Below are 71767 nucleotides of genomic sequence, written 5' to 3' on the forward strand. Positions count from 1 at the left end.
CCCCAGTGCTTGGGAGGCAGGGGCAGGCTGACCTCTGTGAGTTTAAGAGCAGCCTGGTTTACATATTGAGTTCCAGGCCAGGCAGAGCTACATAGCAAGACCCTGTCCTGCCACTTCTACCCCACCAAATTAACTTTGGCTATCATCAAAGGAGAATTCCAGGTCTAACTTGATTGTCAATGGGCCTAGGAGTTTCACAAAACAAATCTTTAACTTTCCTGTTAGGTTTCTTTTGCTGAGGAAGCAGAATCAGAAAGCTCTGAGGTGAGTAGACTTTTGGGTGGGTTGGATCCAGAAGATGAGAGCTTCGAGCTGGATGAGGAGTTGTTCAGGGGACTTTCTCTAGTGCTCTCCTGCAGAGTGACACGCCCAGCCTGGTCTGTGTGACTTGTAAAAAGCTAAGTATTGTAGTTTCTATCTGTCAGATTCTACACTTTCTAGCGCAAAGGTCTCATCTGTTTTGTTCACTGTAAATTCCCCAGGTATGTTTAAAAAAAAAAAAACTAGTACGTGTACATGAGTAATTGGGTTCACCAGCTTTGGTCTGTCAGAGGGAAAAGAAAAGAGAATGTGGTGTGACAAGGAAGCCTATAGTACTTCCAAGTCTGTAAGAAGATATGCTGTAATTATTCACCTTTCACAGTTCACTGCTGTAGCTATGGGTGTGGTGAGCTCTCCAGCAGCAGAGATGACCCGTGTGTCATAGTTCAGTACTGACTGTGTGACACACAGGTTACTGAACCGTAGCTTCCAGGTTATGAGGAGAGCTATGGGGTGAGCCACTGACATCTTGGTAAGGATAATTGGCGTCTAGACAAAAATGATGAGGTCAAGTACAGACTTCTATCCCCTAGCCTGGGCGCCTTAAAGTGTACCACAGCAGATCATTGCCTTCAATGGAGAAAATATGTTAGTGGAAATTTTGGCATGTTTTAGTGTTCGTCTGGGTAGGAGAAATGAGAAGTAGACACAAGTGCTGAGTTCTAGGACAGCCAGGGCTACACAGAGGGACACTATCTAACGGGACTGGGAGAAAGTCTTCTAAATAACAGAATCCCCTAAAGTGGTGAGAGGTTTATCACCAGATTTTGAGGACCATAATCTTAGTTAAGAAAAAAGCTGTACTTGACTATAATAAAGATTTTGCATTGGCTACTAGTAAGTCTGAGAAATATTTACCTCCCCATCAGGATTTTGGATTTAATCAAATTTCAATTTAATTCTTCACCAGAATCCTTATCAGTTAAACTATATAAGTAGCCGTGAAACAAATCGCGTGGAACATTTCAGTTAAGTCATCTGTAAGTGTTTTAAATACTGCCATTTTTCCTCTGCATGGTTTCAGTATTTAAACTTGAGTTTTCAATTTAATACTGTGTGCCAGATCTCTAAGCTGTGAAACACAGAAAATGCTTCCTACCTGTGGAGCCATTAAAGTCCTCAAAGACCTTCGGTGGAGGAGATGATAACCTTGGCTTCTAGTTCCCCAGCTGTTGGACTCCAGTAGCCCCCAGCCCCACCTTCATTTGGTACCTTGGTGTTTCCACGTTAGAAACTTACATCCTATTAAACCTGTGTCCACCTCGTTGTGCCCATAATCGCCCACCTGTCCTTTTTCAGGTCCAGCCTGCAGCTCCCTCCCTCCTCAAAGGCACAGTTTGCAGGTCCATCCGCTCCTCTTCAGTGTGCTCCTCTCTGTGGCAGTCATTCTGCTAGACTTGCTGTTGTCATGGCCCGACCCTGAGCCCTGGCTTAGCATCTGGCAGGGGCTGTGGCTGGCACCTTTGCCCCTCCCGCTTGTCTTCAGCCCCACGCTGCCTTTTTCTCCTGTCTGGGAACTCTTGTCAGCTGCCCTTGTGCCTCTTCCTCCATTCCCCGCAGTCCATTCTGTATCTGCAGAGTGTTCTGACGTGGACCTGAGACAGAGTTCATCAGAGAATAGAGACCTCATCGCACAATCCCAAGTTGTTGTGCTCTCAGCATTGCAGTAACTCGCCAGATTTGGCTGTGGAGCTTTGAAACGTGGCTGCTCTATACTGAGAAATGCTGCAGTGTAAAATGCAAACCCCATTAAAATCTCAGTAATTACGTCTTGAAATGGCCATGTTTTGGATGTATTGGATGAGACAGAATACTGAATGCAGTTGCCTGTTGTGTTTTTAAATGTGGGCCTTGGAGCACTTGAACCGGTAGAATAGGCTTGCATATTTCTGTGGGACAGTGCTGGGATAAGGTGCTGTCTGTGTGATGATGTGATGAGGGGAACTAGCCTTGTTTTCAGCAGAATAGGACGTCACTGAAGCCCTCTCTTTGTAAGTTTACATGAAGGGAGGGATGTGTGGATGGGTTGGCCTCAGAAAGATAAGCCTTTCTTAGAGGAAGCAGTTGGAGATGGGTGCCAGGTGGAGGGAAAAAGAGGAGTGGCAGGGGATGGGGTCAGGGCGGGGCCTTCTCTCCCATGCCTGGTTAGTCTTAGTGAGGGTTTTTATTCTTTGTCACTCATGCATTATTCCAAACCTTCACCACCCACACTCTTTCACCCACTCCCTAGGTCTTCCACAGTCCACAGGCAAGCTGGTAGGAATTTGAGGTTTGTTTTTCCCCTTCCCAACTTTCCTGCTGAAGTGTCAGGTCTACTGAAGGCTGGCCCTGAGCTGGTCCTCAGTCCCATCCTCTTAATCTCTTTTTGGGAGATTTTCATGGTTTAATTCTGCCCTTTTTCCTGGTTCCTTTCCCACACCAGTCTGTAAAAATGCTGTAATACTAACGATAAAGCAGACAGCTCCACTGACCCCAATCTCCCCTGCTGTTCTTAAAGTCTTTAGCATATTGAAGTTTGCATAAATGTGCCACAAAATGTGCTATCACAAGCTATTACCAAGATTTCACATTTTGTCCTTTGTTATTTGAATAATTCAATTCATATTTGAATAATTTAGTAATTGAAAGTGCTAAATTGCAGTATTTAGTACTTACAATATATATCAATCTAGATGCTAAATTTTCTGTGGTAAGGGCAGTAGTGGTGCACACCTTTAACAGGCGAAGCTCTGTTAGTTCAAGGCCTGCCTGGTCTACAGAATGAGATCCAGGACAGCCAGGGCTGCACAGAGAAACCCTCCCTCAAACAAAAACAAAAAACAGACAATTAAATTTTCAGTGATTTACTGGGAAGGAATCCTGCCAGAATAATGCAACTTTAGCAAAACCCCTTGTGTTGCTTTGGGTTTTTTCCCCTAAGCATTTGCAAGGATATTTATTATGCTTAATGTATTAGGAACCAGATCTCTGAAAGTTTTTCATGTTGCAGATAGACACTATTTCCGTGTACAACTTTACACCACCTTCCCCCCAGCCCCTAGACACATCATCTACTTTTTGTTTCAGTGCATTTGACAACTTTAGGTATCTCATGTTGGGAGGTGAGGGATGTTTCCAAACAGATTGCTTTGCCTAGCACAATGACCTCAGGGCTCATTTGTGTTATAGCATGTGACAGAATTTCCTTCCTTTTTTTTAATGGCAGAAAGTCTTCCAATATAGCCATTAATGCACAGTGGAATTTGGGCTTCTTTCGCCTCTTAGGTGTTTTGCATGACACTCCTATGAACATAAATAGAAAATAGCATATACCCAGAAATGGAATTGATAGGTCAGGTGTTTTTAATATTTTGAAGAAGCTCCTGTTTTGTAGAGTGGTTGTGCCACTTTATAGTCCCACCAGTGGGGGGCAGATTCCCGTTCCTCTGCAGCTCATGGGCATTTTCTGCCTTGATCTCATTTCTGTGACAGTAAGTGATAGGGTACATCTTCCTATATTTGGTGGCCATCTGTATATCCTTGTAGAAAAGTTCTGTCCAGTTCTGAATCCACTTTTGAGTAACTGGAGTTCCTTACTCATGCTGGATATTAACTCCTTGCCAGGTTGGATTTACAAATACTGTCTCCCATTCCAGTGATTGCCTTTTCACACTTCTGGTGAGGTCCTATTTTTCATGAAGCTTTTACCCTGATTTTTTCTTTGGAGAGTTGTATAGTGTCAAGCCCTTACACTGAAGACTTTAATGGCTTTGTAGTCAATTTTTGCATATGATGTCAGATTAAGATCCAAGAAAACTATTTCAACAGTGTCTTTTAGACTTTGACTGTAGAATAAGGGACATTCTTAAATACGTAGATTAGTTTTGACTTGGAATGGGGGTGGTTGATGTCAGGGATTGGGCTAGGACATAGCTCCAAAGCCATGCATGGTAGTATACCATATCATTGATTTCTCTGTCCTTTTTTATATGGAAACAAATGTCTAGGTTTAACAGAAGCTAAAACAAAATTGGCGAAGACAAGCCAGTTATGGGAGAGCTGGTGTTGTGTCGTGTCTCTGTTGCTGGATATTTAATGTCTTTGGTCGGTATCTCCATCTATGAGCACTGTTTAGTAGATTTCAAAGTATCCTGAGCAGGCCTCATGTGAAGTTTGTATCAGTTCCATTCATCTCTAATTTTAGACTTTGTGCATTCACTCTAGATGGGGTAGTTAATATGCTTAAATAGACTGGTTTCAGATTTTATTAAAAATAGTTATAATTTTTCCCCCTGAAACGCTGTTTAGTCTTTTTCCAGGTATAGTATCATGTTTGAGTGACTTCTATCTTTGAAGCATGAGAAACCTTCCAGGGTTTATTTTGCAAATATAATTTTTAAAACAAATGATAGGTGTCTTTTACTGTTGTGGTAAAATATGCTGACAAAAGCAAGGGAATGGAGAACAGGCATATGTGTTTTGACTCATAATCCTAGGGTCTGTTGGGTCATGGCAGCAGGAGCTTGAAGTGGGCGGTCATAGTGCATCCATAGTGAGGAAGCCATGTGAGCTGGATGCCCCTTCCTTTTTCTTCTTACTTGGCTTAGGTCCATGATGCAATGCCTCCTGTATTCAGGGTGAGTGTTCTTACCTCAGTGCATCTAATTTAGCGATGCCTCCCAGACATGTTTAGAGGAAAATCCTAAGCTAGATGTGGTGGTTTGACTGGGTATGGCTCCTATAGGCTTATATGTTCAAATGCTTGGTCCCTAATTGGTGAAATTGTTTGGGACAGATTGGGAGGTGTGGCCTTGATGGAGAACATATATTACTAAGATGAACTTTGAAGTTTCAAAAGTCCAAATCAGGCCCAGTGGTCTGTCTTCCCTCCCCTCTCCTCTGTTAGTACTCCGGCATCTGTACTGGCCTGTCCTTGGGGTTCTGATAGGATACACCCTTAGCTGCTGCCACTAAGAGCAGCACCTGTGCACATTCACTATGTTCCCTTCTAAAAGGGTCCCCTCCCATGCCCTCCCTCTCCTCTGTCTGTCTACCCCCTCCCCCTCTCTGCCCCTCTTTCCTCTCTCCTGCTGCTCCTGTCCCTGGAGGCTGGTCTCCCCACTCCCCTTTCTCCTTTTAAAGATCCCTTTCCTAATAAGAACCCCCCTGCTTGAACCCTGCATCTTTCTCTTGAGCTCTGCTTTTCTTAAATTACAACACCCTCTCTCCCTGAAATTTTTAAATCAGATGTCAGCTCTCAGCTGCTGCTCTGGCTCCATGCTTGCCTGCCTGATTCTGTGTTTCCTGCCATGATGATCATGAACAAATTAACTCCCAATTAAATGCTTTCTTTTATAAGTTAAGTCATGATGTCTCCTTACAGCAATAGAAAAGTAAGACACTAGATAACCCCTCATCTGTGATTATGCTGGAAGCTCATTGTCTAGCTTGCTCTAGACCTGTCATGTTGATAGTGTTAACACCACAGTACAGAGACTATTTATAGCAAAGATTTTTTTTTTGTTTTTATTTTTTTAACTATGAATACATTTTGGAGAATACAGAAAGATGGTGTTGTGTACCATGCAAGTGTTCAGGAGTTCAGAGCTTGGTACCCAATTAGGTAATACTCAGAAATAGTGGCGCTTTTAAGACATGGGGCCTAATGGATTCTGTTGAGGTCAGTTGGAGACAAGCTTTTCAAAGGGATTGCTGGTTTTTGTCGTTCTCGAGAACACCACCTACCTCCTTTGAGTGAAGGTATTCCATTGGCCTGTTGCTCCTCAGGTCTGACTAGCTGTCCAACTAGCCCCAGGAATCCGCCTGTCTCTGTTTCCAAAGTTCTGGTATTACAAGTGCATGTCATCACGCCCAGCATTATTGTATAAGTTCTGGGGATCAAACTCAAATCCTTGGCAAGGCAAGCACTTTATAGACAGAGCTGTTTTCTCAGTGTGGAGTGAGTTTTCTATGACATCAAGTTGTCATAAAAGCTCGAGCCTGGTCTTGTAGCATCTCTGCCTTCCTGTGTGAGCTGGTGTTGCCCTCTCAGTTGCTCCTGCCTTTCTTTTTTTAATGAGACCCTCCCTAGAGTCATAGCCTTGACTCTCCAGAACTGGTGTGAACTACGCAAACCTCTTCATTAAAAAAAAGTAGCCTAATTCAAGCATCTGCTATAGCCATGAAAGGATGATAAATACAGATGGTCAAATCAGAGTACCCTGTTTTCAGTTGTGTGAGTGTGTGATACATGTAGAAGTTACAGGACAACCTGTAGGAGTTGATTTTCTCCTTTTGCCATGTGGGTTCTAGGGATTGAGCTCAGAGCAAAAACATTTTTTTTGAGAATTTTATTAGATAAATCTTTCCCCTCCCTATAACCCCTTCTGTACATCTCATTCTCATATCTTGTGTTCTTTTCTGTCATGATGATGATGACATTGTAACCTGTGTGAGTTCAGTTAGCACCGCCTGCATGCATACATGTACAAGGTTGACCACTGAAGCATGCACAGCCTGAAGAAAACTGACTCTGCCTCCCTCCTGCTGAGACTGCTGGTAGCTCTTCAAGTCGGGGTGGAGCCTTGTGACCCCTCTACTCACCGGTGCTGCAAGCTGGCTGGTGAGGTCTTTGCAGGTCTTGTGCAGGTAGCTGTGGCTGTGGAGAGTTCATGGGTGCAGCATCCCTGAGCCTTGGATGTAAGGGCTGTGTTACATATCTCCCATATGGGGAGGGGCTCTCCACAGCTTACATTTTCCCTGCATCTTGACCAGTTGTAGTTCTTTGTGGTAACCTCCATCTGCAGCAAAAAGATGTCTTTGTTGAGGGGTGGGAGCTGCTCAATCAAAGCCTTTCAGTCCCAAAGCCAGCAGACTTCTTAAACATCATGGCCGACTGTGAAGTGATGTTTAGTAGGTTAACTGCTTCTGTTATAAAATGTGTGCCTGTGATGACTTCCTCAGTATGACTTCAGCCTTCCAAATTTGACAAGCTTCAGATTGCTTTTCTGTGGTTTGATCCTGAGTGAAGCTTGTGCAGCAGGAAGCAAAACAGACTCTTAGGTAGTTCAGTTCTTACTTGGGACATGGTGTGATGACCCTAAACGCAGGCAGCCTTTTGGGGTCTGAAAGAAAGTGTAACAACTGAGTGGAAATCTTATGTGGAAATAAATTTCACAATTATGCAAGTCCCAAGGCAGCTATGTATCTGAGTATCTTTTCCCTGCTACTGTACTGTCATTCCCCTCATTCTGTTACTGGATATTTATTAAATATGTAGTATGTTCCAGGCTGTGGTGAGAATGTGGCAGAGTGAGATCAAAGGTCTTTTATAGATCTTACATCCTGAGGGTGAGGTGGGGGGTGGCCATGCGCTGCTTATTAGATAGATAAACAGCTAAGTGCATTTATGGAGGTTAATGATAAATGTCACACGTCTAAGAAGGTGATGTTGTAGATCTGGACCATCTGCTCCTACTGGCTGAAGTCTATAGTCTCCACATTTCCTGTTGGCTGTTCGTCTTTCTCACTAGGGAACCTTGTAAACAGTTCTGCTACAGAAAGTCGTGCGTGGAAGCCAGCACAGAGCCTTGTGCATTCTAGGCAGTGCTCTAGCACTGAGTCAAACCCCCAGACCTGGCCACATCATCTTCCCCTTGCACTGGAGGTTTCCCCACACAAGAAAAATGATTGAAAAGCAAGAGTGAGAAGAAATGAAAAGAAACCAGGCATTTGGGGAAGTCAAGTTTGTCAGCATCTCAGCTGTACTTATGAATGAAGAAAAATGAAACCCCTACTGGTTGGTTATTAGGGGAACAAGGAAAATGATATTGTCAGTCCTTGAATTTGCAGTTTGTTTTGAAATATCTCACTTCTTAAAGCTAACTATGTCACCATATAGAAACTAAAATATGTAACTTGGATTGTCTTAAGATTGATGTGTAAAACTTTGCCGGCTTTGATAATGAGGATTTAGAATGTGATCCATGACTCATCAGCTGACGTCCTGGTACAGTTTTAGAAAGAAAGGAGGTGATAGTAGATTTCTCCAAGCAGCAGGGGCAGAAATAAACACAAGAAAAAGGTGACTTTGTCTGTACCCGTGCTGGTGTGATTAGAGCTGTGTATTGAATGGTTCTTAGAAATAAGTTGATTCCAGATGCCTACATCAGTCCAGCAAAAAAAAAAAAAAATTGTCTCCTGTTTCTATTAGCAGCAAACTGACTGCGTTTCTCCCTGTTTTAAGTATGAAGTAACTTTGCCAATGAATGTGGCACTTGCTGTTTAGGTTTGTTTTACCTATTCATTATTAAACCAAAGGGATGAAGGAAGCAGTGATAAAGTAATCTCGTTTGGGACTTACCACATTGTTAGGGTTCTGGGCAATCGTCTCCTTTTCTTTTGAGTGGACATCTCTGTGTGCTTGTCTTTAATTGTACCATGTACCAAGCTCATCTGGTTTATATATTATTCCTTTCTGTGCACTCCTTTGCCCCTGTTATAGTATATTACATGAGAAGTCGGTGTGCACAAATGTGTATTTAAGAGTCTCATTCTTCCTCCTGGGTCCCAGCCACTTACTTCCCACAGGGTGAGCACTGCTGGCTGTCCAAGGGCAGCACTCTGCACCAGAGGACTGGGGTTGAGAAAGCTGGGGAGACAGTCTGTAGTTCGCACAAGGTAAAGTGGCTGCCTGTGTTTAGAAACCAGAGCTGCTTTACACAAGCCATCTTCCCCTGCACAGTACTGGCTACTTGAAGGTTTTCATGAACTCTTAACTCTGTCTTTCCTCCTTGCTGGAAACATTGCTAGCTAGTGAAGAGGTAGAGACCAAGTGTAAAGCTGCATTTGTGTTCTTTAACTCAGAACAAGATGATTTCCCAGAAGAAACTCAGTGATTGCTTAGTTCAAATCCAGTAGCCTGACTGGACATGGTGTAGTCCCAGCTTTGGAGTCTCACTTGTCGTGTGCTTTCCCCCCCCACCCCCCCAGACAGGGTTTCTTTGTGTAATCCTGGCTGTCCTGGAACTCATGATGCAAACCAGGCTGATCTCGAACTCTGCTTGCCTGCCTCTGTCTCTTGAATGCTGGGATCAAAGGCTTGAGTCACCACTGCCCAGCCAACTTCCTCCCTCCCTCCTTCCCTCTCTCCCTCCATCTTTCCTTCCCCCCTCAGTTTGTGGAGCAATAGAAATTTTAACTTTCTTTTTGTCATGAAGTAATCCAACAATAGAACACTGGGTAACAGATCTTCATAGGTGATTTTTTAAAAATGAAACTCAGCGGGCTTGTTGTGTTGCAGGCACATTATAGACAGGCAGTGGAGAGGAAGAACCAGTCTGCTCATACTGTGTGCTTGTTCCCATTCTTGATCATTCTTACTGTTTACAGTGACATTAGGTGCCCGAGATCCGTGTGCTGTTTATAGGGTCAGGACTTTCACTAAGCCTTTGCCAGCCCACTTCCTTGGTGTGTCCCGCCTCCCAGAAGCTGCCCAAGTTTATGTTCTGGAGCTTTTCTCATTGCCTTCGTCTGTGGCATGTGTGTCCAACTGTTACCCAGCTGTTACATGAAAAAAGGGAGACCCAACATGAGGAGACAGTTGCCCTTGCTGATCATGTAGCGTGTGGGACAGGCGTGTGTGTGCTTCCAAGCTAGGGGCATTTGCACCATGCAGCTAGATGTGTTGAGAGTAGCTCAGAAAATAGGTGGTAATTGTGCCTGAGGTTTTGTTTGTTTGCTTGCTTTTAGAAAAATAAAACACTTCAGAAAATGCAGGAAAGACAAATTGACTATTTGCAGAGAGGCACTAGTAAAATGTGTTAAAGTTGGGTATCTGCTTTCAAGTGAAGGAAGCACAGGAATTGCAACCGTTTCCTTTCCTTTTTTTTTTTTTTTAAACTGGATTAAAGTTTATGATTTTATGGTGTAATACCATTAGACTAGTCAGCAGACATTTCCCCCTGCCCCTTTATTAAATTAAAATTTGAAACAAGATTGTTTTACATGTCAATCATAGTTCCCTCTCCCTCCCCTCCTCCCCTGCCCCCCCCCCAGCCCCATCCCATCCCTTTCTGCTCCCCAGGGAGGGTGAGGCCTTCCAGGAGGAGTCTCCAGAGTCTGCCATATCATTTGGAGCAGGGCCTAGGCCCTCCCCGATGTGTCTACACTGAGAGAATATCCCTCTATGTGGAATGGGCTCCCAAAGTCCATTTGTATACTAGGGATAAATATTGATCCACTACCAGAGGCCCCATAGACTGCCCAGTCCTCCTAACTAACACCCACATTCAGGGGGTCTGGGTCAGTCCTATGCTGGTTTCCCAGCTGTCAGACTGGAGTCCATGAGCTCCCCCTTGTTCAGGTCAGCTGTCTCTGGTTTTCTGCAGTCTGATCTTGACTCATCACTCCTCCCTGTCTGCAACTGGATTCCAGGAGTTCTTATCTATCGAGGAGTGAGCTGCCCCTTGGCATGCAGTGTTGGTAGCTGTGTGACAAGAGAGGTTTTGTTTTGTGTAACCTGCTGTTTCCACTATTTCTTTGTTATTGGGCAGATGGCACTTTATTAATTTCGACAGTCACCCACTGGGTTCTATAATGGCGTTGGTTATGTAAGGCCTTATTGAGAATGCTCACAGTGTGTTCAGCAGTGATTCCCTCTTCCTTTTAGGCCACTCTGCTGTTTTGTTCAGAATATGTGGTTGTACCAAGGTGCTTTTTAATGTTAAGTTTGACATGAGATGTTAGCCTTGTTTCCCCAGAACTTGATTAAAATTATTAGCTTCTATTCGAAGAGAGTTGTGTTGGAGAAGGTGTCAGTTCTCAGAGTAGAAAGCAGACTTGCAGCATCCTGCTTGAAGTCCAGCTCTCAGTCCATGCTGCATGTCATAGGTCTCAGTTATGGGTGAAACAAACTGTAAATTATTGGTGGTTTCAGTAGTAAAAGAGAAAGAAAAGTTATTCCAATGTCAGTTCTCCAAGTCACAGTGATAATGTTTAAGATAATTGTTAATAAGGTGCTAACTGGAAGTATAGATTCAGTCACATGACTTTGAAAAGTATTAAAAATTGTAGCAGAGCTGGAGAGATGCCTCATAGTTAAAAGTGCTGGCTATTCTTCTAGAGGACCCAGGTTTTTTCACAACACCCAATTGGTGGCTCACAGCCATCTGTAACTCCAGTTCCAGGGGATCTGATACTTCCTTCTGGCCTCTACAGGTACCAGGGACTCCCCAGATACATGGACAACACACATGCAAGCAAACATCCATATACATAAAATAAATGAGCACAGTTTTCAAAGAATTTTTTAAAAATTATAATTTCTCTTTTTGTTTTATATTTTATATAATTTATGCTTATGTCATGACCTTAACAAAAATATTCAACTCAAAAGTAATCAAAATGTCGATGCCCACCTTTACACGGTGACTAAAATTTAAAAGACTGACAGCATCGAAAACATTAAGCAACCAAAGCTTGGTCCTTCTTGGAAATATAAAAACACTGTAAAGATTCTGGAGACTGTCTTGCCATTGCTTAGAAAACTAAGCTCCATATCCCAATGACTCCACCCTTCCACATTTAAGTGCTCATGCCAGAGAAGGAAAATAGAGGCTCATGGGAGGTCTTGTCTATAATCACCAAGAATGCAAACAGTCCACTTGTGTGTCTGTAAGGAGCATATTGTCATGGGGTACTTCTGAGAAACTGGAGGGAACACAGATTGATACATGTCAGAAAGAGCAGATTTGCTGAGCTGGGAATTGTGGATGTGCTGTTTGTTCATCCCAGTACTCTCTGTGTTCAAGTTCAACCTGGTCTGCATAGTGAGTTCCAGATCAGCTAGGGCTACATCGTGAGGCCTTGTCTCCAGGAAAAAAAAAAAACAAAACTCAAAAACCACCACAACAACCTTGCTAATTAAAAGAAGCCTTATTCATAAGAGTGTATAGTCTGCTCATGACTGGATGGTGCCTTAGAATAGCCACAACTCAACTATGAAGAAAAGATAATCAGGAACTTCCAGGTTGCTGGAGAAGGCAGGAAAGCAGGGATTTAACATGTGGTGTTTAAATGATAGTAAACAGCGGGTGTCAATGACCTGCCTGGATGGATGGACACACAGGAACCCTGGAGCAGCCCATCTCAGTCAAGACACTAGACACTGACTCCCTGGCCCACACCTGGGTACCCTGTGGTCCCCTCCCTGAGGGTCCCAGTCAAGATCCCTTGTATGTTGAAATTCCTTATACACTGTTTAGAAAATATTAATGGGCCCGTTTGCTTATGAAGAGTTTGTTATTTTATAAGTCTTGTTTCTCTTTGCCTTGGTGATATTTATCCTGAGTATGTGACCTTATGTCTGTTTGAGAATTTTTGAGAATTTATCTCTACTGTTAATTATATGAAATTGTAAACTACCTGAGAAGGTACATTACAGAGCAGTGTCACTCCAGCTTATTGGTACATGTCTTTCTTTTCAACTGTCATAGTTTTCCTCACAAGGTCTTCAGCTAATTCCTACATCCATGTGGAGTCTCTGCAGTGGTATCACATGGCTTTTCTTTAGTGGCAGGGAAAAGGAAAAAAACAATGGGAAGTTTCTCAATTTCTGGTACCATGAGCATGGACTTAGGATCAGATCAGCCAGAGTTTGAGTCTCATCTAGTCACTTTCAGCCTGATCTGTAACCTCTCAACCTCATCTTCATGTGTAAACTGATGGTCCTACTTCATGAGTCTTGTTCATATGAAATGATGCAAGTAGACAGTATGGTGTCCAGCATGGTAATGGTGAAGGAATGCCTAAGTCATTTGAAATGAATCTTAGACTTTGGGGTGTTGGAGAAGAAAGTAAGACAATGTTTAAATGAAAGTAAGCTGTGTGTGTGTGTGTGTGTGTGTGTGTGTGTGTGTGTCTGCTTGTGCATGTGTGTTCTGTGGGTGTCTGTTCGTGTCTCTGTTCATGTGTATCTGCCCCTGTCTGTGTCCCTGGAATAGCACCTGGGAACTCTGTATTCTTATTTGAGGATTTTGAGTAGTAGGCTGCTATAGAAAAACCCAGTATGGTCCACTGTAGTGTGCCTGGTATTTAGAATGGTGTCTGGGAATGAGAAGAGATTGAAGTTGAGCCTCCAGCCACAGTCCTTGATTTCCATTTTTTTATAGTCTGTCCTTCTCTCCTTTGTGCTTCTGGGAAAGTCAACATTATGACTTGCTTTGGATGGAACCTGGATCTGGCCCATTAAAGCTTCTTGTGCTCCTGGATGCAGAGGTTGGTTTAAGTTGCCTCCATGACCCAAACCAAACTGTAGAGTCAGGAAGCTATGATTCTGAGGTATTGGCAATATCATGGAAGTTGAACTGGGGCCATGGCTCTGCATTCCCAAAACTGTGGGAGCAACCACCACACCCCAATTACCATGCACATACCCCACTAGAGGGAGTAGAGTTGGCCAAGGCAGCCATCCCTATCTTCCATCCAGTTTTACTCAGGTCTTCTGGCATGTGAGGTTGAATGAGGATCCTGTGCACACTTAATCCCCATGCAGTCTGCCTCTATTCGTAGCACTTACTAGTTCTGCAGTATGCGTCTACATCTATGCTCATATGCTTCACTTGTCTTAAGTGGTTAATCTGGTGGTCAACTTTGAGTTTATTGGAAGAAGGGACTTTTCCTTAACTGCACGGTGCCTCTCACTCTGTGTTCTATCCAGGACAGTAGCAGAGCCATAGGAGGATTATCCAGTGTTTGAACTGTAGCTACTCCTAGTTGGAATATGACATAAGCATAAAATAAACAGTGTGGCGCTAGGGAGGTGGCTCAGCAGTTAAGAGCATGTGTTGCTCTTGCAGAGGAATAGGTCCAATTCCAAGCACCCATACAGTGGCTCACAACCATTCATAACCCCAGGTTCAGGGTATCCAACAGGCACTCACACACATGCAGGCAAAACATTAATACACATAAAATAAAAATAAAAGTAAACCTATAAAAATTTAAATAAACATTGGATTCCAGAATCCTAACATGAAGAAACTATTAAGATAGTTCCATATTCTTTTAATATATTGATTACATGGTAACTGACACTTTTAGATATGTTGGATTAAAGCATTGTTACATATTATAATGGATACCACCTGTTTCTGTTTAACATGGCTACTGAAAAATTTAAATTGTATGTGCCTCATGTTATCTTCCTGTTGTGTCACTGACTAATTAAATAAAGTCTCAGTATCAGACTAGACTCTGTGAGGGCAGGGACTATTTGTTTAGCCAAAGTAACCCTATCTCTAAGCTTGGGGCCTGGCCTGCAGCATATAATCAACAAATATTTGTTGAATGAGCTGTGACTGTTCTAGCGCTTAGTTTCTCTCCCTGCCACGTACCATGCTAGTCAACTAATAGGGTGAAACAAGATAAAGTGGTTTTAAGAACACATTCCATGTTATGTTTCTTCATCCTGGTGCTTTCATGGAGACAGTAACCAAAAGATTGCCCTGATTTCTCTAGTAGCTTTCAGAGAGGATTTTCTCCCATTGTTTGCCTAAGCACAAAAGTTTAAATATTTGGTTGGATGTTTCTTGAGTTTGAAGTCCAATGTATAAAAGTTTTAATTTGAAAAAAGCTGTTAAATGCTCACTTTCCCCATATTTGTGAGATTCTATTAAAATAATTTTCATTGTTTTAATTTTATTAGCTTATGTTAATTGTACCTGATGATTGGTTTCATTGTGATATTTTCATGCGTGTATTTGGTAATCTTCATTCCCTTCCTTGTCCCCCTCCCACCCACACCGGTTCTCTTCCCTTCCTAGTCAGCTTCCTGCATACTTGCATGTCTCCTGCTCCTTTGGTGACCAGTGAGCTCACGAAGGTGGAAGGTGGCTTTCATAAGCCTGGGTACAGCATTGCTCCCGGGAGCATGAGCACTCACCAATATCTGAGGCTCTGAAAAGAAGTCTTACCCTCCACCAGGTCCTCCAGCAGGAGGCTGGGGACTGCGAGCCGCCCTTCCCTCTATCGTGCAGTATTGAGGGAGCCAACTGTGTGTGGGCTTGGACAGTAATCACGACTACTGTGAGTTCAAGAGGGAGGCACTGGTCTTGTGCCTGGAAGACAGTTCCTTAGCATTCACCCATCCTCAAGTTCTTACTGCCTTCTGCACTACCCCCTGAGCCATGGAGGGTTGGGGTGTCCTGTTTGTACCCCAGCTTTCTCCAGTTGCTGGGTTCACTCTGATCAGTTATCTGTCTCTGCAGTAACAGCTGCCCACTGTATTAAAGGCTTCTCTGACCCACAGTGCACACAGCACTAGTCATATTGATTCTGGGGCATTTGTCTCATCTTTGGGGTCCACAGGGCAGGTGGACGGTCTCCCAGCCCTGCTGCAGCCCACTTCTGAAGCTTCAGATAGAAAGGATTTAAGGGAGGAACCATTTGGCTTATGATTTCAGTGGCTTCAGTCTTCACGGTCAGGGGGCAGAGCAGTTCAGATGATGGCAGTCCCTGTGTGGCTGAGGCTGTTCATGTCACAACCAACCAGGAAGCAGAGCTACTTTTATTATGGCTTTCATTTTTCCTCTCTTCACTCTTTGTTATGAATACTTTATAAATATAAAATACATGTTGCCAGTTAACCTTTATGAAGATAGGACCCGATTGAGTGTTAGAAACACAACTTCAGATTGCATTGAGTGTGCAAGGAAAGGTGGAGGTAGTGATAACCATGTCTGTCTGTGTGTGACCTGGAGCCACTAACCAGGAAAGACCAGATGAGGCTCCAGATGTTGAGTGATTAAAGCTAGGTGGACACAGATGATGGGTTTGCTCTAAATGAGGAAACATGGAGGTCTCTTGATTGATGTCTGTGTGTGTAAAAACCTAGGAAGAAGCTTCAAGCCTTGTTAAAACCTTTCTTTGCAGACCCTTTTGTATGTGGGGGGGCTGCATTCCAATCCTTAGAGAAAGTGTCTGCCTTGAGGCAAATACAAGTGAATGCTTTTAAGATTTTTGAGAGATTGACCAAATGTTCAAAATTCCATCACCCAGTTTTATGTTCAGATTTATTTTGCTATCTGAATGCAGAAATGGCTACTAGAATTTTGTGATTGTAAAAGGAATGTCAATTTCAGGGGGCTGGTGACGTGGCTCAGCAGTTAATGTAATTCTCAGTGCCCACATGGTAGCTCACAACTGTTGATAGCACCTGTCTGTGATGTTCTCTTCTGGTCTTCCTGGGCACCAGGTATGCACATGGTACACAGAGATACATGCAGGTAAAACATACACATTTTAAAAGTACATTATTTAAAATAAGTAATGTAATTTTTTTTGAGACAGGGTTTCTCTTTGTAGCTGCCCTGACTGCCTTAAAACACGCTCTGTAGACCAGGCCGGCCTCAAACTCACAGAGATCCTCCTGTCTCTGTCTCTGGAGTGCTGGGATTAAAGGTTTGTGCTACCACCACCCAGTTTAGTAATGTCAATTTCAATCACAGAAAAGAAAAAAAAAATAGAATGACAAAATTGGGAAATTCTTATGAGACTGAAAAATGAGATCTTCTTTGCATTTTGACCTTTGTATAAATAGGAGTATGTGGTTTCTTCTGAAAACTTGTCTCAGATGCTAACTATAGAAAAGAGACAACTTACTGTGGATCTGCCATCCATTTATGTAAAATACGTACTTATATATGTACATGCAGGAATGTGTATGTGTTTAAAATGTATCATGTGCACCTTCTGTGTATTTGCCATTGTGTGTGTAGTGTGTGTGTGTGTGTGTGTTTGTTCGCGCGCGTGCGTGCGTGCATGCCTGCAAATCCGTGTGTAATCTCTGAAATCAGACTCCCTGATCTGAGTCCCATTTTCATAGTTACAGCTTTGGGATCTGAGCAAGCTACCTGTTGTTTCTTACAGTTTCTTCATCTGAACAGTAAGGAAGAAGGCAACAGTGATCCCAACTTGGGGTTGTCATGATGGTTAAATCTATAATCTTGTCTCATCTCACCAGGCCTGTCACACAGGGAACACTCAGAAATGTTGCCTCTCCAACTCTTCTCCTTTGAGAGCTCCCTCAGGTGTCCCTGGTGTCACTATATGTAGGGATGACAGCTGTGTTCTCCGTGGTCAAGTTTCTTCATGTTTCGCACTTCTCATCACACCTCTGCCTTGAGATGTGATCTTTACTGTTGTGGTAAGACAAAGGTCACTACAGTGCATCTCTGCAAGTCTACTCCAAGAGCATCTCACACTGCACTCGAGGTCTGCCCCAGAGTTACTGTAGAGTAAGCGAAGCCGTGACTGCCCACTATGTCTGGGGGAGGCAGGGTAATCATTTTTGTAACTTGGTTTTCTCATTTCCTTTGTTCCTTTTAGTCTCTTGAGTGCATACAGGTTCTCTTACACTGATTGCCCCTTCACTCGCTGATTCTCTTAGTCGGAAAAACCATGAAACAGGAACTAGAAAGGCCTCAAGGTGACTTTGGAGGGATTGTCAGTATTGGCTTTTACTTTTAACAGTTCACTCTATGTTGAGAATAAAATGAAGGGTAAAGGTAGAAGCCATTGGAAGTGAAGTATTCCAAGCATGAGACTGAGCCATAATGGACAGAGCTGAAATAATGAGAAATGAGTCCGTTTCACACATATTTTGAGGGCAGATCTGGCATGATTTGCTGCTGACTGATGGCAGTAGAAAAGTCAGGGATGACTCCAAGATTTTGGCTTACACAACTGGGAAGGTAGAAATTGAGAGTCAGACAGAAGTTTGAAAGAGATCATACTTAACGGAAAAGGTTAGGTTTAAAAGTAGAAGTAGAGGTTCCCATACAACCTCTGAGAGACACTGATTAGATAGTTAAAAGTCTGCAAGTCCCGTCCGGAAGAGAAGCTGGCGGAGAATGACTGGAATTTAGAAGAATGCATATGTAAGTTGTCCAGTGTGCCATGCTGGGATGCTTCCCAGCTAGAAGGCCTTGGAGATGAAGAGGAAGCCAAGGAAGAATGGCCAATGTGGCTGGGAGAAATTAGGAGCATGAGACTTGGGGAGATCAGACACAGACGTTTCTTGCAGGAGAACATAATCAGTTGTGTCAGATCTTGCTGACAAGGCCAGTTAAATAAGATTAGGACTGGGAATTAAGCAATGGATTTAGCAACATGGAATTCACTGACCTTGACACAGAGTTTGATGGTGTGGCGAAAGCAACAGCTCCTGGAGTCAGTTCAAGATTCGATGGAGAGTAACTAGGGCAGAGCCAGTTCTCTGAGAGGTTATGTGTGTAGTAGAAATCACATACTGTGCCAGGAAATGAGACTATGAGACATGATGACCTCTAACCCACCACCACAAACAAAGCTTTTGTTACGTATGTCTCTGTACAGTCTCGGGGCCTCCTAGCACAGACCTTACCTAATATCCCATCTCCCTAGCTTGCTCTCATTTATCTCAACTTTCTTCGATTTCTTTTCTTCTGGTCACTTAAAGAAAGTTTGTGTCTTTTTTTTTTTTTTTTTTTTTTTTTTTTCTTTCTCCTGTTTTTTGAGACAGGGTTTTTTTCTGTGGCTTTGGAGGTTGTCCTGGAACCTCTTGTAGACCAGGCTGATCTTGAACTCACAGAGAGCTTCCTGCCTCTGCTTCCCAAGTGCTGGGATTAAAGGTGTGCGCCAATGCCGGGCAAGAAAGTTCATGTCTTAACAACTTTAAAAGTGAAAGTGCTCTCCCTCAAGGTTACCCTTCTCCCACCTTCGTTTCACCCAGTATTTCGGGAATATTAGGTTGCATGTAAATCTCCATTCTGCCCACCAGCCACCACATGATTGGGGGCATGAATGTCATAATGTGGGCAGAAGTTGAATAGCCACTTCTAATCCCCCCCTTCCTCTCTTCAATTCTGCTGCCTTTATTAGACCAGGATCGATGTTTTGGTTCTTGAGTTACCTACTATTTTGTGAGTGTTCTCCAGTTACTTTCTGTGAACAAACTAAAAACAAAACATGCAAAAGCAAATTAAAAACAAAACAAACAAACCTCTAACAACCAGGCCATCATAAAAAGAATTTACATTATACCAAGCTACCCTCCAGATCAGTGGTTCTCAGCTTGTGGGGTACCCTTTGGGGGGGGGGGGGTAGGACAACCTTTGCACAGGTATCCCATATCAGATAGTTACATTATGACTCACAACAGTATCAAAGTTACAGTTGTGAAGTAGCAACAAGGGTAATGTTATATGAGGAACTGTGTTAAAGGGTGGCAGCCTTAGTAGGGTTGAGAAACACTGCCGTAGGGAGCAGGCACAGTTTTGATTTATGTGAGTCAATGTGTGCTTTTTCCTAAGTGTTTCAACTCTGGTTGCTTTTGTGTTGACATTTGTAAATTTTATCTTTGAAAAGTATTGTCCTGGGGCTGGAGAGATGACTTAAAAGCACTGGCTGCCCCTGCAGAGGACCCAGGTTTGCCTCCAGTACTCACATGGCAGCCTCACAACAGTTTGTAACTCCAGTTCCAGGGAATCCAACACCCTCTTCTGGCCTCTACCAGCATACCAAACACGTACGTGCACAGACATACATGCAGGTAAAACATTAATAGTGGCAGATCCCATGTAACAGTCTAGCTGCTTCTTTGGTTTTGTTTATTGTTTTTCAGTTCAAGAGAGTTTAACTGAGTGCCTTCCTGACTACCCTGTTCAAAATTCACTGCCCTCCTAGAATTCTCTTTCCCTTGCTTTGTGTGCTCTGGAATGCTTGCTTTAGCAGCTAGGAATATATTCGATGGTAAGAACACGTGCCCCCCCCCCCCCCCCCCCGCTCTATCTATATCCAACATTGAAAAAAGGACAATACGTGTATCTTATTTATCTACACCCAAATGTAAACTTCACAAAGGCAAGAGGATTTTGGCTTTTTAAATCGTTTTTGGTTTGTTTTTGTTTTCCAAACAAACAGGTTTTTAAAACTTTATCAGTACTGAATCAGAGGTCCCAGGTGAGTCTGAGTTGGTTTGTTGGTGGAAGGGGTGTTTGAGGCACTTTAAGCTTTCCAGCTTAAACTAGCCTTGAACTTACTGTCCTTTGAGCATTCCAGTGCTGGCTCTGCAGGTGCTGGCCACCACAACAGAGTAGGGAGTAAGTATGAGGGAGAGAAGGAGGAGCAAAGAGGGAGTAAGAGACAAATATTTTGCTTTTGAATATATTTTAGTTGGGAAAGTTACCTAAAAGTTGTCAAAAAAGTAATTGGTGTAGTATTTTGTGGAATAATAACATAAATCTAGAGTTTTAATTAGGTCTGGAAATTGAGAAATTAATATATTGGGAGTGCATACACCCTTTGTATTTCTGCTCTGACAGCAAACATGTTCTGTTTCTAACCATGGAGCATTAGTCATGTGTATTTGGGAAGGATGTTGTATCAGTGTCTGCATGGATGCTGAATTGTGACACAGTGAGGGTGTTCTGCCCCAGCATTAGAGCTGAGACTCATCCAAAGGCCCCCTGATGGCACATGCAAATCACTCAGAGCAAGTACCAGGTTTGCAGGGTCCCTGACCTAGCCCCTTGGCTATTTACTGTGGGGAATCATGGTGCCTTTGAAGTGTGGCCCAACGCCATTTTGATCTAATAATTTCCATCTATAAGTTCAGCTATAACTGGGATAAACTGAATAGTGTATGCCTGTTCTTTTATTTAGCACTGCCTTTGAGTCTCCTTGAAAACAGTGGCATTTAAGTTTAGACCCTGCCCATAGTTAGTGTAATGAAGTCTTAATGTAACTTTAATTATTACTGACGTTGCCACCACTAGCCCATCCTGAGGGGTTTGGTTCCACTTCATGAGTTTCCTGTGTGGCTTTGATTGCAGAGAAGTGTCGTCCTGCTGGCTCCTTTGTGTGTTGGAGCAAGTTTGTTCTTATATAGCTTTGGAACTTTTTATGGAAAATGTGAGATTCACTGGTAAATTCTACTATGGAAACCCATCTGTTTATTCTGCTACAATCACCTGTGTTGATACTGTGTTTGACACTGTTGCAGTTGCATCTCCTACAAAGCACCTTAACTGAAAGCAGGAGAAAAAATTATTTTTTTTATTATTTTTCTTTTCAAGACAGGCTTTCACTGTGTGTGTAGCTGTGGCTGGAAATTACTATATAGATAGACCAAGCTGGCCTTGAACTTACAGAGATCCACCTGCCTCCACCTCCCAAGTGCTGGTTTTAAAGGCATGTATCACTATATCCAGCTGAGAAAATTCTCTTTGTTTTCAGTGTTGTAGTATCTTACTTCTGTGATGGAGATACTGAAGTGTATCACTGGTCTTTAAATACCTGTGTATCACCTTGGCTGATAATAGCAATGAAACCAAGGTACCAGACGCCATAGTTCTCTCCCATCCCCATCACTTGTATATCCCCCATCACTTGTATATCATGTGATACTAGTGAGGCTGTGGCATTCTGAGTTGTTAGGAATGCCTCTGTTCAGCAAACTGCCAGGGCTCCAGGGTACCTATATTCTAGAGTATCACACAGTGGATGCTTGATAAATGTGATGAATGAAAGAACACGCTCTGACATGACCTACTTACCCAGCTGGCATAGAGCTGGCTTCAATTTCAGTGTGTCTAGCATCTTCGCTCAGCTTACTAATTTTGTAGATTATTAAATAGGGTTGCATCTAATGACAAGTAGCAACTTAAGAATAAATCTAAAATGATTTTTCAGATACTTGAAATGATTTCTCAATGTTGCTGAAAGGAGACAAGTTTTGTGTACAAAATTGAGGAAATTGTAAATGTGGAATTGTGGAAACTTATTGTTGATGGCTTCGTAGTTCTTTGTTCTGTGTGTTAAGATAAAGGTTAATTACGAGTAGAAATTATTTGAAATCATATATCGCATGCAAGGTATGTTTATGTGGCTGAGGATCCAGAAGCTTCCAGGAAGGCCTCCTCCATCAGTGTGTCAAGTTCACTGTTATCATGAAATACCCAAGACAGTTACTTCATTCTTTTGGCACAGTTTCAAAGTTAGACTTCTGTCTGTGTGTCACTCTGGCCAAGGGGGTGGGAGTTCCATGGCAGAGTAGAATGCCTTCCCTGTAGTGAGGAAGCAGAGGAAGGAAGGGCCAGGGTACTAGACCCTACCTTGTGAAGGACCTGCCATCTTCACTTGAACACGCTGAGGCCCCGTGCTTTACTATGTGGGCCTTTCAGGAACATTTAAGATCTGACCTATAGCAGGCGCATCCCATTTACTCTCTTTTCAGTTTCTTTTGAAAAGAGACAGGCCCTTGTGAAAGAAGAGCCAGCCACCAGTACTCTGCACCCATCATCCACTCTCCCTTCCCCAGGCAAGGGCAAACCATTTTCCTAATAACTTACTTATTTCCTACAAGTGTCCAGTCGAATTTTCCAGCACATGTGATCTCACAACAGACTAGGAGTTGGGAAACAGAAACAGGAGAGACTCCCAGAATTGCAAAAACAGAAAGCTGCAAACAAAGCAGAACCTAGAGAGGGAGCATAGTGCCGTGCAGACAGCAAGGCTGGCAGGCAGGGCCAACTAAGCTCTTCCATATCAGACACAGAGAGCAGGGTTTGGGGGTTTGCCCTGCTGGGTTTCAATATTTCCTCACTCTGCTTCCATTCCTCCCCTTTGGAATGTGTATTCTGTGGTATCATATGTTGAAAGCATGTAATTTGCTTTTTGATTTCATAGGGAATTGCAGTTAAGAGATCGCCTTGAGTCTCAGAAGAGACTTTTGGCATATGATGGTTTGAATGAGACTGGCCCACATAGGCTCATACATTTGAATTCTTGGTTCCCAGTTAGGGGAACTGTCTTGGTAAGGATCAGGAAGTGCCTTGGAGGAGGAAGTATGTCACTGGGGGTGGGCTTTGAGGTTTCAAAAGCCTGTACTATTCCCAGTTAGTGTATTTTTTCATCCCCCCCCCAATTTGTTGATAAGTATATAAGCTCTCAGCAGCTGGTCCAACGCCACGCCACCCACCTCCATGCTCCTTGCCATGATGCTCATGCTCTTACCCTCTGAAACTGTACCTGCTCTTGTTACAAGTAGACTCACTCAGACAGACATTCTTGTGCAGGTGTTTTAGCTTCTCTTGGATGGCACATTGGCTGTAGGTGCTGTGTCCTATGGTAGTTGTGAGGTTTGGTTTGATCATTTTGTCTTCATATGCTGCTAAACTCCCAAAGTGGCTGAAGGGATCTGCTGTTGTTTAGCAGAACTGATATGGCTCCAGGCTGCCTTCTAAATGTTTGTGTTTACAGCCACAGATAAGTGCTACTCCTCCCCTCCCCCCTTTAATCAAAGAAGCTTCACTTTGGCAGTGAATGCCAGTGAATGCAGAGATACATGTCTGCTCCAGGTGTTGAGAATAAGGGACAGTTGAGTGCTCAGCCCTAAACTGCACATTTAGACCACCCCCTCTTGAAGGCTCAGGGAACATTGCAGAAGGGAAGGCACAGTATGCATGTAATAAGGGGATGGGCTGTGAAACACTCTCCTGCACAACACATCAGTGCAGGCATGATTCCCCAACCCCAAGGCTTGTGGCCTGCACAAGCTGATGCCTTTAATTGTGTGACCACTGATGGGCCACCCAGCCTCCAGTGGGCAGTTCTAAACACAGACGACCCTGGTTACACTCAGTGGGTCACAGAATGAAGCAAGAAGACATGAATGTGGGGAAGGGGCTGGTAGGGAGGAGTGGGGGTACAGAGTGGGAGGGGGGTACAGAGGGTGGAAGAGAGGATAATCAGAATGTCTGAAATAGTCAACAAATTTAGTAAAAATTAACAAAACAGTTAAAAAGAAATAAGACACCGCCTTTCCCTTTCCAGAAAAAGATGAGACACATAATCAAAGGAACATCCCTTATAGAAGTTGTGAAAATGAGGTGTGTGAAGAAGAGGGCAAGAGCTGATGGTGGGGGATTCCAGAGAGCAGACTCCACAGAGGAGGGTGTAGTGGTGAGAAGGAACTTGCCAGGAGGATGAGAAGAGAGGGCTTTCTTAGATGCTGGCTCTTGCTGAGTCAAAGGGACTACAGATGTTTCCCATGTGACATAATTGGTAGCAACTGATGTTTGCCAGCACTTACGTATGTGTGCCGTGTGTGCCGAGGCCTGAAGAGGAAATCAGAGGCCCCGGAGTTCCAGATGGTAGTGAGCCACCGTGTAAGTGGTTGGGATGGAACCCAGGTCTTCTTAACCATTGCTCCATCTCTCCAGCCCTTCATTCACTGAGCTGTTTAACAGATAAGACAAAAACACTATCTGAAGTCTGCTTTCTATGATTGTAACAAAATACCTGGAACTACTTTATAAAGGCAGAAAACGTTTGAGAGCAACAGCCCTATCTTATCTGTTTGGCCCTGGTTCCAGAGCAGCAGAGAAAGGACAGGAAGTTGGTGACATGTTGAGATGGTATGCCAGAGAAATTCTGGACCAGGCCTTTTCTTGGACTCACTTGCTTTTGTAAGAGACTAGACAGGGTCCTGTGAGGATTGTGTTTAACTCTTCCTGGAGTGTGTCCTCGGTGACCAGAGCACCTTTCACCAGGTACCTCTCCACACCATCATGCTGTTACCAAGCTCCCTTCGCAAGGGCCTGAGGAGTGAGTGCATAAGGCTCTGGCTGGCAGACTGGGGAACAGTAGGGATTGGAAAGTGGAGCCAGGCCCCTTCCTTTGCTCAAAGCTCACTGTGTGTAATACTTCTCTTGCTGAATCACTTTGTTCACCATGTGGAATTGAGGAAGAACTTGGTTTTCCTCTTTTAGTAATTGTTGTTTGTTGTTGGAGCCAATGATAGACTGGTTCTGCAGTTTTTTCGTATTCATAGCTAATGCTTAAGGAGCACATACAATGCCCACTGATCTTTATATGGGCCCAGCTGACAGACAAAGACTTAGTAAGGTCTTGAGTCTGCTCAGTGACCAGCAAAGACTTGATCCCTCCCCCCAGGCCTACTCTGGCTCTGCTTCCCTAACTACTTGTGCTAAATTCAGTTTTGAGTGAGCATTTATTTTGCGGCAGCAAAGACATGTTTCGTGGGTGTACATAATGTAGTTGTTATTATGTTAATTTTTCTCATGAAAAGATTTTGCGATAAAATGAAAATAAAGAACTGAAGATATTTAGAGACTTAGGGAACAGCTAGAACATAATAGTCTTAAGCTAAGTGTTTTCTTAGTCATCATGTGGGAGGCTCACAGTACCATATATTTTCTTGAGGAAAAGAAAAATTAGAGTAAGCACTATCTAGAGCAAAAGATAAGTGAATTTTCTTGTAAACTAGGTGGGAAACAGAGGCTGTAGGAATTCTGAGCTAGTAGTATTGCTTCCCTTCATTTGGCACATCACAGGAAGTATTTGCTGTTTTGGTACTGAAGGAGGGAGGGTCACGAGCACTATTATTTTACTAGTCTTCAGAGGAATGGTTTATCTGAGTTTGGATCAAGCTGTCTTGCCAGAATCCTACTCCCAAGCCATGACATTTTTGTTAAATCTCTTAGAATGCTGTTGTTTGTTTTTATTTGTTAGTGTAGGTGTGTTTGAGATGTGGTCTCCGGGTGTAGTCCAGGCTGGCTTTGTACTTGCCTCAGTCTCCCAAGTGGTGGGATTATGAGTGGGTGCTGCTCTGCCCAACTTCTGTTGTTTTTAAAAATGAATACTGTATATAGAATATATACAGGGGGCTAACAAGATGGCTCAGCAGGTAAAGGCATGGAAACCTGAGTTCAATCACCAGATTCCACATGGTTAAAGAAAACTGACTCCCCCAAGTTTTTCTTTGATCTCTACATGTTCCCACTTGTGCGGTTTGCACACACACACACACACACACACACACACACACACTTATGTGAACACTAAGTAGATAATCATTTTAATGTTTTTAAAAGAGCAAACACTAGCACAGACACTGTAGAGTCCATGTGGCTGCTGCTCTTTCTGTTCTTGGGAAGGGCTCTCGGGTTTAGATTTCCCAAGTGTGTTTCTTACCTAAGATGCTTTGCCTGCTTCCTGTCCCCTGACTGAGCCGCGTGCCCTCTGGCCACTGCCTTAGGTGGTGTGCTTCTCTCCTGAGATGCCCTTATCTTACACCCACAACCCCTGCTCTGACTGGTGCTTCCTGTCACAACTCACAAGTATAGCTTTGCTTGCTTGCTTGTTTGTTTTGTTTTTACCTTTCTGAAATATTCCCAACCACAAAGCCAAACAGAATGAATCACCAATTTCTCATTCTCTCCTGCATTCTTAGCCTGTCTGTGCTTGGCTTAAGTCAGAGTGTTCATCACTTGCAGCTTGGGTTTCCTAACTGTCCTCCCTGCTCCTCCTGTCTGTGTTCCTGTTCAGCACATGTTGGAGGCTCTGCAGTGTCTACAGAAGACCTGATGCCTTACCAGAAAGGGCAGGGGCCTTCAGAAGGACAGTATCTTCCTTGAGCCTCACCTACAGGTGGAAGGTGTGTTGAAAGAGTCTGGTGTTAGAGAAGGCAGGCACACACAGCTGGCTGCTCTGAGTAAACAAGACCAAGTGAAATGTGAGCTGACCAGACACATCTAATTTGTATCCTTTCATCTGTTAATGGAATTGTAGCACTCTTTCCTTTGGAATAAGAAGTGTCTGGAGAGTTTGCACAGATGTTATTTTTACATGCTGTAGGATGTGACTTTTCCTTTATTTTGCATAGGGAGACTATTCAAATCACACATGTTTTGAAATGTATTTTTCCCATAATGTGGAACAAAGGTTTTTTTTTAATTGACAAACAGAATTATCCTTGACTGCATTTAAGAAACCCTGCCATTATTAAAGGCTGCTGAGGGCTCAGTTCAAGCAGAGCAAGTAGATATAAGTGAGATGACAAAGCCACACTGTTGGTGCCCTGGGGAATTGATTAGCCTCGAGAGTCCCAGTGGACAGTGGCGTGCAGGAGGACTCCAGTCAGTGGAGCAAGGCAGCATAATTGATTAATTAGCCTCGAGATTCCCAGTGGAAAGTGGGGTGCAAAGGGACTCTTACGTTGCTCTGGGTGACACACGGTGCCTTTGCTTTGACTCACTTTTCTCTCCTTGTTCACACCTTGGCAGAGTGAATCATACTCAACTGGCAAATTAATTTCCTTTATTATTTTTATTACTATTTTGTTTCCAATAAACTTTTTTTTTACTGACAACTTGTCAAATATTTTATTGATCTATTTACCTATCTTAATCAGTACTAATTACTTTTTTTTTTTTTCTTGGCTTTAGTTGCACGCATACTCCCAGCTGTTGGACCCATGAACGCGCTGACGTGGACACTGCTGACTCACAATGGGAACAGCCAGTGATGAGATGGTGCCGGTGGAGCAGGCTTCCTCATCCCCCTCCCTAGACCCCCTGTGCTTTGAGTGTGGCCAGCAGCACTGGGCAAGAGAAAACCACTTATACAACTACCAGGGTGAAGTGGACGACGACCTGGTCTGCCACATTTGCCTTCAGCCCCTGCTGCAGCCACTCGACACACCCTGTGGACACACATTCTGCCACAAGTGCCTCAGAAACTTCCTACAAGAGAAAGATTTCTGTCCCCTGGACCGCAAGAGACTGCATTTCAAGTTGTGTAAGAAATCCAGTATCCTGGTCCATAAACTTCTAGACAAATTACTGGTCCTATGCCCGTTTTCTTCTGTGTGCCAAGATGTGATGCAGCGGTGTGACCTAGAGGCACATCTTAGGAACAGGTGAGAACAAAGGAAGCAGGACAGGAACTGAGGAAGTGGTATAGAAGGGTGACTACAACAGTCAGGAAGGGCGCCTAGTGCCTGTAATCCCAGCAGGAGATGCTGAGGCAGAGGCTTTGAGGCTGAGCTACATGGTAAGACCCTGTCTCCAAAAATTAAAAACAGTAAAAAAATAAAGCACCAGTAAATACATGAACCAATCAAATAAGAGATGCAATTAACAAGTTGCATTGGTCTGTATTTAATAATATATCTCAAGCATGAGTGTGAAAGCCACAGTGTACAAGTACCACTTAGTAATATTTTCTTCATCATACCATGCAATTTAAACTCAAATGGGTGACAGGTGATAATACTGGATTCCTTTTATAAGGGAGCTTGGCATTAAAAAAAGAAACTAAATGCAAGCATTCGTTTGTCTAGTTTATTTTCCTAAGGAAAAATCCAGTACTAGGAAAAATTGTGCATGAAGACTTGTATTGCAACATTATGCATGGTTGTTACATTGCAGTCAATCTAATTAAGGGTGACAAAAGTCATTTGAGGTTGCACATGACTTTGGCAGGCAAATAGATCTCTGTGAGCGTAGGCCAGCCTGGTCTAGAGAGTGAAATATACCATAGAACAATGACTCACAGTTGGTGAGAATGAAACTTTTATTGGGGGAAAAGTGTGGAAATGAGTTGGCTGTTTCAGTTTGCAGAGCTCTTGAAGATTCTATGTTGAGAGGCTTGGCTGAATAAGAGTAGGGATAAGAAAAATAAATATTTAGGGGTGATTTTTATTCTAATGAACATTTGTTTAAAATGTTAAATAATTTGTCTTGCAATTTGATTGTACTAATACTTGACCTCTGAAATAAATTATATAAGCCTTAGCTGGTGCCATGGCTCATTGACCAAAGGCACTTAGCACCCAACCTGACACCCTGAGTTTGATCCCTGGAACCCACAGGGTAGAAAGAGAGAACTGACTGTTGATGTAAGAATTTACAAAAAGTATAATAACTTATTAAAGGGTGCAATAAAGAAACCATTGTGATCCAGCTGCCGCTGTTCCAGCACCTTCGCTTGGCTTCCACTCCAGTTTATCAGTTGTCAGGTAGCAAATATTGCCACACCCTAGAGCCTGCTGTCCCAAGGCTATTGGGGGGGATGAGTTTCCACAACACTCTCCTGCAGGTTGTCCTCTGACCTCCTCACAGGTATCTACACATAATCCGCTCACTCACACACATGAATAAGCAAATAACAACTCTCGTGCAGACTCAGGTAAAGTAACAGAAATACATGTTATTTGTTTCAAACGTCAGTTAAAACAACTTGTGGTCATATTGACTCTGACCAACAATGGTCATGTATATTATACATCATACTTGATCAGATGCACCATAGGTCTCATGTAGAATGAATGACACATAAAATCATGGAGCTAAAGGAGATTAATCCAGTCCTTTCATCTCACGGTGCAGGAAGATTTAGAGCTAGTTCATATATAGTTAGGCTTAAACTCTGCTATCTGTGTATGCCACATCACTCTAGCACAGAGTCTGTCCACTGCCCTGCTGTAGGGAGCAGCCAGAATTTCATAGGCCCATGCCTGGATGTGTGTGTTCTGTTACAAGATAACAGTGTTATAAAGGGATCTCACTGTGTTCATTAGAAATAATTGGAAAGTGAGAAACTGAGGTATAGGGATTGAGAACACCACACTTTGTTGATACGGAGCTGAGTGAGGGTAAGGCCCAGTTGTAGCAGGCCTGCTCAGCATATACTAGATTTAGTTTCCTACACTGAAGGGGAAAGAAGTTTTAAAACTTGAGTAATGTGGAGATTTAGAGAGAAATTGCTTGAACCCAAGCTATGTTGTCTAACACAGGGGCCCAAGAGAAAGTAGGAAAGATAGAGACTTGGAAAAGCAGGCAACATGGCTCTACAGTCTGTCTTCATCACCAGCAGGTGTTGGAAGGACACACCAGAGACTTTTGAATGTGCCATTCTTGGTGGAACCTAACCACATGAATAGTTAATTTTGGGCCTCGTTCCTCTTCTTTCCTCCTTCTGTAATATTTGTTTTATTTAAGTTAGCATACAAAGTACTATCGTGTATAGTAGACTTCTTGCTTGTCTCAGAACTAGTTGTATTCTTTTGTGTCATACTAAATATGTATGATGAAGCAGTTGTGTTGTGGAATTGCCAAGCAACATCATCTGTAAAGCTGCTACTCTCTAGTCTCTCTATCATCTCCCACACCTAACCTCCAAAAGAGACAGTTATGGCAAGATTCAGAACTGGTTTTCCTTGGCTCTGGTCTTTTAGGAAAAATCCTCTGATGAGCTAAGGGCTCAGCCTGGAAAATCTCAAGCAGCCTGTTCTTGAGTGTGCCCACTACTGTCTGTGCTGTCTAGCTCACTGAATTTCCCATCCCATTTGCTGTGCTTGGGATTTCTTCATTGTGATGCATGTTTCTTTATTGATTGTTGCTAGTGGGATGTATTCTCTTGTTTGCCTTCAGTCTCTCAAACTGGATAGTTACAAATTTAAATCATTGCCTGTGTGTCAGTTTCCATTGATTGTGTCTTTTCCTATTCATGAGCCTCACATGTTTCTCCAACTATTCATTTTGTATTTAGCACTGGATAGTTTGTGTTGTAGTGTTCACTGAGCTTCAGGTTTTTTGAGGCAGGTTCCTACTGTGTGCCCAAGGCTGGCATGGAACCCCAATCCTGACTCAATCTGCAAGCGCTGGGATTATGGGCATGAGCCACTATGCCTCGCTTTATTTTATGTTTGTATGTTTATAAGTACTGTGAAGTAAACCTAGGGCCTGATATGCGAGGTGAGCACTCTACCAGTGAGCTAGATATCCCTCACTGACTTCTCTGCTTTTACCACATACTGCCAGAAAGCTCTTGGACCAGTGTGTCTCAGCCCCTTGCATCTCCTGATCTAATTCAAAGCTGCATACAGTTCTAGCTGGTTGGTTTCACTTCCTGCCTCAAATTCCCCTGTACCAGTTTCCTGAATGCGTCAGGTTGCCCCCTCCATCTTCAGTGAAACATAGAGGTTTTGGTGTTTCACTGGTGCTTCACACTCCTGAACTCTTGCCATGGCTTAATAGCTGAGATGAGCTTTTCAGGCAGTCAGGCACTGGGGTTATGAACGTGTGCTATCACACCTACTTTGTTTTTATATGGGTTCTGGGATCTAACTAGACCTTCCTGCTTACAATGCAAGCACTTTACTGAAGTTATCTCATCTCAGAACTGCCTTGGCCTTTTTGGTGGGTCTCCAAAGAGGAGGCTCTGACTGCTCTGGAATTCCTTGTGTAGACCAGGATGACCTTGAACTCAGAGATCTGCCTGCCTCTTCCTCAGTGCTGGAATTTAAAGGTGTCGCCATACTCAGCTTGCTCCTTGTTTTTGTTGTGTGATTTAGTGTGTGTGTGTGTGTGTGTGTGTGTGTGTGTGTGTGTGTGTGTGTGTGGAGAGAAGGTCTCCCATGACCATCCTGGCCTTGAGCTTTGTACAGTGAGGATAGCCTTGAACTCCTGATCCCCTGTCTGCACCTCTTAAATGCTGGGATTACAAGCATATGCCACCACACCCATCTTGACTTTTTTTTTTTTAATGATCACGTAGGCCTTTTTAGCCCTAATATTTTATGATGGTGTTTAAATACTTGTTGCTAGAATAATTGCAATTTGTTTTTATAGGACTTAAAAAGAATTCCACATAAACAAACTTAGTATTGCTGTTGAAGAAAAAGCTGAAAGCCTTTGAAATCTGATCTGAGTGTGTTTGGACTGTATCTCTGTAATCCAGTTGCTTTGTAATGTTGGCTTAGCTGAGTCTCAGGTGTCCCCTGTATTAATAGAAACAGTTGTAACAATATAGCCGTTGTGTGTACATCGTGGTTGTTACACCGGTACTAGCAGAGTGCCGCGGTTGTTACACGGGGACTAGCAGATTGTGGCCTCTTTGTACTTCAGTGCTGTGTAGCGAGGAAGGCTGGCTCTGACCAGGCTGTGGTTGTGAGTTTTTCTCTGTTCAAGCCTGCTCTGAACTGCTCTCTCTTTGGAATTTTAACAGCTTTGCTGTGCATTTCACATGTGAAATTTACCTCTTTAACATGTATGCTTCAGTGCCTCTTTTTTGTGTATTCCTAGTACCGTGTCGTCTAGATTCTAGAACATTACAACATCTGGAAAGGAGCCTGAAACCCATTAGCAGCCTCTCTTCATTCTCACATACCCAGGTTTTTATCAAGCTGACCTAACTTAACTTTTCCACTTAAATCTATAATTTCGTTTGTTGCTTTTGCTTGTTTGTTTGCAGGATGTAATTATGCTGGTTCGTTTTTTATCAGCTTCATAACAAGCTGAGGTTACATGGAAAGAGGGAGCCCTATTGAGGAATAGCCTCCATCAGGTTGCCCTATAGGCAAATCTGTGGGGCATTTTCCTGACTCAGGAGCAATGAGGGCAGTGCCACCCCTGGGCAAGTGGGTCCTGGATTATGTAAAAGGCAGCTGAGTGAGCCATGGAGAGCAAGTGATCCTCCAGGGCCTCTGCTTCAGTTCCTGCCTCCAATTTCCTGCCCTGACTTCCCTAGAGGACTGTAAACTATAAGATAAAATTAACCCTTCTCTCCCCAAGTTACTTTTGGTTGCTTTTCACAGCAGTGGAAAGCCAACTAGATCAGAAAAATGCTTGTGTTAGCAGCGCTTTCTTTTCTGAGCGGCTGCCCCATCTTTCTGTGGAACTCCCCACCTTGCCACCTCCTCTGAGCACTGGAGGCACGCACCAGCAGGTGTCTTCTGATTGTCAAATCACACTGACACTTGTTGGTTCTTGTGTCTTGCAAGATTATGTCCCTGGGATTGAAACTAGGACCTTATCCATGCTAGACCAAAGCTCTGGTCCACAGCCCACCACTGGTTTTTATCTGTTTGTCCCTCTGTAACACTTGGCTCTTGTTGACTTTCTCTTTCTGCCTTGATTACTTTGCTGTCTTCCCTCACAGTCTGGTCTCCTGAGCTGGGTCCATCATTTTTAAGTAGGGGCGTTTCCAAAGTTTCTATCTATAGACTTCCCTGATGCTGGCGGAGCGAAGTCATTTTCCCATGTTTTTACGTGATCCCATTTTAGTCTTTTCCTGTTCTGTGGGTGGCTTCCTGTTGTTAGGGGTTTGCTGTCCCATCAAGAATGTAAGCATGCTTGCTTCTTCCTTTAGTAAGCTTAGCTTTTCCATTTGAAATCTCATTTTTACTGGATTTAATAGCTATAGGATAGGTGTTGTATACCTTGTTTACCTCTTAGTTTACTAACTCTGTTCACGTAGACCAGGCTGACCTCCTGAGTACTGGGATTAAAGACACCCTTTGCCAATGAAAACTAGTGTTACTCATGTGGATCCTTGTATGTGACATATATTTTAGAAATTAAATCTTTTTTTTTTTCTTTACATTAGAGTCTCACTGTGTAGACCAAGATGGCCTTGATTTCAGAGATCTCCCTGTACTGGAATTAAAGACAAAGACCTGGCATTAAAATTTAAAAAAAAAAAAATTGTTTTAAGAGCCAGGCTGTGGTGTTTTGAACTCTTAATCCCAGCACCTGGAAGGCAGAAGCAGATGATTTCTGTGAGTTCAAGGCCAGCCTAGTCTACAAAGCTACACAGAGAAACCCTGTCTCGAAAAGAAAAAAAAAAAAATGTTTTAAGCGATCATATAGAGTGATGGGTTTCTCATGATGTTTTCATACATGTGTTGACATAAATAGAAAAAAATATAATGGCGTGTCATTATGTTTTGCTCTTACTCATATTCCTACGGGACTGTCCGTCCTGGCTCCCTACCCGTCCCTTGTTGTACCCCTTCCTGCCAAATAGTTCTGCTTTCATGCCACATGTATCCATCACGTGCCCTCCCCTCCCCCTCCCCCTCGTGCCACATGTATCCATCACGTGCCCTCCCCTCCCCCTCCCCCTCGTGCCACATGTATCCATCACGTGCCCTCCCCTCCCCCTCCCCCCTCGTGCCACATGTATCCATCACGTGCCCTCCCCTCCCCCTCGTGCCACATGTATCCATCACGTGCCCTCCCCTCCCCCTCCCCCTCGTGCCACATGAATTCCATCACGTGCCTTCCCCCTCCCCCTCGTGCCACATGTATCCATCACGTGCCCTCCCCCTCCCCCTCATGCCACATGTATCCATCACGTGCCCTCCCCTCCCCCTCGTGCCACATGTATCCATCACGTGCCTTCCTTCCTCCCCTGCATCTGTCTTATTTTGAATCATGATCTCAGTTCCATCCATTTTCCTGTGGAAGCCATGATTTCAATTTTTTATGGCTGAATGAAGTTTCATTATGTGTACATACCATTTTTATTCATTGTTGATGGATGCCTAGGCTGGTTCTGTTTGATAGCTACTATGGATAATATAGCAATAAACATGGATGTGCAAGTGTCCTATGGTACACTGATGTCAAGCCTTTTGGGTGTGTGTCAAGAGTGGTGTATCTGGGTTCTGTTTCTCATTTGTTGTTTGTTGATTTGTGGTTTTTGTTTGTTCCGTTTTTTTTGAAATACCTCAACACTGGCCCCCACTGTGAATGCCCAAATTTACATCCTCAGAAGCAGCAAATAAATCAGAAGCCCCTCTCTCTCCTCACTCCCGGTGTTACTTACCTCTTGTTTTCTTGGTGGTGGATGAGAGGGAATCTGAATCGTTCCTGTTCATGTCCCATGAGGACACTCAACACTTCCTTGAGTAGTGATGGTCAGTTGTGTTTGTTTTGTGGGAACAACCTATTCTTTCCCTCAGCCCATTTATTCATCTATGATTTAAGTTTGGTGTTTAATTTTTGCAGTTACTCCTATGTTCTTGGTAAAGACGTTCCCCCAGTCTGCCCTGGCTCTGTCCCCTCTGTGGGGAGAATTTTGCTTTTTAATCCCCATGATCCCATTACTCCGTTACTGGGTTTGGGGAACTCAAATCTGCACCAGTCTTGTCAGCCACAGCACTTTATTGCCTGCACTTCAGGGTAGCTTTCGAACTTGTCTCCAACTAGTCTGCGACTTTGACAAAGGCCTTGTGTTCCTTGGTCTCACTTTCAAAAAGATTTACTGGTGTTTTGATAACCATCCCTAGAGCATTGCACAACAGTGGGGAATGAAGATTAGCTGTGTCCCTCCATCACAGGGAGTAGGAAGCCAGACTAAGAGAAGGAAGGGATGCTTCCATGCTTGTCCTTTTCAAAACTTGAGAGCAGAGTTTAAAGAAAAACAAAAACAAAAAAAACCAACTTGGTTTCTGGGGGAATTGTCCTGCTTTATGGCTTGGGGTAGCTTTCAGATTAAACTGAATCTGTCCTGTTCTTTGTGATGGTGCAAATTTTGGAATTTTAAAATATTGTCATTGAATGAAAGTCTGCGACCCTCAGCATGTGGACTAGTGAGGCTGTGGCCTCACTGGCTCTGTGTCTTCACACTGCACACCACCTGTCACTTTGTCCAGCCAGAGCATCAGGTAAGAAGACTGTGCGTGTGCCCTGGCCGCCTTCCCAGAAGACAGCTAGGCGGGGGCTTTTGTTAAGAGTCCTTGGTTTTGAGTTTAAATGAGTCTCTACCCGCAGTTTGCTTAAATAGAGCATGATAGCAGTTCTTACTCACATGGCATGCCTTGAGGTTCTAATTCTACAGAGCAGGGAAATACATTTCCTCTCCTGTGTTTAACAAAAGGCACATTGGCTGGGCCTTGCTGCAAGTTGTAAAGCTTCCTGTGTCTACTTGCCCATGGAGTGAGTGTGGGGAGGCACAGTGGCACATTCACATGAAGAAGCCTGCAGATTGCCTCCGCTGGCTGAGATATCTGGCCTGTAAACAACACTGTTTGGTGCATACTTCACAAGCATTCTTTTATACAGTCGGCCGTGACTCTTGGGATGTTTCCAGGTGACTAGTGTCTACCTGAGTGTTTTTTTTTTTTTTTTTTTTTTTTGACTGAAGTTGTCTTCATGTCTTTCCTGAATTTGTCTGCCAGGTAGAGTAATGAGAACTCAGTTTGGACAGAGATTAGGAGCTGAATTGTGGGTACTTTGGGCTCTTTTGGCGCATGAATAGTTGCCATGCATTTGTTAAGTTGTACACTGTTAATTAAACCCATCCAAGCCCTTGTCCCCCACCCAACTTTTCCTTTTCAAACCATCTGAAAGCCCCCTGCTGCTATTTCTAGGTGTCCTGGAGCCTCTCACCGGAGAGTTCATCTAGAAAGAAGGAAAACTAGTCAAACTCAGACACAGATTGAGGGTGAAACTGGATCCACAGTAATAGATCCTCCTGGCACCTCCCCCCCAGAAACGGACTGCTTGGGCACTGTGCCTGTGGAGCGAAACTTGACACCTGCCCCTCTTCCTGTGTGGCCTGAGGAGCCTGGCCTGGACAACCCTGCCTTCGAGGAGAGTGCTGCGGCCGACTGTATGTGCAACTCATCTCTTCCTGTTTCATTCCGTCTCCCTTGCCTTTCCTCCACTGCCCTTCTGCCATCCTGTTTAAACAGTTGCACTGGAGTACGGTTTGTATGCCATACCATTCGCCCTTTGTACCTGTAGCTCTGGCTGGCTGCAGTCTAGAAATAAAGGAGTCTTAACCTGGAGGAAGTCGGTCCTCCCTTCCCCACCAGGATCCACTAGAAGCATGCTTGCATCAACAGCAAAACCACAGAAGCAATAAGAACAGCTAGCTCAAATAGTCACTATTCCTCAACACTGTATGTTAGTTAACTAAATGTTTGTAAAACATTAAAAAAAAAAAACAAGTTAAAAAAGCTGAGCCTTGAAAAATGACAGCTCACACAGCCCCCATGTGGCTGAGAATACATCATGGAGTCCATGCCACAACCCTACTCTCGGCACACACAGCCTGGGGCATGGTCACCCTTCGTGTTCATATAGTCTAGATGCTTTCTGCCCCTTAGGGTTCAGTGCAGCTGTGCCCTTCCTCAGCTCCCCTCGGGTTCCCCACCAGACAAGAGTTTTCTTTCTGTGGCCTTGCACGATCTGGGCTTGCTTCGTAGCCCAGGCACCTCATCACTGAGAGCACGGTGGCTTTCTGTCAATGTGTGCTCCCTGGTTACCTCACACATAGTAATTATTTATTGATGGTTACTGCCTGTCTGTTTGAAGAAGAGAGTTGGCTAGTTTTAACAGTACCCCATATCGAGCAGAGAGAAGCTGAACGTACACTGTTCTTGTTTGACTTGGCAGCTGTACAGCAACCACTTAGTTTACCAGAAGGGGAGATCACCACCATTGAGATCCACCGCTCTAATCCATACATCCAGTTAGGGATCAGCATCGTGGGCGGCAATGAGACACCACTGATCAACATCGTCATCCAGGAAGTCTACCGGGATGGGGTCATCGCCAGAGATGGTAGACTCCTTGCCGGAGACCAGATTCTTCAGGTAACAGCTCTAATACCCTGTTAGTCTGTGCCTTTTGTTTTACAACTTAGACAACTATGATGTTATAGAACCTGGATTAAACAAAAATTGGTTTTGATGTATTTGTTTATTTATTTGTTTGTTTGTTTATTAAGGCTATGTAGCTCTGACTGGCCTAGTCCCTGATAATAGACCAACCTGGCTGCAAACTCAGAGATTTAATTTTCTTATGCTTTGTTTTTTGAGTCAGGCTCTTACTACGTAGCCCAGGTTAGCCTTATACTCTGTTACACAGGCTGGCCTTAACCCCAAGATCTGAGATTTCATGTGGGGCCATCACACCCAGCTAATAGCTTTGCTCTTAGAGTGTGCAGAACAGGTCAGGGGTTGTGGGTCATTTCCTTTATTTGTTCCTGTTGTTACTTTTCTTCTCTCATTTGAATCTTCAGTCCTGTGTGTAACTGAGCACTGGGGCAGGGCTCTTTGGGCTTGTTGGACACTGACACTCCTGACTTAGACTCTTGATGGCTGTTCCAGAGACACCATTGACCAGGCTAGATGTCTCTTTCCCACTGGTTTTGTATCATAGCCAGTTTTCCACCCATCTCTTCCCTGCGTCTCTGATTGGCCCTTGTGCTCATTGATAACTAGAATGTGAAAGATGGACCCAAACAGCACTGGTGGTTGATGACATTTCTTTCTCACCATCCTGGGCATTCAGCCTGGGCAGTGCCCCTGAGCTAGACCTCAGCCTGAGGTAAACACGTTTGTAGCACAGAATGTTAGGTAAACTCTTACTCCCCAATGCCCTGCCAGCATCCAGCTCCGGGTTTTCAGCCACTCCTCTGTTTAGTCCTCCCCAGTACTGCCTCCAGGAAGAAATGACCCCCTCCCCCCCAAAAAAAGCCCTAGCATAAGGCCAGGTATTTTCTTTTATTACAGGCATTACTGAACGGATAAGGACATTAAGTGTCCTGATTCTAAGAGAAAAATACAAACAAGGGAAAAACTGCCTTTTCAGAACCCAGGCCCTCAGGCTGTCCTTCCTCTCAACTCTCTTCCCCTGTGATCTGCTGAGGCCTCCCACCTCCCTGTTCCCTGCTACCTCTCTAGTCTAGGCCTTCACCACTTTATTCCCAAGTCAGTGCCATGCTCCATCCGATATCCTGTCTCCCACTCTCCTCCCAGAAATCCTGCATGTTCCCTTCAGGGTAATGCCACTGTAACCGCACTTGCCAAGAACACTCAACGTCCAGGCCCAGGGCTTCATGCAGCCTTGCTCCTTAGAGCTCTTTCTTGACATTTGTCCCCTTCCCACAGTGTTCCTGGCACTGTACTAACTGCCGGGGACACATTTACAGGTAAAAGTCTGTCCCGCCCTCACAGGATATCCCTTCCCGCGGAAGAGCTGGTCATGCCAGCCTCCCTGCCTCCTTGCAGGAAACCAGCTCCCTCCTCCACCCGCCCTCGCCTTGTGCTCCATCCAGGCCTGTGCTCTCACCTTCAAACTCTTCATCGGTTGTCCCCACACTGGTCCCGCTCCCTTGGTTTCTCCATCACACTTGTTGCATGTAATCTACCACAAGAAGAAAGGTGTTCATGAAGTCTAACCCTAGTGGTCACGGTGTGACATCTCCAGTATCAGAACAAAGCAGGTAGGCTGCAAGGCAGCAGGGACTTTTTGCTGGAGGTCCTTGGCCACTGGACCATGTGTTGCTTTCTTTTTAAATTCGACTCCCCCAAACCCTTCCCAGGGCCACTGGTATGACTGAGACAGACTGAACTTTCAAATTGTTTTTTAAATCCAGTTTCTGCTCTATCGTTTGCATGTACTATATCTTTGCTGTCATTTTATGTTGGTACTCTGGCTGCACAAGGCTGGCACCACTTTAGAACACTTTGCCTGGATTCCTCGATGCCTAGCTCATGTCCTATATTTAGAGGGGAATCTTACAGCTGTTTCCCCAGGTACACGCCTCCCAGGCATCTTGACATCAGGACTTCACGGCGGCCCTTGTACTGTTCTCTGGCCTTTCTAGCAGTAATTTAAGTGTATACTTTTGTCCTTTTTTTTTTAAACCTAGTGTGCCAGTTTGAAAATACCCATGCAGTAAGGCGGTTCATTTGCTACACTGTACTTTTATCTTAATAATCATGCAGTCAGCAGGAATAACTAGATTTTTTTCCACATTAAAAAAAGTACATATAGAAACACACACACACACACACACATCCAATGAGGTAGCATCTTTACAGAGGGAACCTGTGCTCTCTCGGCTCTCTGAACCTTTTCAGAGATTCATATGCAGCCTTTTGAGCAGTTTTAAAGGAAAAATGATGCTCTTTATAAATTATGTCAATAGTATTTAAAGTGATACAGCTTTTAGAATATTAAAGATAAATATTTTTAGTTTGATCAGAAACATCAGTGATTCACATCATGTTGGTTAACAGTAAAAGCCATGGTTAGTCATGATAGTGTTTACTAGTTGTGTCCTTTTTACAAAAGCAAGAGAAGGTCTATTATAGTCTGTTTTCTCTGAATTTCACTGACAACCATGTATTCATGGAGAATGAGTCTTTTCCTAGCTGGGTATTTCCCATCCTGCTTTACAGAGAGAGTAGGCTGCAGTCTTGCATACTGCTGAACAAGAGCTGTGTTTCAGCCAGGCCTTGTGTCCTTTGTGACTTTCTAAAGATGGAAAGGTGAACATGGCAATAATCAACTCTTAGCTGGATGGCTGAAATGGTAGTGGACCCATGAGTCCTATCCGCCTACTTTTCTGGAAGATGCCTTGGAGTTCTGGTCTTGGGCCAGTGTTAGTTATCTGTCAAAGTCAGCATGGATGTTAAAACCATGAGAGAATAGTAAGCTGGTGTGTGATACCTGCAGATTTGATGAGTGGCTTTTTAAATGGTATCCATAGACCAAAACCAACAAAATTCAAGGTAATACTGTTCAAAACTATCAAACCCAGAAAATAAGCCAAAGAAGGAAAGCAGCCCAAATTAAAAAAGGTAGAACTGTCCATCTCAGATATGTCAGAAGGGGAAGGCCTTGCTTAATGTAAACTTGTTTAAGAGAGCCGTAGTATTCCAGACGATCACACAGTCCTAACCCAGAGCTGTCTCATTAGAGACATCCTGCGAGCCTCGGTTTTATCTCAGATGGATTCAAAGAGCTCTAATTGTGATAAATAGGAAAATTATGCTCAGCTCCTAGGTGGGTAATTGAAGCTGGACTATTTTCCTAAGTGATGTCACATGTTCAAAGATCAGTCATTGTGATTGTATAAAGCTGTACATTCTAATGAGTGCATGAATATTGAATTACACTCTGCATATTAAACATGTATTATATGTGTATGCTGATAATTAGAATGGAATTGTAATTGTAGACTTTAAAAGTCACTCAGAATATGCAACTTCTGAAGAAATAAAGCAATTTATTTTGTCTGTCGTGTGTTTCATTAGAGAAAGCACCTTTGAAATCCAGCAGAACTTGAGCCTGCAGGCCAGTAGGGCTGTTCTAGTTTCAGACTTGCCCTGGCCTGATACGGCCTGCTCCCTCCCACCCTAGTCCAGTGCCATAGTGTTAGACCCAGAGAAGCGGGCGCTGGATGAGTGCCCTGTCCCCGAGGGTATCAATAACTAGCAGAACTGAAGACTCTAATGTCAACACCCATGTTCCTAATTACTCCTCAACACTGTGCATTAGTTCATTTTAAAATTCTATGCTGTAAAAGTCTTTAGAGTGGTTTTCTTTTAGGTTCGAGGTCCTCTGGCATGTTCTCCGTATTGGTTTCCTTTGGAGATGTCATCTAGACATTTCTGCAAGTTAGGAAAATAAATATTTGCCGTGCATTGGTCACAGGAGTTTTGTTTGTTCATTTGTTGTTTTTAGGTCAACAACTATGATATCAGCAACGTGTCCCATAACTATGCCCGGGCCGTGCTTTCCCAGCCTTGCAGCACCCTGCATCTCACCGTGCTGCGGGAGAGGCGCTTCGGCAGCCGAGCAAACAGCCATGCAGATGGCAGCGCATCTCGGGACGAGGTCTTTCAAGTGCTGCTTCACAAACGCGACTCTGCAGAGCAGTTAGGGATTAAATTAGTCCGAAGGACAGATGAGCCTGGCGTTTTTATTCTTGACCTTCTGGAAGGGGGGCTGGCAGCACAGGATGGCAGACTCAACAGCAATGACCGGGTACTGGCCATCAACGGACATGACCTGAAGCATGGGACCCCAGAGCTCGCTGCCCAGATCATTCAGGTAAACTCCACACACTAAGCCTGGGTTATCAGTCACATAGAAGAATTCCAGGGCCATCAGTGTTTCTAAAGTCCTCAGAATCCACACTACTGTGTATAACTTCCCCAAATAGAGCTGTGTTTGTTTGGGTGCTGTTGTTGTTGACTGTTTTCCTAAAGCCTGTGTCCCTATGTACTTTGGGGCTTTTGTTTGTACCGTTTAGTAGGCACCGCAGCTGTACATCTTTGAAGAGAGCAAGGGTTTACTTCAGCCAGTAGGCTTGTCAGAGCAGTTTTCAAGGAAAAGTTGCAGTACTGATTTAGGGCTCTCGGGTGTTAACAGTAATGACAGTGGGTGTATTATAGTAAGACAATCCCACATAGCCATTGACACTTCCCACAGGATGGCGTAGTCATCAGAGCCATCACAGCTGTTAATGTCGGGATTCTAATTGTCACCTCAGCATTTACCTGTTGAACCCGGAAGATGTGCCCAAGTGGCAAATGATTAATGTATAGTATTAAAGTTGTCTCTCACTCGCTTTCCAACTGAAGAACCAAAAATGAAGCAATTTATTCTCTTTTATCAATGTGTGTGTGTCAGAGAAAGAGAGAGAGAGAGAGAGAGAGAGGGAGAGAGAGAGGGAGAGAGAGAGAGAGAGAGATCCATGGTGTGTGTGGAGATCAGAGGACAGCTTGCTGTAGCTAGCTTTCTTCCTCCACTGTGGAGGCCCCAGGGATTAAACTTAGATCATTAGGTGTGGCCACCTCTGAGCCACCTTTCCAGGCCAGAAAAGAATTTCTTAACATTATGAATTCTAGTCACAGGGAAGGTTTCTACATCCTCTCACAGTTCCTTAAAACAGGCTGTCTGCTTCTGTAGGAGGATAGGGAAGTTGGAGGTTTGTGGTGATGACGGAGAAACAGCATCAGGTGAGAGGGATGGACTTTAAAGAGCAAGGACAAGATGAGCTGAAGTGTAACCCACGTGAGAACCTATATGTTTCAAATGCAGACGGCAGAGCACAAGCCTCCAAATAGTTTAACTCTGTGAGTGTCACAGGTTTGAAAATATTAGCCTGTGATCTCCTTCCTGCTGCCAGATAGTGACTGCCCAGTTGAGGCTTTGGCACAGCGACTAAGAAATACATAGAAAGTTAGTGTCTCCTGTCGGTGTATACTTGTACATGGGGCTGAGGCAGGAGCCTCTAAACCTGTGTTACTTAATGAGACCCTGCCCTGATGAGAGGAAAGGAGGGGAGCAGACAGAGGAGGAGTTCCACTAAGATCTCTAAGCCACAAATATCATTTGTGATGGGTAGTGATGAATATATCTTCTCCAGGCCAGCGGAGAGAGAGTGAATTTGACAATTGCCAGACCCGGGAAACCCCAGCCCAGCAATGGCACCCGTGAAGTAGGAGCACACAGCATCAGCCAGCAGCATGCACAGCCACCCTCTCATAGCCGACCAAGCTCACACAAGGTGAGGACGATCCTCTCCTTTAATCTGTGTCACCCTCTAAGAACCATTGTTACAGTCTGAGAAGATGGATGGGTAGGCTTTTTGTGTGCCAGTTGTAACACAATATGAAGTTTTGTTTGTTTGTTTGTTTTTAAAGCCTGAAATGCAGGCTGTCACTCTTTGGAAGCCCCTAGATGTTTGGGGTATGAAGCCTGAGAGTGGCCTCCTCCCGAGTCAGCCTCTATAAGTTTCTTGTCCGAGAGGCTTCCTCTGTCAAGTGCTTGACAAGAAGTGATCCTCTACAGCTTAGTGTTCAAAGGAAGTCTGTTCTTCTCGGGTTGCTTGTTTAAATGTGATCACTGGTTTTACAGTTAGAAGTGCTTCATGAAAACATGATTAAGTCCATGTTCAGCAGTTAGTCACGTTGTCTGCAGTGACACAGTTAGCTGTGGGAACACTGACATAAACTTTTTGACAGGCACATGGATAGCATGTGTTGTTATGGTATCAAAATCCCTATCTAATGGCCAGGTGTGGTAGCATGCTTTTATTCCCAGCACTCAGGAGGCAGAGGCAGGCAGGTCTTTGTGAGTTCCAAGACATCCTGTTCTACAGAGTGATTTCCAGGACAGCCAGGACTATATCATAAAGCCCTGTATCAAAAACCAAAGCGAAGGACTGTTTTCAGTCCTCAGTAAGGAAAAAAATATCAAATCCCTTTATAACGGCATGGAACCTATTCCCTTGTTTAGCCTGTTTTCGCCTCAGCTGTATGTTGTTAATTATCCAAGCAAGACTTTTCTTCTTTCACTGTGTAGGATCTCACTCAGTGTGTCACATGCCAGGAGAAGCATATCACTGTAAAGAAGGAGCCACACGAGTCCCTTGGAATGACGGTTGCTGGTGGCAGAGGGAGCAAGAGTGGTGAGCTGCCCATCTTTGTGACCAGCGTGCCACCCCATGGCTGCCTTGCACGAGACGGCAGAATCAAAAGAGGTGAGGCAGGGTCCTGGAAGATCCTCCATGTCTCGTCTCAGAATTAAAGTCACACTTTTAAGAGGAATTACTGTGTTTCATGTTAAACATGACTTTTTAAAGTAAAGTGTCCTTGAATAGAAAACATAATATTTTTCTGTAAGGTTAGGGAAATAAACCCTGATTATGGTTTGAGACCCTGACGTTGCTCAGACTCTTGGCTTATCTTGGAAAAGATCCAGCTTATGGCAGATGGTGCTGAAGGGCCTTTTCACTGGAATACAATGTTGATTATGATAAAGTATCAGGGATCTGTGTGATGCTGAGCAGGTAGAAGCACCTGCCCAAGCCTGATGCCCGAGCTCTATCCCTGGACCTCAAGGTAGAAGGAGACAAGGCTTCAGAAAGAACTCTCATACAGATGCCATTCAAGTGTGCAGAAGACGAGAGAAAGTAGCAAGAGACAAACCTGATTTTAGAGATTAACCCCGCATGTTCTTTGTCCCCTCACAACTCTGTTAGTGTTGTATAGAGGAGAACATGTAACTGAACCCTGTTGCCATGGGAGAACAGCAGTCTCTGCTGATGGACTTAGTATGGGAAGAAAGCTGAAGCTGAAGGTTATTTTCCCAGGATTGAAGGTGGGCTCCCACCTCCCGCCCCCAAAAGCTAGCACTTAGGAAAGCTTACATGTCAAGTCTTGTGGCCTGTAGTTAGACAGCAATTTCTTAGGTAGCCCACAGAGTGGGAGGAAACATTTACAAGTCAAACATTTATATATGGGTACATGGCATATCAAGAAATTGTAAAGAACTTTTTCAACTCAGTAAAAACTACAAATTACCTAAAGACAAAAAAATGACATTTCCCCCAAGAAGACAATCATATGGAAAACTGCCCAACATGATTAGTTATCAAAGAGATGGCCCTCAGACTATCCCAAAATGTTCTAAAATCATAGTGGTGGTGTCCTTCAATCAATGTAATAAAGCCCACAGAGCTGGATGGTGTGGGGTTTTTTGTTTGTGTGTTTGGTTGTTTGGTTTGGTTTGGTTTGGTTTTTGTTTTTTTGAGTCAGGGTTTGTCTGTGTAACAGCCCTGGCTTCCTGGAACTCACGCTGTAGACCAGGCTGGCCTCAAACTCACAGAGATCTGCCTGCCTCTGCCTCCTGAGTGCTGGGACTAGAGGCATATACCATCACTGCCCACCTAGCTGGGTGTTTTAAAAAGAGGAATTGAATGCAGTGTAGAGTATATTTCAATAAGGATACTGCTTTTAAAAGTTATTTGTTCAATTGTAGAATTTGGTGACATTTGAGTTCTTGGTTTTGTTTTATTTTGTTTTGCTTTGTGTGTGCATGCACACATGCCTTCTGAGTTTTCCTCCCCCCCCCCATAGCCATTTGTTTATTTTTGTAAAGCTCTCAGAAATTGAGTTACAAAAAATAACAATCCAAACCCCACCTTTCCTCAAACATTATACAAAAGGATTGTTTCTGTGACAAACACCTGCATCCTTCACAAACAGTGGCTCAAGAGTCAAGCTAATGTGACTAATCCCTTCTCACTCTGCTCTGCCCTCAGATCTGTGCTCTGCCTCCATGCATGCCCTTCCAGGTCCAGGGCATCTGCCACCACCCAGTGATTCTAGCAAACTCTGCAGCATTACAGGAATGTCAACACCCTAACCTGCAGAGGGCTCTCAGCTTAGATTCACAGAGCAAAACATTCCACAATACAGTAGAAATAAATACACAAATAAATGGTATACATGATTCATATAGGAAGTGTAGCAAAGAGGAAGAACACAGATTCGCAACTTAGCATGCTCAAGTTTATGATCCTTCTGCTCAGGAAAGTAAAACCAAGAACTCCAATTCTCCAAGTATCATAAAAGCATAAAACAGTTCACCTCAGGGCTTTTTACTGAGTCTTTGAGAAAAGATACAACCTAAAATGCTGTATGAGGTCTCTCTTTTTTATTTTTATTTATTCTTATACAACAGTCAGGACCACTGTTGCCCCTCCCTCCACTCCCCCTTGGTATCACAAGATACAATAAGACTAGGTACAAACCTTTATATCAAGACTGAGCTAAGCAACCCAGTAAGAGAGAAAAGGTTCCAAGAGTAGAGTCAAAGACGCCCCTGCCCCTGCTGCGAAGAGTCCCACAAAAACACCAAGCTAACAACCATAGCATATATGCCCCATGTTTGCCACATCAGTCTTTGTGAGCCTCTGAGCCATGCTTAGATGACTCTGTGGACCGTGTTCTTGTATCCTCAACCCCACCCCCAACTCCTTCAGTTCTTCTCCCCATCTTGAGTATGATTCCCCGAGCTTCGAGGGGAGGAACCTGATGAAGATCTCCAATTTTGGCTCTTTGCACCTAATGTCTGGCTGTGGGCCTCTGCCTCAGCTCCCATCAGCTGCTGGAGGCAGCCTCTCTGATAATGATTGGGCTGGGCAATCTGGAGTTCTGGTGGCTGGAGTGGCCTCTCCCAAGTTTCTAATAATGAGAATCCTCTGCTTCAATAATCTGGAAGATAGATGATAAATAAAGGGGAGATTTTTCTGAAGCCATTGCAGCACTAATGTCTATTCCCAGAAGTTTTCTAACCTTCCCTAACCCTTTTGTCTTTTAATAATCTCTGTAACTCTTTTTTTATTGTGTTACCTGGGAGACCAATAAGCATGTTGCTGATTCCCCACAAGCCAGGGAAGATGTTCAAATCGTGTTTTATTTCACTAAGTGGCCTGAGGATGACTGTTCTCATATCCTGGCTTTTGTGCCTACCTGGGGCTGTTTCTGTGTATAAAATTGTGTAATATTAAATAGAATCTGTTACAGTTATCTCTAAGAGCAAAGGATCAGATAGTTTGGGGATCAGAAAGAGCCCTAGAGTTCTCTGAAGCTCAAAGGAAAGAAGCTGAGCTCACCCCTGAACACAGCTACGGGAGCTAATGATTCAGACCGATCTCACAAGGTGCTTCAAGACACAGTTTTTCCCTCTGTATCTAACACTATTTTGAATTTTGAACTGTTCTGAAATGTTCTCTGTGAATTGGAAAAATTGCCCTTGGTGGTACAGAAAAGCACAAACGATTAAAGCCCATTTTCATCCCAACTAAGTTCTTGGAAATGGCCTACTGATTGATTGGTAAACAGAGCTTCAGGGAGAGTCAGTGGCGCTCACGGTCATTCTTCTGGCTTCCCCAACGGCACAGGTGATGTGTTGCTGAATATCAACGGCATTGACCTGACCAATCTAAGTCACAGCGAGGCTGTGGCCATGCTGAAAGCCAGTGCTGCCTCTGCAGCCGTGGTCCTCACAGCCCTGGAAGTCCAGATTGTGGAGGAGGGAGCCCAGACCTCAGAGGAGCAGCCAGATGCTTTCAGTGAGAACGAGTACGACGCCAGCTGGTCCCCGTCCTGGGTCATGTGGCTCGGGTTGCCAAGGTACCTACCAAGATCGGTTCTGTTGTTCTACCCAGTGATCATATTTTTAATCTTTATCAGTCTGTTACACAGTTAACTCACCCAGTGGGGAGGCAGGGCTTTCATTAGGTAAAAGTGCATCAAATTATAAAAGCAAGTTTTAGGTAGATTTGATAACGACTAAGTTAAAAATGTTGGTATCTGCTTGTAAAAAGAAGACAGTTTTGCCAGCTCCCAATAAGAGGGGTTTGTGTTGTTTGTGTTTTGAAGGGGACAGAAAATACACTTGTATACACTGCTGGGATGACAGGCACAGGCCACCACATCTTTTTCCATGTGAGTCCTGAGGATGCAGTCTCAGAACCTCAAGCTTGCACAGCAGGCATTCAGCCACTGAGCCAACTTTCCTTGAAGAAGCAAAATTTCTGAGGCAGGGGCTCACTCTGTAGTCCAGGCTAGCCAAGAACTTATGATCATTTTGTAAAAAGGTAGTTAGGACACAATATTGGACACAGGAGGCATGACCAGCAAGATGGTCTGTGACTGGCTGACAGGGTCTTGGAGACATTGGAACCTCCAGTGCACCCAGGGTGCTGGCCTTTCTCCAAATGGTTGATGTTTAGTGTTAAGACAGAGTGTTTGTAGCTATGGTTATTTGTTTCTAAAATTATCTATAAAAAGCATTTTGAAACATATTTGACTATTAGCCAAGTATGAAACTGCTGGCTCTTAAATAAAAATAAGCCTGAAAAATGCACCAGTGTCCGAGTCATCTGACTCATATGGGGTAACTTACAGTGGGGAGCATTTACACACGCTGTGTGCCTCATGAAGGACAGTAAGAATATCATTGGTGCTGTATTTTACTTATGGATAGTTCCTTTGCTGGCTTGTTCACATGTATTTGGTTTTGTTTTTGTTTTTAATCTTAAGTCCTAGATAGAACACATGTCTCATAGACATAGCAGGACCTTGTGGAGTGAGACTAGTGGTAGCAAAAATGATGTCTTACGAGTTTCAATGCATCAAAACTAGAAATCAGGGGCTGAGAGATGGCCCAGTGGTTAAAGCACTTGCTGCTCTTGCAGAGGACCCTGGTTCAGTTCCCAGTGTCAACATGGCAGCTCACAACCATCTAGAGGATCCGACACCCTCTTCTGGTCTCCACTGATTATGTACATATGTGGTGCACATACATACATGTAGGTGAACATCCATACCCATAGAATAAAAGTAAATCCATTTTGAAAAAAAAAATGATGTAAATGGCTATTATCAAACTGCTACAGAGCTACAGTCTAAAGTGGTGAACTCACAACTCTTGTTCAGCTGATACCTGGGTCATCAGAGTCATTCTAAAACAGTGGCTTTGGGGTGAGTGAGGAGGTTTCCAGACAGAGTTTCTCCATGTAACAGTCCTGGCTGTCCTGGAACTAGCTCTGTAACTTGGCTGGCCTTGAACTCACAGAGATCTGCCTGCCTCTGCCTCCCAAGTGCTGGGATTATAGGTGTGCGCCACCATAGCCAGCTGAGCAGTGATTCTCAACCTTCCTAACGCTGCAGCCCTTTAATACAGTTCTTCATGTTGTGGTGACCCCCAACCATAAAATTATTTCCGTTGCTACTGTATAACCGTGAAGTGCTTGACTGAAGAGGATGGAAACTGGGTTGGTGCACGCCTTCAATCCCAGAACTTGGGAGGCAGAGGCAGGTTCATCTCTGTCAATTTGAAACCATCCTAGTCTACATAGTGAGTTCTAAGATAGATAGCCAAGTCCTACATAGTAGAACCCTGCCTCAAAAAAGAAAAAAAAAGAAGGAAAAAAAAAAAAAAAAAAAAAGAACGCTTGGAAGCTGGTTGCCCAAACTATGCAAGCTTAGTCGGCTGCCTCAGATAATGGAGCAGTCAGAGTAGCAACCTCCTGGAAAAATCCCATGGCCCTGGGGCTTCCTTTAATTGTCTTTGTGCCCAACCAGTTTGGAGGATGTGCATATTGTGACTTTTGTTTATAGCAGTTTATGGTACAGTAGGCATAGCAAGAAAAGGTGTGTGTGTGTGTGTGTGTGTGTGTGTGTGTGTGTGTGTGTGTGTATGTGTGGCATGTGGAGGCCAAAGAACAACTTTGGGTTTGGTGTGTGTGTGTGTGTATGTGTGTGTGTGTGTGTGTGTGTGTGTGTGTGTGTGTGTGTGTGTGTCATGTGGAGGCCAAAGAACAACTTTGGGTTTTTTTTTTTTTTTTTTTTTTTTTTTGTTGTTGTTTGGTTGGTTGGTTGTTTTTTTGGTTTTTTGGTTTTTTTTTTCAAGAAAGGGTTTCTCTGTGTACCTTTGGAAGCTGTCCTGGAACTAGCTCTTGTAGACCTGGCTGATCTCAAACTCATAGAGATTCACCTGCCTCCTGAATGCTGGGATTAAAGGCATTCAATACCATCACCACCCTGGCTCCACTTTGGTTTTTGAGACAGTATCTCTCACTGAATCATTTGTCTAGGCTGGTAGCCAGTGATCTTTGGGGACCCACCTATCCCTGATGCCCCTCCCCCATACCCCAGCACTATGCTTACAGATGTGGGTTGCCTGTGTCAAGATCTTTTTACATGGGTTCTGGGAGCCAAACTCAGGTCCTTTAGCTTACTGAGCAAACACTACCAACAGAGCAAATGACTCAGCTCAAGCAAGGTTTCAAAGGAGAGACAGTATGGTAAGATACATTTTAGCCTACCTGTGTGGATACCTGTAAACAAGACTGTTGTGTGGGTCCCCACTGGGAGCCCAGTGTCCTCTAGCGTGCAGGAGCCCTGTAGATGGCCTCTTGGGACATGGCAGCAGCTGGCCCAGGACTCTTCTTCCCCTGCACTACCCTGGTGCACCAGACACTGGCCTGCTTGCTTTAAAAAATACAGAACCGTGAAGGTGACTGCTGTTCCTGAGTACCTGGGCCAGTTGGACAAGGTCCTGGGTCCATGCTGGAAGCCGCTCTAGGGACTCCTACCTACCCATGAACTAAGAGTTTCTGACACCATGCCGCTTTACAAAACCCAGCTCCATTAAAAAATCATTATCAGTGTGTTAGAAAGCAGAAAGCATGTCTTGCCTTTGAGGCTGGTATTTGTTATTTGTCTCGTTGTCATGACAAAAGCAGCATGAGGAAGAAGGGGTTTTTGAGGTCACAGTGTGAGGCTGCAGCCATCATGACAGAGAGGGTAGTGCAGGGCTCTGAGGAGAAACATGGGGCAGCTGGTCACACAGTGTCCTTAGGAAGCAGAGAGATGATGGTGGCATCCACATTCAGGGTGGGTCTTCCCTCCTTGGCTAAGTCTCTCTACAGATACCTTCACAAACTTAGCCAGAGGTGTGTCTCCCAGGTAACACCCAATTCTGTCATCATCTTGATGATGAAGACCACTGTGCATCTAATTTCAGTTTATAATAAGGACTTTTATCTTTTGTTTGTTTGTTTGTTTTTAGATCTCACTCACTGCTTATTCCCAGATGTATAGAGCTCTGAACATAGAAGTAGATTTTATTTCCTCCCTCCCTGGGTGGCTTGTGAATAAAGAGCACTTTACCTGTACCTGTAGAATCTCTGTTCATGAAAAACTAAAATGTGTTTGTTAGTGTTTTCCAGAATGAATTTCCGTATTGGCCCTTAGAGTGTCCTATAAAGGTGTGAGACCCTCGTGGGTGCAGGGGAAAGGACAGCATCAGCCCCTTGTATGAGCCAAAACACTACCCTGTGGCATGCTTCCAGAAATGGCCACTGTCTGAATTTCTTTCTGTCCCCTCCCTTCCATCTCCTTTGTGCCCCTTTGTACTCTAATACAGGTAGTACTAGAATCATGGTGCTGTTGACAATTCTGTGAGAGGTATCAGTCCATGGTCTGTGCAGATCTCTAAAGTATAATTAATTGGTAGCCAGGCTGACTTAAGCTTCCTCCATGTGTTCGTGTCTTCAGTTGACAAGAGGAGTCTAAGAAAAGCTGGAGAAAGTGAGCCTGTCTAGCTCTACCTCATGCTAGAGGATGGGTTGTTAAAATAATAACACAGGTGAAGTGGGTACAGCTTGCCTAGCACATGTGGGGTTTGATCCCTAGTGCATATATACACAAACGCAAAAGCACTAGCTAACCACGTAATCAAAGGGAAGTGAGCTAACTAACCCCCTTTCTACCTGTGTCGTGACAAAGATAAGCAGAGTGAAAAGCCTCCGTGTCAGTTCTCTGTGTGTTTTTGACAGTGCCCTTCACAGCTGTCATGATATAGTCCTACGAAGAAGCTACTTGGGAAGCTGGGGCTTCAGTATTGTGGGCGGATATGAAGAGAACCACACCAATCAGCCGTTCTTCATTAAAACCATCGTCTTAGGAACCCCTGCTTACTACGATGGGAGACTAAAGTGAGTCTTGTATTCATTGATGATGTAGACATGATCTAGCTCAGGGTTCAGCACTCAGGGTCTGCTATCTGTTTTGTAAATAGTGTTATTTCAACACAGCCTCACTCATTTACGTACTCACCATCTGTGGCTACTTCCACCCCAAAGCTAAGTTGTTCTGTGCTGCAACTGTACAATTGGGCCACAGATCCCATCACAGGACCCCTGAGTGAGACTGAGTATTATATTTATGTAGACCAAATCTGAACCCATGTCATCTGAGTGTGTTACGGAACACTAGTGCCTCTGAGCATTTCCCGTAAGCTTGTGTAGCTCTCATGCTGTCCTCAGGTGAACCCACTGTATTTTTCCTGAGGCTCAGGGTCTGCCTGACTTTGTGTTCATGTGAGATCCATGAATGGGCAGTCATGGCAGTACCCTGTGTATAGTGAGTTCTCAACAAATGAGTGAATGTACCCTCTCTCACTTAGAGTTGTCGAGCACTCACTGAGAGCCGTGTGGTTATCTTGTGGGGCGGGGGTGTGTATGGGAGTGCAGCTGCCCATGGAGGTGTTGGAGCCCCTGGAACCGGAGTCACAGATGGTTGTGAGCTGCTTGTTGTGGGTGCTGGGAACCAAGCCCAGGTCCTCAGAAAGCAGAAAATGTCCGTACTGGGAGCCATCTCCCAGCCTTGGTTTGGCACTTCCTAGAGATGGCCTCACCAAATGAAGTTATTCTTCCTGTCCTTAAGTCCCCACCGGCTATGGGCATGTTGGCTCGGGTTAGTTTTGATTGGTAAAGGAGAGTGCTGACTTAGGAGTTACCCCTAGTTGCTAATACTCCTGGCTGCTACCGGCTAACCATTAAAATTGGGGTCTTGATGCTAACCCACTGGGACTTTGTTTGTGGTGCCATTGAGATAATGAGACTCTGCCTCTGTTTGTGTTTTATTCAGATGTGGAGACATGATTGTAGCCGTAAATGGCCTGTCGACTGTGGGCATGAGTCACTCTGCTCTGGTTCCCATGTTGAAAGAACAAAGGAACAAGGTCACTCTGACAGTCATTTGCTGGCCCGGCAGCCTCGTGTAGAGTCTTGACATTGGTTTCCAGTCTCGCTTCTTCCTGCAGGCTCTTGAAGGAATCCCCTCTGCTGTGGCATTTCTACACAGCTACATACACAGGGCCAAAGCACTAAAAATCACCCCTGTCCCCTCTCCTCAGACATGAGCTCCCACTAGCCCCAGGAGCTTATGTCTGAGATGTGGCCACCGTCTGCGGCAGTGCTCCGAGCCCGCCAAGACCGTCACCCAGCTGGATGGAAGCAGCTCCCCATGCTGCAGAAGCTTGGTCATTAAATGATTTCCATCTGCAATTCCTGCATCAGTGGCAACTAGCAGCATCATCTGCAGAGTCCCCTGCCCTGTGAACAGTGCGACAAGTGGCTGCGTTTTAGGTTTTGCTCATTTTCCATTGGTGCCAACATTTCAAGACTTTTTATACCATTTATAAAGTGACTTTTTGAGTTGTTTCTACGTTAACCTTCAGTGCTTAAATGAAGACATAAATCTGACCCCACTAATGAGATTTCTTTTCAAATAATGTACTGTAGTTAGAACAATAGAGAATCAAAAATAATGCTATTCAGGGACAGAGAGGCCTGGGAGGGGACTGTCCTGGGCTGGCAAAATGGCCCAGGAGCACCAAGATTCTTTTCCAAAGGAATGCTTTGTTAAGTAGGAAAAGTTTGAAGATGTTCTTGTAAAAGTTATTTCTAGAGTTTATATTTATCAGCAATCTTGTCTGGAGATGTTTTTGTGATTTATGAAATTGAACTAGGTGATTGAAAACCATTATTGTGTTAAACACACAACACACACACACACACAGCTAAGTTGAAGGGGAGCCTTTGATTTTGTTCCTATGTGTTTTAGAAGTCCTTAGTTTCCCCCAAGAGACCAATAAGCTCTGTTTGTTTTGCTTTTTTAATCTGAAATATATTTTAGATGATAATATCTTCAGCTGTTGGTCACTAAACTTTCTTTTTTCTTTTTTTTTTTTTTAAACTATTTGTCCTTTATTCAGCATAGTCATCCCTTAGAAGGCATTAATGAGAGGGTAAACAAGAGGAAAAACGTCTTTACCAGGTTAATATTTATACTTGAAAAGCTTCATTTAGAAACCTAGTTTGAAATCAGAGCTTATATACAAGTGACTTCTGAGATAAATGGCATTGATAATCAGAATATGGGCTGCAACATGGCGCTGGGGTGAGCTTTGTATCTGTATCACTGATTATTCCACAGAAATTTATATATATTTTTAAAAAAAAAAAACAAACCTCTTTGTGCTAAGGCAACTGCAGTTGCTACTGGCTTGTTTACCCCTTAGCTGCCCATGGCGGCCATGCAACCAGCCCACCAGGGGAGGGATGCCCACAGGTGTAGCGCTAGCTGTTGCTGGACAATCGCCTGTGAAGCAATTTGATACTGAAGTGCAATTGATGTGAAACAATGTTTCCCGCTCCCCAGATACAATTTTGTAACCAACCTGCTACTTTTTAAAGACTGTAAGTTTGTCATTCCTTTGGGGAGTGGCCATCATCCAACAGTGTCGTTAACTGCCACTTTGTTATACATAAAAACAAATCCAACCTAGTGGTCTGATGAATACTTTTACAAAACAAAACAAAAGGTGTTTTTCAGTATTTTTCTCATGAAAATCTCTGAGAGAAAATGCTGGCATTCCTTCAGGTGCTCGGAATGGCAGTTTGCTCCTGGTCTGTTACTGTTGAAACCTTCGCACTTGCTCATTTAAGCTCTTGCAGTTGAATTTTTCAGTTTGTCCTGTGCCTTCAGTCTACACTATTCCCGAGTTTTTCAGCTTCGTTTAAATAATGGTGTGATGGTTGTTCTGGATGGAAATAAACGCTGTCCTTTTTAGAGCAGTGCAGGGTTCATCTGAGAGCAGTGTGCTTGTTCACAGAGCCCCTGACCTCACTGTCTGCTGCATCTTAACCCTACCACACCCATCTCCTGCTCCCACAGACAGAACAGGCACCACAGAGCCTGCCCTGAGTTACACATCTCACAGCCACAGCACCTCTGACCCTATGCTGTCTGTCGGGTGTATGGCTGTTGAATCCCTGAAGCATGGCCTTGCAGTGTGCTGAAAAGACAGCATCTTGGGTGCACTGGGTTATACTAGGTAATAGAGAATTTGTTAAGATTAATGTACACTATGAAGATTAACTTTACCGATTTCTTTTTTACTTTTTGAAATGTGATTCATTAGAAACACTGTAATTAATTTAATTATAGTTACAGCAGGAACCCACGTTGTGTTTCCTTGGCCCAGCATTCACCATGCCAGGCAAGCCTGACATGTGGCTTCTGTCTCCTCTGAGGGTAAACCCTCGGAGGATGGAGAGGATGGCTGCCAGGTGGGTGCGTTGTCCTGGCACTGAGGATGTGTGCTGTCTGATATTTGGTTCTGTCACACTGAAAGGTGAAGTTATACCTTCATTTTACAGTTGCCCAGATTCTGGTGAAGCTGTGCAAGTTCTCGAAGTTCAGCCACCCTGGAACCCTCTGGGGAACCCTATTGCATGGTTTTTCTCATGAGCCATTTGTGTTCCTACTGCTTTATAGAAATCACCAACACTGTGTAGTGGGTGATTTTTGGTGCAAATATCTCACCCCACTTTGTTTGTTTGTTTTTGAGACAGGGTTTCTCTTTGTAGCCCTGACTGTCCTGGAACTCACTCTGTAGACCAGGCTGGCCTTAGAGTGCTGGGATTAAAGGCATGCACCACTGCCTGTCTTCTCTCTTTAATTTTGAAATTCAATGATCATCCAAGTTCCTCATCATAACCTGACGAATAGGTAATAAGCACATACGCAGATCCTTTTTACCCACATCATCTGCCAGGGGTTGTCCCAGAAGGTTCCTTTGATTATTGCATTTTTTATGCCTTTCATCTTAGGTGTGCTTCTGGTTTACTCCAAACTTGCCTCAGACTAGCTATTTGGGCTAATCAGCTTCAGCTGTCACCTTGGCACAAACTACAGTTACCTGGGAAGAGGAAGCCTCAACCGAATGAGGAACTGCCTTTGTTTAGAGTGGCCTCTGGCTGCGCCTGGGCAGCATTTTCTTGATTGAGCCACTGATTGGTGCAGGAGGATCCAGCACAGTGGCCCAGGCCGCCAGTGCCGTCTCTGGACAGGTAGGCCGGGGCTGTGTAAGAAGGCTAGCTCAGCAGGCCAGTAAGCAACGCTTCCGTCTCCAGGCTGCCTCTGATCAGAGCCATTGTGGCAGTTCCTGCTCATCCCCTCTCTGGATTGACTGCTGGAATTCTGCTGCTCAATCGGAGTTTGGTCAGATTGTTTACAAACCACATCAATACTGGAAAAGTGGCACAAACACAGTACATGAGGTGAGCATAACCATAGCATCCCACGGAGTGGAGTGGACAGTGTGTTCCAGCCCAGGGCACCGCCACCTCCTCGAGTGTTGCCTGAGTTCCTTTTCCAGCTAGGGAATGGGGTGTGACAGAGAGTACCTGCAACAGCCTTTTGATTTTATTAGACACCCAGAGAAATGGAGGAAGAATCGGCATGCATTAGTCAGCTTTTTTTTTTTTTTAACTATTATAAAACAAGATAGCCAGAGCCAACACCTCAGACGAGAAATGGTGGATTTAGGGCCATAGTCTCAGATGTCAGGCTCTTGCTTTGGGGCCTGTGGCATGATGCTGTCACCTCACATCAGATGGTAGCAGGAAAAGGACAGGAGCAAAGTCCCACCATGGAGGGCATGCTCCCCACCGACATACAACTTCCTGCCCATGCCCCACTTCTCAAAGGTCCTACAGCCAGTAGTACCAGCTGCCAGGCACCAAGTGTCTGAGGACATGTGGGCCTCTGGGGACACTTACCCAAGCCACAGCCGTTGATTTAGAGGGTTTAATTTTCTTAGTGTACTGTGCAATGTGACTGGGTTTTCAAACAGCCAAATCCTCCCTGTGCCCCAGCTGTTAATCTTCTCTTTCTAATTCCGGTACTTCAGAATTTGATTTTTAGTTCTCTGTGCTTTACAGCAGGCTGCAGTACAATTCCTCGGATGTTTGATGCTTAGTCAGATACGTGGATGATTAGCATTCAGTCTGAACTTTGCACACCTGGGTTTCAGCTTCCAAGAGTGTTTCTCCCTTTCCTCAAGCCTTGTGCCCACATCACAGTGCAGCAATGTCCCATCCAGATTTAGCTAGGTCATGATCTGAAAAGTGCAGAATTGCAATAATGAGTATCTTTATTGTGCTGGCCCAAAGAGGCCAGAAGAGGGTATCTGACCGTCCCCTGATGCTGGAGTTCAAGCGCTTGGGAGCTGCCCAATGTGGGTATTGGGAATTGAACTCCAGCCCTTTGAGAACAACAAATGCCCTTAACCATGGAGCCATATCTGTAGCCAACAGTAAGTATCTCAAATAGACATTTAAAAAAAAAAAGGGTGGCCAGGTATGGTGGCACACATCTTTAATCTCAGCCCTCAAGAAACAGAGGCAAGAGGATCCCTATGAGTTTGAGGCCAGCCTGGTCTACAGAGCAAGTTTTAGGACAGCCAGAGTTACATAGAGAAACCCTGTCTTGAAGAAAAGATGGAAGGTGGAGTATTTAAGGTGTACAATGACATTTCCCAAGTGCACACTGAAGTGGTCAACCCTTTACATACCATCTAAGCTACTTATCTAGCACCTGCCGCGTGCATGGTGTAGAGATTGTGACTTCTTCACGGGAGTAATTTTATAATTCGGCTTTTCTTCCATTTGCTCAGAGTTTGTGAACTTACCTGTCTCCAAGTCTCTTGTGCCTGGGGAAGGAAAGGTTTCAGCCCTTGGGAGTTCTTACCTAAAAGGCCTTTTGTCACTTTATAGTGTAAATCTGCTCTGCTTGGCTACACTACCAATTAATTTCTATGGCAACACAGAAGCTCTTTAGAAGTAAAGTTGTGTGTCTAAGCACAGTGCCTAATAGCTCCAAAGTGCCTGAGTCAGAGAAGCTGAGCTGTCAATCACATACAAGAAAGGCCTATGCCAGGAGACCTGACACGGCATGGCGTTGGCAGAGTCGGGCTCCCTCCAGCAGGAAGCGCTTCAAGGTTTCCCACAAGCTGTTTTGGAGACTTGGATCAGTACTTCCCATTTAAGAGCTTCCCATTTAAGTCAGTGAATCCAACCACTGCCCACTTCCTTGGGCTACCCAAAGACTGACCAAGAGTGCTTTGAAGCATCAATTGCATGAATTGCATAGGCCCTGGATGAGAGAGAGAGGTAACAGTTGTCCAACAGCAAAATTGGGAGGATGGAGGTGGTGGCTGTTAATAGAATTTTTCTTTCCTTTTTTTTTTTTTTTTTTTTTTTTTTTTTGCCCCTTGCATTATTGAAGATTGAACTGGGGGCCTAACACACGCTAGGCCCTACCACCAAATTACACTGCCATCCCCATTTTTAGTCTTTATTGATTAATAAACTTTTTAATTACTTCTTTGATGATTGCATATATATGTGTGTGTGTGTATATATATATACATATGCACACACACACACATATATATAATCAAAATACATTAGGTTGTATATATCCATGCATATTAGGGGTATATATATCCACATATATCAATGTGTGTGTGTAATTATATTAACCCCCATTATTCCTTATCTCTTTCCCACCTCCCACTAAACTTTCCAAGAAATCCCCTTTCATGGTTTCAGGCGTGGATGTGCCCCATTGCATTTAATTGGGGTTGCTGACATGAGTGTTATTTACTGGAGGAGGATCAGCTTACCTGTGGTTGCAACACTGATCCCCCCCCCCACTCCCACCCCAGCACCCGTTAACTGTCATTCCTCAGGGAAGCGTGGCCTTCACCCTCCCTATTCATGGTGGAATGGAATGTTAGTGGGATAATACCCACCATTGTGAGTGCATGGGTGTGACCAGCACACTACCTCCAGAAGATTGCATGTCACAGCAGTTCACCCATCCACCAGCTGGCTTCAAGGAAGTTTACTCTTCACTTTGGGACAGGATCTCAATAAATTGCCCAAGCTGATCTTGAATTTCTATAGCCCAGGCTGGCCTTAAACTTGTCATCCTCCTGCCTCAGGCTCATGACCACCTGAGCTTGCAAGCTTATGCTTCAATGCCTGGCTAAAATAAATATTTTCATTTTATAAAAATTTTATTGTGGGCTGGGCAATGGTGGCACAGGCCTTTAACTCCAGCACTTGGGAGGCTGAGGCAGGTGGATCTCTGAGTTTGAGGCCAGCTTGATCTACAGAGTGAGTTCCAAGACAGCCAGGGCAACAAAGTCTAAAAAACAAAACAAAATATGGTATGAGGCCCTGAAACTGTGTGTTTGCTGTGAGCTGCTGCCCCAGGGAAATGACAAGAATAGCTATAGGCTCATGCCCCTGTGTCTCCGATCAGGCCTGAGTGGCCTTGGGTCTAAGAGCTTGGGAATGTGGACTAAGTGTGTGGCAGCTATGGGCTATGCTCCTCTGTCTCTATGGAGGTACAGAGACACCTGTAGCATGTGGACATGCTCACTGCAGTCATACTGACCCTGTGGACAATTAGCACATAGCTAAGGAAAATTAGGTAAGTCACCCTGGAGGGTGTGGCATCCAATCCTATAGAGTCACAGAGCTGTATGAATCTCATTAGCTTCCAAGTATTTTGTGACAATGACCTGGCTCTTCATTGTAGGCTTTGCTTATTAGGTGTATATGTCTGTGTGTGAATATGTGCATATGAGTACAAGTACCCAAGGAGGCCAGAGGTGTCGGATCCCCTGCAGCTGGAGTTATAGCTATTTGTGAATCGCCTGGCATGGGTGCGCGGAACTGAACCTTGATCTTTTGTGACAGGAATGAGTGAACCATCTTCTCTCTAGCCCCTCAATAACTTCGTAGCAGCTACTATGTACTAGGCACTGTTCTAGGACTTTTAACCCATCATTTATAGAATAGTTATTGAGGTATCTGATGTAGAGGGAAAGAAGGAGAAAAGGAAAGAAAAGGGAAAAGAAATAATTTTATTTCTTGAGACAGCCCTGGCTGACCCAGAACTCACTATGTTGACTAGGCTGGTCTTGAACTCACAGAAATCCCGCCTTTGTCTCTATCTAGAGTGCTGGGATTAAAGGTGTGCACCACCACAGCTGGCCTGTTTTATTAGATAGTAATACCCAGCCCTCCTTCTTTAGGGATTATTGTTGGGGCTCTGCTCAGGTTTCACTCCTCCTCTTTCAGACTCTGCCCCTCAGAAAACCTGCCTAGGGTCAGCTCCTTCCCCAGAGCTGATCAAGACCATGCCTACAGGGTATTTAAGACCTGGTCACCACACCTGCCACGTGATTTCTCTCCTGCCTTTCCAAGAGTCACCCAGGAGTTGCTTCCCTCTGCTTTGCCCTGTTTATTAAATCTGGCTTTATTAGTTTGGTCTGGTTTGGCTTATTGCATTGGCAGAGGATACCCAATAGCTGGGGATCCAATACTTAATCAGTTATAAATTATCAATTATAAACCTCTAAACTGGGATTATAGGTCTGAGCCACCACACCCGGCTTAAAACTCCTTTCAGGATCCCTTCCAGTTCTGTGTGTGTTTCTGAACGGGACTCATTAGGATCCCCCATGTGCCTTAATCAAACACAGTGACTCACTTTCCCCAGGCCTCACCCTGGACTTTCCCATTTCAGGCTCCTACCTGCCTCAGGCTCCCAGGGGCACCTTGTTCTAATTCCCTGATCTCACTCCAGCCCATGCAACCCTGCTGAGCCTAAATGCAGTCAAGTGCTGGCTACACCAATGCAGACCTCAAACTTGAAGTCCTGCATTCAGCCTGCCAACTAGCTGGGACACCAGGAGCACACCAGCATCCTGTCCTCACCTGTCTCTGTAGTCTGCACCACTGACATCTAGAGCTGTCCGAGGTCTGGGTATTGGAACACACACACACACACACACACACACACACACACACACACACACACACACACCACAGTCTCCTGATGCCTACTTTAGCAGTGTCAGGAAATCAGAAGTTGGGGTAAGGACTGAGAAACATGGCTCTGGTTTCCATCCACAGCAGGGCCCCTCAGAGACAGAACGTGTGGAACCTGCCTTCAAACTCTCCAGCAAATAATTAAAACTGAGAGGAATGGAACAGGTCAGGACAGGTTTGCAGTTTCCCTGTGACAAACAGCAGTGGCAGCTTGGTAACAGAAGTGTTGAGGGTGAGGAAAAGGCTGTCACTTGCACAGATCCCTGGAGTTGGAGATTGGCAGGATGAGTTGCCAGGGAAATGCAGGGCTGCCCTTAGGTCCAGTTTGCTCACATGGCATGATTCCCTGACAAATTTGCAGTGTCTGCTGCATTCTAGAAGTACAGCTAGGTGTCCTGGTGCATGACTTTAATTCCAGCACTTGGGAGTAAGGCAAAGGCAGACAGATCTCAGGGTTCAAGACCAGCCTGGTGTAGATAGAGTGTTTTGGGCCAGCCAAGGCTACATGGGAGACCCCACCTCAAAATAAGTACAAGCAGTTTGTCAGTGGCTAACACAAAAGCCGTGATTCTGGCTCCCCATTGCCAGTACTCTGAAGATTCCATGCCCACACATGTGGCATTCTGTACAGATACTTTACCTGATCTCAGAGGAGTCTGGCAAAGCATGTCTGGAGATTGTTTTCATAAGGAACATGGAAATTTTGGCCATGTGACTCACACAAAACTGCCAAGTAAAAAGACTGGCAACAAGGACTCCCCGCTCTGCCCTTCCTGCTGCCTTCATTCACAACCTGACCACACTGCACATCCTAAAATGGGGGCAATAACTGCCCCACCCGTTACAACCCCTCCCCATGTGGAGTACTTTGTCCCCTTCAACATCATTTAAGACAGATGGACTGAGGCTAGCCATGCTAGGTCACAGTACATTAAGTGAAGTAAGAGCAAAGTACATATAGTTGTCACTTGGTATCTTGAGGGGGGGGACTATATCCAGGAGCCCTTCCCTGGATACAGAAATCCATGGATACACAAATCCCTTTAGAAGGGGGCAGAGCCTGTGCATAAGATGGACACACATCCTCCCAAGATGTGAAATCTATGTACAACACTTAGAAATGCCTAATTTAATATAGATGCAGTGGGGACAGTTTTTGTGCTGGATTGTTTAGGAAATCATGACCAAAAATGAGTCTGTATGTGTTCCAAACAGACATTTTCTTGTAGTGTTTTCTGTCTGTGGTTGGTTGGATCCTGGGGTGTGGTATTCATAACAGACAGTTATGCTACTGCTCTGTGGGGTAAGATCTTCCCTAGTCTATAAGCTGTGCTGAATCTAGTCTTTTGTCCTGATTTGTGATTTTTGGTTTCTTGGTGAGACAGGGTCTCACGGTGTAGCCCAGGCCAGCCTTGAAATCTCAATTTTCCTACATCAGTCTCCTCTGTTCTCTGGTGTCATGACAACAGAGTGTCACCATGCGTGGCTCTTTCTAACTTATTCCTTGGCTTTGAACAAGTTGAGCATTCTTTTGATTCATAGTGTCAAGCCAGCTTGTTTTAGCTTTTTAAAAAATATTTATTCATTCATTTATTTATTTTCACTGTCTTAGTATATCCTAACTAGCCTGGGCCTGTGGCTCACTTCTGTAGAACAGGTTAGTCTTGAACTTACATGGATTTACCTGCCTCTCAAGTACCAGGGTTAAAGATGTGTATCGCCCTCCTGGCCCTCACCCATTCTTTCTGTCCAAGCTATTTACCTCCAAGTTTCCCATTGTATTATCTAATTTTTAAAGATTTATTTTACTTCTCCAAGAGCACCTTAACCACTGAGCCATCTCTTCAGTCCCCATTATAATACCTAAATGGGAACTTCCTTGTGGGTGCCTTCTGGCTTCCCTTGGCAACTCTCTCAGGATTCTTCAACGGCTTAAGTTCAACTTGGGCAAGGTTTCTTTGGCTTCAGTGGGCCAACAGTGGCAGCTGGCTATGTGCCAAATGCTGTTCACATCCTGGGATGCCCATGCCCCTCGCTGCAGTCTCCCAAGGTGAGAGTGGGCAGCTAGCCCAGTCAGCTTGGCCTCCAGCAACATCCAGCACTTGGAAAACTCTTGCTATATTCAATCCCAAGTTTGCTACAACACACACTCCAGGGTACCCTTTTGCTTGACTTTGTGTGAGCACCACCAGAGAGTCTGAAGTCAGCTGGTTGGTCACAGTCTGCAATTGGCCCAACCCTCCCATTGCACCTCAGCCTCCGTATCTGCCAAGATCTTCTCATCACCATTAGACTTGCCTAGGCAGCAAAGGGAAGACTGAAATGGTGCCCTCAAGAAATGACCCTACACCTGAAGCAGCTCCCCCTGGAAAGTTCGCGCCTCAGAAAGAATTTCTGGGATGCCAGGCTATAATCTGTCTCTGCTGCTTCTCACTAACAAGCTCAATGGACCATTGTCCCCACCTGCTCTGTAGACAGAGGTCCTGTTGCTAAGGCTAAATGTGAGACAGGGCTTTATAGAGATGCTGTGTCCTTGACAAAAGTGGCCATTCTCCAATCTGCAGGCAGCTGTTCATGGCTAGACTCCCCCAGGACAAAAGAAAAAAAAGCTGTCTGTGTGTGGAGGCCTCGTCTATGCAGCGTCTACACCCACGTGTGCCACCTCAGTGAAGCCTGGTGTGTGTACAGGAAACAAACGATGACTAGACCACAAAAGGGCTGGCCCAGGCTGCCTCACTGCCCTGCTCTCCAGCCCAGGGTCCTCTCTGGCTCCGTCTGCCCTCTGTACTTCCTTCATCTTCACTTAGCTCTTTCTTCTGCTCTTTCTGTAGTTGTCTTTCAGTCTGGAAAACACTTTGCTTTTAACATCACCGTCTAGAATTGTTCGCCTCTTTGCCCTGGCTTTTCTGGAGTTGGTAAGGTTTTCAAGTTGTTTTGGCCTGGATTTCAAGTGCCTCTACGTAGACTCTCCCCCAGGGAAACCTGCACCAGGATACTTGTCCAGGCCCTGTCTGCTCCACTCCCAAACCCCCCTCATCCAAGCTAGATGGCTCTGAGCCCTAACACCAGCCACCACTGTGCAGCTCAGAGCACAGGAAAAGCCCAGGACACAGGCTGCTCTCCCCATCATCGCCATGAGGTTGATCCTCCCTGCTGCCTGCCACACAGAAGGTCCAAGACCCTTGGCAGAAGGGGCCTCAGCAATGCATCCAGATCCAGATCTCAGGGTAAAGCATGCCACACTCTCTGAACCCTGTGGTCCCACCAGGCCTGATTGGTGCCCAGCACAGCCTTCTCTGCTGTCAGGTGCACAGCCATTGGCAGCAGGTGCATTGGGGACATATGACCCTCCAAAGCAGGGCTCCTCACTCCATATCAGCCACTGATTCTTCAGGAGGAATTGGGAGTGCTTCCCCTCCAGAAAGGTTAGCATGCTGGTTTGTTTTGTGTGCCTGTGCACATGGGTCTCCTCACTTGGGGGGCTCCAGCATGATGACCCAGCCCTGGTGTGAACTGCACAGTGAGTCTGGGGCCAGCCTGTGCTACAGGCAGATGGCTGGTCTCCCTGAAGAAGTACTGCCTTGGCCAGGCTTAGCAGTCCTACCCGCATCTATACTGGCTGCTGATTTTAGCAGGTTCTGTTTAAAGATTTCGTTATGTCCATTGCTAGTGGACAATTTTTGCATGTTAGTCACAAGGTCTGGACATCACTGTATTCTTTTCCAAAAGAGGATGGGGTTGACATCCCTGCTCCACTGCTCCACAGCCTGTCTCTTGTGTGCAGACGTTCCTTCTGTCCAGCAGCTTGTCTGGCACTGTTTCTTACTCTCCCTTCAGCCTGGGGGTGGGGTGGGGTGGGTGGACATCTCTCTCCCATTTAGGGTTTCTCTCTGTTTCCCAGCTACCTGCCAATCATGACGGTGATTACCGTAACAGCTGCTGGCCTGAGGTGTCCTACTGTCAATGCCCCTAGTCACTCCCCTGACACCTCTGCCACTGTCATTTGGGGGAGGAGGACATGTGGGGCTCTGTCTCTCATGGAATAGTGATGTCCAGGGAGGGGCCCTGGCCATATGCTTGGTGCCTGTGAACAGAGTCTGGAAGAAGGCAGGAGGGGTGTCCAGTTGAATTCTCCCTCTCCACACTTCTCTCCTGCAGTGGGTAGGTAGGCATCAGAAGCCAGGAGTTTGGGGGAGGGGGTCACCAGTGACCAAGATCCAGCCTGGGGATATCTTCATTAACTACTACAATCTAGCACCCTTTGGGGGTAAATGGGGTGGCCACCCTACCTGCACCTCTAATCTCTAGCCAAGGAATGAGGTGAGATCTCTGAGACCACTAAGTCATTCATGTAGAGAGCAATGGGCTGCCCTTTCTACTTGTTGTTTTTGTCAACCTGGCACAAGCCGGAGTTGTCTGGGAAGAGGGAATCGCAACAGAGAAAATGCCTCCATCAGACTGGCCTGTAGACAGGTCTATAGGACATTTCCTTGAGTCATGATTGATGTGGAAGGGCCCAGCCCACTGTGGGTGGTACCACCCCTACACAGGTGTCCTGGGGTGTCTAAGAAAGTAGGCTGAGGGACTGGAGAGATATCTCAGAGACTAAAAGCACTGGCTGCTCTTCCAGAGATCCTGAGTTCAATTCCCAGCAACCACATGGTGGTTCATGACCATCTGTAATGAGATCTCTTCTGGCCTGCAGGGAAACATGCAGACAGAACACTGTATACACAATAAATATTTTAAAAGCAAGCTGCGCAGACTGAGCAGAGGAAAAAGTCAGTAACCAGTGATCCTCCATGGCCTCTGCATCAGTTCCTGCTTCCAGTTCCTGTTTGAGTTCCTGCCCTGACTTCCCCCAGCGATGGACTGCCACTGAGACCACTAACCCAAATAAACCATTTCCTCTCCAAGTTGCTTTGGTCGTGATCTTTACCATAGCCATACAAACTCCAAGAGATGGGCATAGCCCCACCCTGTATGGCACAAGGAGCCTCAGATCTGTAATCAAACAGAAAAGCAAGGCATGTAGACACTGTGTTACCTTTTTCATGGCCACTTCTCGCTGTGAGTAGCTATGGCTGCAATTTACCTGATTCCTGTATGTGAATTTAGCATCTATGGTATAGGGTTCTCTGAATGCCATCGTCACTGAGGTTTTGATAATTATATACCTTCAAAAGATGCCCAATGTAATTCTGATCATTCTCTAAAAAAAAAAAAAAAAAAAAGCCTCAGATTAAAAGCTTTCGCCGGCTCTTTAGACCATGGGCCTGCAATTACAGAGAAAGAATGCATTTTAGCTTTCCATTGAAATTAGTAACATCTCCCCAGTTGACTCTGTGAATAGTTAATGGAACAAATAGGATACTTCAGTACATTGTGGGCTGGAAAGCTACCTGAGTGAAAGTCTGGGTTTCAAATAGGAAAATAATGCATGCAATGCAAACTCTCACCACATGTCAGTGTGTGGTGCATGTTTCTCTGTAGCAGAAATGAAGCTAGTTAGTGAAGGATTAACCCACACTTCAGTGAATGGTACCATGATGAAGACAACTATTTGTAATAAAGTCACCAAGGAGGCAAAAGATGTACGCTGAAAACTACAAAGAGTATTGGATGCAGGTGAAAAAGCAAGAATGAAAAGAGCCTGTGTTCACAGACTGGAAACTTAGCTAATGCCGCCAAAGTGGTCTGTAATGTCAATGCAATCCACACCAAAACCCCAATGATTTTTTTTTTTTTTTTTTGCAAAAATAGAAAGATTGAGGGGAAGGCGGTTCCTAGAGAGATGGCTTCAAGGTTATGAGCATTTGCTGCTCTTCTGGAGACCCACATTGGGTTCACAACACCCACAGGGAGGTCATGACCTCTGTAACTCCAGTCCCAGGAGGACCTGACGCCTTCTTCTGGCTTCTCTGCCATCATGAGCTACAAAGTAAGACCCTATCTCAAAAGGGAAAAGAAAGAAAAATAAAAGGAAATCAAGAAGGTGGGAGAGGGAAGGGAGCATCACACGGGATGCCATGAAGACTGAAGGAACTTGTGACAGGTGGTGATGACACAGAGTGGCATTTGGTACAGTGCAGACATGTCAACACAAATGACACCCTGCCATGTCTGAGCTGGGCATGAAATAACTGAAAGCCCATCTTTCCAGAGTTAAGAAAAGATTGATTTGGGGCTGGAGAGATGGCTCAGTGGTCAGAGCACCAGCTGCTCTTGCAGAGGACCTGAGTTCAGTTCCCAGCACCAACATGGAGGCTCACAACCTTCTGTAACTCTAATTCCAGGGGGATCTGACGCTATCTTCTGGTTTCTTTGGGCATTGCATACACATGGTGCTCACACATATATACCAACACTCATGCACATAAAATGAAAAAAAAAAAAGCTGGATATAGTCATGCTTTTAACCTAGCACTAGGTAAACAGAAGCAGGCAGATCTCTATGAGTTCAAGGCCAACCTGGTCTACATATCGTGTGACAGCCAGAGATACACAGTGAAACCACGTCTCAAAAAAGTGAATTTGTAAAGTGTGGAATGAACATTCACAAATGTCAGAACATGGTGAGAATCCGCAGTCAGCTGAGTAGAGACTGATGATGGCCTGGGACAGAGCTGCGTCCTTGGGTTGCCCTGAGTGACTTTTTATTTTAAACAGGCACAAAGCTGGGTGGGAAAGCTGAAAGGCCAGCTGAGAAACTCTATGAGCTTAGGCAAGCCACTCCTCTGAGCTTGAGACAATAGCTCTTTCCTAGGGTGGCATGTGCGTGTCCATACCACACTGTTGTGTGCTCACCTGAGATGGTCACTTTTCTCTTTACCCCTTTCCACAGGGCTTGTCTCTGTGCCTTGGCTTGGAGGTAGCAATGCTCTATCAGTGCTGCTGGGGGGTGGGTGGGAGGATGGGAGGAGGAGGTCCAAATGGACCATGCAGAGTGAGTAAAACATTCAGGGACAGACCCAGCTCCGCGCTCCAGGCCTCAGTTTCCCTGGCCATAAATGGAACCTTTTGAGAAGTATCCATGAGCCAACACCTGGAGAGAACAGGGCGTGTCAGTTCACTCTGTTTTGCTGTAATAAAATACCATGGACTATGATGTAGAAGGCAAAACACCGGCCAACAGTTCTGCAAGCTGGGGCGTCTAAGATCAAGGAAGCAGAAGTCCAAGCAGTCTTCAGTCAAGGTGTCTCATTGGGTGTTGTGTCCCCCCAAAGAGCAGGGATGCTCTGTTCTCTTGGGGACCGAGGCAGAGTGGACAAAGAACAAGAGGGTAAAACTCACCTTTCAATAATGGTATCAGTTCCATCCAGGACAGCAGAGGTCTCACAGCCTCATCATGTCTTAAATGTCCCACCTTGCAAACTGTTAAAATGGTGTTAACTGCTGTGTGGATTCCTTAAGGGACAGGCACCAATGCCATTGCAAGCTGTATGTGGCAAGAGTTCCTGGGGGTGGGTGGCTGGGTGAGTGGGTGGGTGGGCTCAGCTGCTTGGCTACTGGTTGAGCACAACTCCAGGCATACCAGAGCTGCAAGGTCATGTTGGGGAGTTGGCTGTGTCCACCCTGGCTGTGTCTCCAAACATGTTGCCTTCCCCTTTAGCCTCAGGCCCTGAGTGAGCTATCTATGCCAGCCCCACTGGTAAAACAGTTCCTGTGACAATGTGCCTTCAGTCATCCCATTGAAGCAGACACCAGGGAATGGGATGTGGCCACACCCTGTTAAACAATAAACCTGGGTGTGGCTTTGTGCCCACAGTGGATGGGTCACCACCATGTCATTCTATTTGTCTATTTTGGACTGGTGGATGGAACTTGCTTGCCAGTGACATACACTTAACTGGCTCTGGTAAGGACCTGGGGGCTACAAGTCCTCATGGGTAGTATCTGCTGCTCCTCATGGCATTCATACACCCCATCCAGTGGCCCATTCAAGCTACTGGTGTTTTGCCACTGGACAGAACTGGTAAGTTGGCTCTTGGTGACTGATTGGACTGAGCTCCAGCTTGTAGGAAGTGTAAATGAAGTGCACTACCCACCCCCTTCTGTGTATCAATGTTTGCCTGCATGTGTGTATGTGAACTATGTATGTGCAGTACTCAAAGAGACCAGAAGGGGCATCAGATTCTCCTGAAACTGGAGTTACACATGGCTGTTGGAACTCAAAACTGGGTCCTCTGGACACACAGCACGTTGTGTGTGGAACTGAGCACACAACACGAACCAGTTCTCAAACACAAGTCACTGGGCTTGAGGCAGATAGATACCGTTGCCCACTGAGCCATCTCACAGCCCACAACAGAAAGTTATTGAAGACAACCAGCAAGTCCCCAAGTTCCATACTATAGCATTTCACCTGAACGCCATCACTATAAGACACAAGGGGTATGAAGAAAACACAGCAAATGAAAAAAAAAATGTTCGCAAGGGCTTAAAGGAAGATGTTTAGAAATTAATGTGGGTACAACTTCAAGACCCACTAACAGAAAACTACAGGAGGTTTTTTATGTTGTTTTTTTTTTTCTGATTATTTTGGAATCTCACATCATGAACCCCCAGTCCTCCCCACTCACCTATGACCCCCCCCAAAAAAGAAGAAAGACTGGACAAAGAAAAAACATTTTTAAAGTCCATTTTGTGTTATCCATACACTCATTGAAGCATGATCAAACTACCAGTGAACAGTTCCCAATGAAAGGTGTGTCTTTCTCCACCAGCCAGAAGCCACTACTGTGGAGAGCCATAGAGCAGCTGGGGAGTATCAGGGCCAACTCCCCTGTACCTACCCTACTGCTGGAGCCATTGTGCAGTGACTGGTGACAATGACCAGGGCCAGCTTTCCTGTACCCATAGTACCCCCACTGCCAACAAAAATGGGCCAGCTCCCCCCAATTCAGGCCATACTGAGAAGGGACAGGGACAGTCCTCCAACCCGCACACCTGTCATGCTGGTGAGGCAAGGCCCAGCTCTTTTACCCAGGCCCCCAAGTTAGCTTTTCACACCAGCTGTGCAGCTACTGGACAGAGGCCGGGCCAGCTCTTTCAAAAGGCAGTGCCAGCTGTACAGCTACTGGCCAGAGGTGGGGCCAGCTCGCTCCAAGGGCAGGGCCAGCTCAGGATGGCCCACAGACATCAACATGGCTTTGTTTGGTAGCCCAGACCATGTCCATCTTTCTGCATGCCCTTGGGTGGTAGTGCTGGCCACATGGACCCCAGCTTTATCAGGACCACCAATCTACTCATGGATCTCAGTGGCTGTACCTACTACAGGTCTCAACATGGTATCTGGACACATTCCACTCACATCTAAAAGACCCTCTGAGGGCTTTGCTTCTGAGGAAGCAAAGTCTGAGGACATCACCAAGGCACCAGTCGGCGGCACATACCACATACATCCACATAGATGTCAGGCTTCCTCAGGGGCTGGGGCAGCAGCATGGACCACAGATGCCAATGTGCTCTCCAGTGGCATCACAGACAAGGGTTTCCTCATCATGGGTTTCGTGGTGGCCCATAGCCAGGGCGACCCCGCGGCCAGGCACTATGTTCAGGAACTGAGTCTGCATCTGTGTAAGCACCAGGCTGCCATGCACCACTCAGCCAACACTGCTCTCTGTTTTTCTGTTTTCCCCAGAGAGTAGCCTGATTGGCTTTGGCCTCCTGCACTGAGAAGGTGGGAGGCCTGAAAATTATAAAATTTTTATAAGTGAAATTAGATATTTGAAGTTGGGCTTAGTGCTTTCTTTTGGTAAGTAAGAAGATTTGAAATGATAAAGGATGTCAAAGACCCCAAATCTCCACAGGAAATATATTTAAAATCTATTTTTAAAAAAAAGTGAAATCAGATCATTGTGTTAAGAAAAGAAAAACCAGAACCAAAGGATTCAGCTTCCCAAATAATTACTGTGTGAGGGGCTGGAGAGATGGCTCACAGCAAGAGCACTGGCTGCTCTTGCAGGGTTGACTCCCAGCACCCACATGTGGGCTCACACCCATCTGTAACTCTAGCTCCAGGGAATCTGATGCCCTACAATGGCCTCTGCAGACACTGTATGTACATGCTGTGCAAACACACATGCAGGCAAATCACCCATACACAAAGTAAAGTGAAAAGTTTAAGTTGTATGATAATGGCTTAAAATAGAAAGCCTTTACCAGTGGAATAAAGCATAGATCTCTAATACATGCCTAAATTGTATGATTGCTATTAGTAACAGTATGGTAAGAAATCGGGGAAAGAAATGACTCTGAGAGGATATCTTTGAGGAGACTGAATGACAGTGATGACTGGTGTCTAATGAACACTGAGTCTGTGCGTGCAATGACCTAATCCTAATGACAACTCTTTAAGGCATGTTCTATTGTCATCCCAGTTTTATAAATGAAAAGAGGAGGTGTCAAAAGCGTGTTCAAACTTGCCAGAAGCCACATGGGCAAGGTAACCATCCCCAGGCTGTACCTCGCCTTCAAGCTGTGGATACACCTATTCTCTAAGAGAGAATTTCTGGGCTGGAGAGATGGCTCAGTGGTTAAAGCACGTGTTGTTCATGCAAAGGATCTGTGTTTGGCTCCCAGCACCCACGTGGGGGTTGGAAATCATCTGTAACTCCAGCTCCAGGGGATCCAACACCGTCCTCTGGCCTCTATAGGCACTGTGTGCATATGGTGCACATATATCCATGCA

General features: G+C 44.8%; 1 protein-coding gene across 1 annotated transcript; it reads left to right on the plus strand.

Moving 5' to 3' along the window:
• The first annotated feature begins 27605 nt into the window (after positions 1–27605).
• Lnx2 (ligand of numb-protein X 2) lies at positions 27606–54328 on the plus strand. Its single transcript, XM_051205128.1, has 9 exons — positions 27606–28060; positions 36302–36543; positions 37332–37531; positions 41415–41783; positions 43105–43245; positions 44043–44220; positions 47428–47659; positions 51874–52032; positions 52967–54328. The coding sequence occupies exons 1-9, from the start codon at positions 27651–27653 to the stop codon at positions 53100–53102; spliced, it is 2067 nt and encodes a 688-aa protein (XP_051061085.1). The 5' UTR covers positions 27606–27650; the 3' UTR covers positions 53103–54328.
• Positions 54329–71767: the final 17439 nt, after the last annotated feature.

This window comes from Phodopus roborovskii, unplaced genomic scaffold, assembly GCF_943737965.1.
Source record: "Phodopus roborovskii unplaced genomic scaffold, PHOROB, whole genome shotgun sequence".
Taxonomy (NCBI): Eukaryota; Metazoa; Chordata; class Mammalia; order Rodentia; family Cricetidae; genus Phodopus; species Phodopus roborovskii.

What these genes read in the sequence shown, in the direction of transcription:
- Lnx2 (XM_051205128.1), top strand. Translation starts at nt 27,651, where the DNA reads ATGGGAACAGCCAGTGATGAGATGGTGCCGGTGGAGCAGGCTTCCTCA. An exon ending in GCCGACCAAGCTCACACAAG is followed by an intron (nt 43,246 to 44,042) that starts GTGAGGACGATC and finishes TTCACTGTGTAG; the next exon opens with GATCTCACTCAGTGTGTCAC. An exon ending in TACTACGATGGGAGACTAAA is followed by an intron (nt 52,033 to 52,966) that starts GTGAGTCTTGTA and finishes TGTTTTATTCAG; the next exon opens with ATGTGGAGACATGATTGTAG.